Raw genomic sequence first — 71,743 nt, forward strand, 5'->3', positions numbered from 1 at the left:
CATTAGAGAGTCACATCTTATTTCAGCGCATTTTTCTAGAAGCTGTTTTTTTAGGGGTTAATTTAATTTGGGTAGATGTGAAGGCAATGCCTGTGATGTGCTGTTAGAACAATTCCGGGCACCAGCAATGGCACGCTTCATCGATAAACTGGACATTTTAAATTTACAGCCCCAGAGGGCTGCATATTGACCACTTAATGTGAAATGTAATTTAACTGATATTTTGTTCCTTACACGGTGCAATGCACGCTCCTGCGCACATCCCATCGCACAGTTCAAAAAGTATGTATGTGCCGCACATACTTTTTGTACTAGCTTCGGATCGCATCGCATGCGATGGTGTTCAAAACTCAGGCAATGATCGCATAGTTTATGGGCACCTTAACTTTGATCTAAAGAGATTGTATAATCTTTTTTGCAGCAGGAAAACCTGTGACCAAGTGCAAGGAAATCAAGGAAACTTAAACGAATGTTGAGACGTGACAACATAGAGTGAATTACCTCCTCCAACTCACGGCTTAAGCTGGCGCTACCCCCACTTGGATCCAGAGTCTGACATAACTCTAGTAGAAGTTTACTGAACTGTGGATTCCTCTCCAGGTCTTCCTCTTCTAACTGAAGCATTGGGAGGTGACCATTTACTACAGCCAAAACAAAAATAAAACAAAATGTAAATTATTCCATCAATAAGAAATGTATTTTAACATGCATCAAATGCATGCCAAATAACTGAGCATGCGGCACCCTAAATAGGGCTGAACAGTATAGTGTAACTGAGTAAATCCTATGGTCTGAGATGATCTCGTGGACAGCAGACACACTTTTTAGTGGTCCAGATTCAACATTTTTGTTCAAAGTCTAAAGAGCGCAAATTTGGGTGCCTTTATAGGGGGTTGCACCCTTTGCGCACAATAGAAAAGCCTCTTTAGAAAACATCCAAATATATTTTGTAAATTTTTTTTTACTTGTTTTCAATTATGCTACAAAGTTGCTGCCAATTATTTCATATACAGCGACAATATAAAGCAAACCTCAGCACAGTGTGGAAAAAACTCTTGGATTTAAGAATTGCTTTACCCTCTTTTGGCAGAAAGAACCTCAACCAAACGTTCCTGTAGATGCAGATCCCACATGCACCAATGACAGGAGTCATTCCTTCTTATAAAAGTTCACGTGCAATAACCCGAGGTACTAATATGCAAACCAGATCTGTGCTAGAAACACCACAGCAGACAGCGACACCCCAGGCAGGGAACAGAAACTGCATGGGTTTTCAAAGATGGCGGGTGCTAGAATGAACACTATTATCATGCAAGTGTACTCTGATTGGTAATGGTTTAGTTTGCAAAGCGCACCGGAGCCACGCGGTACACTAATTTGCAGTCCAGGTTATCAAATCTACAAACTGAAATGCCCATGTCGACCTTGTGCCTGTTGACCTATTCATTGTCAACCTAATATACAGCACAAGTTTATTGTATCAATTACCCAATGACTACTTAGATCAGTGGTCTCCAACCTTTTTTGGGTCGGGAGCTACTCGCGACAAAATAAACCGCCCGAAGAGCTACTAAAGTAAAAAAAAATAAAAAATCTGCATAATATCCCAAAAAATGCCCTTTACACATAATGCCACAAACTGTAATGCCCCAAAACATACCTCCCAACACTGGAGGCAGAGGAGAAGAGTCATCTGCGCGTGCCGAAGGCACGCGCCAAAAATTAGAAGGTTCAGCTACTACCGTGGAACTCCTGCGAGGCTACATCCCCCATTTTTTCCACACACACACACACACACGATGCCCATTATACATATGCCCAACAACGTGATACTCCGTTATACAAATGCCCCACACCGGGATGCACCATTATACATATCCCACAGTGATACTCCATTATACATATGCCACACACCATGATGCTCCATTATACATATGCCACACACCGTGATGCTCCATTATACATATGCCACACACCGTGATGCCCATTATACATATGCCGCACACCGTGATGCCCATTATACATATGCCGCACACCGTGATGCCCATTATACATATGCCGCACACCGTGATGCCCATTATACATATGCCGCACACCGTGATGCTCCATTATACATATGCCACACACCGTGATGCTCCATTATACATATGCCACACACCGTGATGCCCATTATACATATGCCGCACACCGTGATGCTCCATTATACATATGCCACACCGTGATGCACCATTATACATATGCCACACACCGTGATGCACCATTATACATATGACACACACCGTGATGCACCATTATACATATGCCACACACCGTGATGCCGATTATGCCTATGACCCATAACGTGAAGCACCTTTATACATATGCCCCACACCTTGATGCTCATTAAACATGTGCCACACAAATGATGCCCATTACACATATTGCACACAATGTCCCACAGTTAGGCTTCTAATAAAAAAATGTAAATTACCTGCTTGCTGTCAGGGGTTGAATTTTGTTGCCAGGGGTTAATGCTCATTGACAAGGGGGTCACTGCTTGCCCCCTCCACTATGCCCGTCTTCACATGGGCATAATAAATGAATAATTGCTGCTGGTGCTCAGCTCCGTCATCACCCTGCTGGCAATTAGCGTTCTTCCCCCCCACAGCCCCCACCATGCTAGAAGTCATATTTGACTTCTAGCCTGCTGCCTCCGTCATCACCCTGCTGGCATTTAGCGTTCTTCCCCCCCACAGCCCCCACCATGCTAGAAGTCATATTTGACTTCTAGCCTATGACAGGGAGGGAACACAGAGCTGCGCTGCTGCAGCGTTACCCGGAAGTGCCGGGAGCGCTTAGCGCGGTGCTCCCTGTCAGACGCTAGAGGTCAAATATGACTTCTAGCGCCTGTGTGCTGTCTCTGGTCCCCGCGGACTACAGCGGGGCAAGGCGGCGGCTATAGCGGCGGCTATAGCGCCGCAAGCCAGCGGCAACAACGGGCGGGCGGGCGGACTGGGCAGGGCAGGCAGCAGTGGTCGAGCCACCCGTTTCGCTCAGGCGAGCTACCGGTAGCTCGCGAGCGACGGGTTGGCGACCACTGACTTAGATGGTGAGGGTGGGGAGTTGCTGTTACTCACAGCAGAGAAACACCAGCATCGGTAGCGGAGATCACCCACCAAGCAACACAATTTCTCCCTGGGCACACAGATTTTTCAGTCTACTAGGAGAAGTCCACAAAGCCAGAACTACTGTGTAGCATACAGTATAGCCAACCTTAATTGTGGGTGCAACACAATTGCGCCTTATACACCTTTCATGTCGCACCTGGAATTCGGACACAGGTCCCTCCCGGGAGTTACCCGGCATTTGCGTGGTGAAACTCCCCTCGGTGACTTGGCAATAAGCCGGCTCACTGATGTCACAAGGGAGCAGGGCATCATCAGGGGGCGAGGCAGTGCTTGGAGACAACACTGTGTCCTCCCTATAGTGTAAACGGAACACTGATCACTCGACCCAGGTTACCCTTTTGGAGAAAGGACCGGTCATGCCCAACCAGATCACATGCGAGGCCAGGTGGAGGAGCAAGCCTGGTGACCTTACATAGGGCCAGATGCACTAATCTTCAAAAAGTGATAAACAACCAGCTCCTACCTGCCATGTCACAGACAGTGTTTGAAAAAAAAATGTCAGGCAGAATCTGATTGTTTATCACTCTCCATTTTATCACTTTTGAAGCTTAGTGCATCTGGCGGAATGGGATCATTCGTCAGACTGCATTTAGGTCTACAGTCATTAGGTCGACCCCACTAGGTCGACTGGCAGGAAGGTCGACCTGACTCAAGGTCGACATGGGCCAAGGTCGACATGACTTAAGGTCTAATTTGCATAAAGGTCGACATGAGGAAGGTCGACTGGTCATAAGGTCGACATGGACACAGTTGGCAATGAGAATCGGACCCTCGCATCGCTCGCGATGCTTCGGGCACGGTGCCTCGCTGCGCTCGGCACACTATTTTATTCTCCCACCACGCCCTAGTGGATGGTAGGGCATGAAATACCGCCTGTCGGCACATGTCGGCTCAAAAAACAGTGAAAAACCCATGTCGACCTTATGACCAGTCGACCTTCCTCATGTCGACCTTTATGCAAATTCGACCTTAAGTCATGTCGACCTTGGCCCATGTCGACCTTAAGTCAGGTCGACCTTCCTGCCAGTCGACCTACATACCCTCCAACATTTCATGGACAGAAATCGGTACACAATTGGAAAGGGGGCGTGGCTGTGGGCAAATGGGCGTGGTCAATGATAAAGGGGGCGTGGTTACGCTCCCTTTCCAAATGTGTATTTGCCATTTTTTTCATTATATCAGCCGGGCACTCCGTGGGTTCCTGAAGCAACTGCCGGGGGGCCCTCCAGGCACAATTGACTGTGATACGGTAATTAACAGAGGCACTCCAGCGGTCCCCTCACCACCCCGCTGAATATACGGCTGAGCGCTCCCCCTCACCTCCCAGCTGAATATGCCGCTGCTGCTGGGGGCTCCCGCTCAACTCCCACCTCAGAGACGCTGCTGCCCCGCCGCGTCCGCCAAGAATTTCAAAACCTGTGTGAGGCAGCGTTCGGGAGCAGGGCCGTGGGCTGCGTGATGTCATTGCGCTACGCACGCTGTCCCAGGCCGCAATGCACATGGCTAGATCTTAACCTGCGCAGTGCCTGGATCAAGTGCACCCGTCCAGCTTCACTGGAGTGAGAGGAGCGGCTGGGAAATGTAAAAAAAACGGTACATTCGGTACATTTGTATTTAGCCGGTACAGACCATAAAAAAAAAAATCGGTACAGTTGGAGGGTATGGACCTAGTGGGTTCGACCTAATGACTGTAGACCTAAATGCAGTCTGACGAATGACCGCATCCCCATCTGGCCCATTGTCAATATCTACACCACCACCTTTTGCCTGTACTCTCAAAGCATGGGTAGTGAAACAAGCCTGTGGGCTCCCATGTTCGGACCTAACTCCTTCCCCTGTTGTACTGGTCACGTAATTGTGATGTCAAAAGTTATCTTTCTCAAACTATGATCATTCTAGACCTAACTGTAAAAATAACCTGGATTAACAATTAAATAGTTGTTGGTAGAAGCAGGTGAGCAAACCATCCGATGACCACAACGCTGTAGCACCACACTGCTGCCAACTTATCAAACACTTAGGAAAAATACTTAAATAAAGTGACAGCATGGGCAGACTGAGCCCCTCACACACTGCAAGCATCTGCCGGCATAAAGATAGGGAATGCCACTTGCTCTCACCATATTGCAGGCTGCGGGATGCCATTGTACCGGCGGGCAGAGTGCGGCCTCCTATAAAACAATGGGGAGAGAATGTAAGTGGCATGTACAGTGGCGCCGCCGCTTCCTCCCAGCATGTCATGCAAACCTTCTATCTCTTCTCCTGTATCCAAAGCAATAATATCGCCCCCACACATCAACAGCTGTCATCAAGCGGGAGATTTTTAAAGTTACGTCTCTTCCCATGAAATCACTCACCTGTAGTAGGCGCTAGAGGGAGCGCCTATTCGAATCTTTTGTCCCTGCTACAAGCCCGCTGGAGCTGCTCTACGGGAAAATGGCCCCCGTTTCTGAAGACGAGATTTTGCGTGGTTTACGGTGTATACACTGGAGGCAGCCTATATCATCGTTTATTGTTGTTATTATAATTATTATAAGTTATTTATGTTGCGTCATAAGGGTTCTGCAACAACCAACGAAATACATGATAAAAACAAATGAGCAAATCAAGAAAACAAAGACAATGTACAAGTACATGGTATCATACTTAATAATACAAATAAATCAGGGGAAACAAGATAAAAATGAAAACATTAATATAAATGATAAAACATATCAAAGTAAGTATATTTTAATAAAATTAACCCTCTAGAAAACCATCAGCTCCCAGGTAACTGGAATTTAAACGCTAGAAACAATCGATTCAGAGAGCGCACTGAAGTGAAACATTTCTTAGTTTAAAGGAGCCCATACACGGTCCGTTGTGTATGGCTCCGTTCTGTACTATGCGATGCACGCTCCCGCGCATCACATAGTACGGTACAAAAAGTATGTGCTGCACATACTTTTTGTACTAGCTACACATCGGATCGCAGTGCATGCACACTGCATGCACTAGGGATGCGATCCGATCCGATGTATGCTGTTTAAGCACACAACGGATCCGATTAACGGACCGTGTATGGGGGGCTTAATGGTTATATATCTGTGAGGAGGTTGAGTACATCTTTTAGAATTGGACACTCCAGTATATATTTGTCATTAGTAATATTAATTTAATTCTATTGTTTACTGTTTTATGAAAAATATATTCTTTTTATGTTTATATGATTTATGATATTAATTTATTAAACTAGGTCATTTTTCACCTCAGTGCACTCTCTAAATCCATTGTTGGTATCATACTTGCCTTGATGACCCTCTCCATGCGGGAGAAAATGCTCTGTTCCTGGACTTCCCTGGTTGTGAGCTAGTTCATTGCTAAGAAATGTGTTTCACCACAGGTAATGGCACTAATATATTACCAGGGAAGTCCAGGAACAGAGCATTTTCTCCCGCATGGAGGGGGTCAGGGGTAGATTTATTAAGCTCAGTTAAGTGATAAAGTGTCTGGTTTATATCACCAGCCAATCAGCTCCTACCTGTAAGTTTTCAAACCAAGCCTGTAACTTCACAGTTAGGAGCTGATTGGCCAGCGATGAAAACCAGACACTTTATCACTTCACCGAGCTTAATAAATCTGCCTCTCGGGTAGACAAGTATGCATGGTATATACGCATTTATACCTTCCAACATTACCCTCTCCAGGAGGGACACAATGCTCTATTTCTCTCTTAATTTATGATATCACATAACCTGTTCAACACAGGTGATGGTTCAGAAAGATGTTTCACCACAGGTGATGGCAATGTCCCTCCTGGAGAAGGTTTGGAGGTATGCAAATTGCTGCACCAGGGGACATGACACTTAAGGCCCATACACACTGGGTGACGTTGAGCTGAAAGCAGCTCAGTTTACTCATCTGAGCTACTTTCACCTTGAATGCCACCCAGTGTGTACGGGGCAGCGGTGAGCGCTGATACATGAAGATGAGCAGCGGAGTGGACGGCTTTCCATAGCGTCCGGCTATGGAAAGTCTTTCACCCCTGGGTAAATCACCAAAACAGGCGTGTATGCACTGAGCGTTTTCCATCCCAGTGATTGTCTCCATCATCTCTCAACATACACGCTGGGCAACAACACTCTGTAATGGACAGGCCCATTGGCGAGGATTCAGTGCAGCCAAAAATTCAAACAGGGGAGTAAGTTAAAGCAATGCTAGGCTGCCCATTCACAAAGCACTACACTGACCTTACCCCCACAAGCTCCTTACCAAAGTGTTATATGCCTCAAGAGCAGTAGACCAAAAAATATTTTGGGTGAAAGAAACGAAATATGCAGGATTGTGGAGAGACATATTCAAAGGCTAATTCTCAATTATCTCTTCTTGTCCTCCTTTTCTTCTTAATCTCTTCCTTTCCCCATTAGTTCCATTCCATGAGTCTTTATACATTTGTTAAATCAAATGGCTTTAAGTCCAAATTTGTGTGCATGACTGTCTGATTTTCAGCATTTGGGGGCAAATGGTTGATTATCCTTTGATCCCATGCATTACCAGATCTTTTTTCCCACCAGACAGAATAGACAGATACAGCTTTAGGTGTGCACCCTTCTATAGTTACAAGTAGTTCCCAGTATGCAAAATAAGAGCTGAAAACTTTCACACCGATGACTGATTCTTACAAACAGGCTACTGTTGCAGATAATCGAGCTGTTTTTTTTTTTTTGCATGAAAACCAGGTCCAATTATGCAAGGATTTATTCTGTGTTCCATGAAATTGTAAAAATGACCAATTATATGGATATTTTACAAAAATGTAATCAGCCAGAAATAAGAGATGCTAGATTTTACCGCATTTGTGATCTTGTTTTAGCAAATTGTAAATGTAAAAAGCATCATCAGAGATTGCTGCTTAACATTTAAAATTAAACTGCCATAAAAACCTGTAATATATACCAATCCAGTGCCTGATTGAACATTAGGCTGATTAGGCTGCAGCCAAGAGTGCCAGAACTTGGGATAGGGGCGCCAAGTATTTGGCAGTCAGAGAGTAAAATAAATACCTTATTCAGTCCATGTTGGCAATAGGCATGCAGTATAATTAAAGACAATTGTTAGCCAACCAGCCATCCAGAGGTGGTGTTAAGGACAGTTTTTAAAGCATTTTACAGATGGCTGCGGTGATGTGACCGTGTAATTTTTGCCTTGCGTACATTGTTCTGCAGTGCCATCTGAGTAGCCTGGAGAGCTGAATACCATTATGCTTAAGCATGGTTGCCTACCTGACCCTCTCCATGAGGGAAAAAATGCTCTGTTCCTGGACTTCCCTGGTAATGTATGATTGCCAGCACCTGTGGTGAAACACCTTTCTTATCAATTAACCAGCTCACCACAGGTGATGGCAATTATACATTACCAGGGAAGTCCAGGAACAGAGCATTTTCTCCCTGAAGAAGAGGGTCAGGTAGGCAACCATGTGCTTAAGAGTCTTCTATGTTTATCCCATAAGCCAAAAGTAAATTTTACTCTTCACAAACATCATTAGAGGACCATATCAAATACGTTAGTTGTATAACCTTCCTTACCTGTACCATACCCTCCAACATGACCCATTCCATTAACAAAATGCTCTGATCCTCAATTTTTTTTTTTTTTGCCTTAGCTCATCCATACTAGGAAGCACCTCATTGCAATATGGAAAATTAAATCTCCCCTTATTGGCTATCACACAAGCACCAGTCCATTGTTTGTGGCATGGTATAGCACAATGTATAGGTCAACATTGTGAAGGAAATGATATATATATATAAATATATTCATTCTGACAGAGCCTTTTACCAGTGCACATCTCCAGAAAGTGGGAATTGCATCCTGACTCTGCACAGAATTTTCTATATTTTAACTAAGTATAGACATACATACTTTACTAGGTTGTTAATGGCGATTAAATATGACCAAAGAAACAATAAGTGAAAAGCGCAGGTTACGTATTATGTCCGTAACCAGCGTACCCTTTATGCTTAGCTACGTGCGAACAAAACGTAGCGCAGCGTAGCGTACCTTTATCGTGTATTATACACCAAAGAACCAATACCTTAATTAGAGATCCTTTCGCAGTACTTTGACTCTAATCTGCGACTATACCTTTTAAGGACAGAGTCCGTAATAAACCTTTATCGCTAAATGCGAATAACAGACACAACCACTGTATAGAAGTAAGGAGATAGGAACTCCACAAAAGATGTATTTAAGTCCCTAATGGACAAAAGGGGGTTACAGAAATAGAAAGTACAGGTATAACAAGTTATGCAATAGTCTAACAATAAATATACTAACAGGCTCTACTAAGGGAAGAAAAACAGATACAGGATACAATCATAATCAGCCACATTACATAAAAGGGGAATACGAATGTTTACCTTCAGGGGAAATAGCAAGCGCAGTCCGGTCGGAGCTCACTATGTTCAGGTTTGAACATAGTCCGGTCAATGGTCAGGGAAAGAAAGATGTGCCGAAGTGACCGGGGCAGCCCTGGGTCTCCTATCTTATGGGTTCAGAAAGGGGAGGTCAAAGGCCATTCCTATTGGTCAGAGATCGTATGTCAGGTCCGCTGTGATTGGGGGGGTAAGATGATACACCTGGTTTGACTAGGTGCAGGGGAGTGAACTTTAGGAGTCCTTTGTTCGTTAGTATCGTCGGCAGGGATTGTAAACAGCTGTAGAAACCGGTTACATCTAGATTCCTTTGTTATATACTTTCAACCGAAACTATCTTGAGAATATGGAATTATGTCCATAACTATCGGGCCGTGTTTATTGCGAAATATTCGCAATGACCGGAATTCTGCGCATAAGAAACGGAACGGAACGGTACTAATCATGATACAGACAGATGTATGCAGGGCTAATTAAGCTATGTGTGGCGTTCTAAACCTTTAACTATATTTTATTTAGTGTCAGTATGTTATTATGAATTTATGTGTGATAGTATGGCTACTCTTCTGGTCCACTTTGTCACACATACTCGGGTATGGAAACTTTATTTGCGCAACTCTGCGAACCAAAATGGCGGCCATACTATCCTAAAATGGCGTGTGTGCAACTAGACTTCCACAGTCCACCCTTTAACAGTAAATATAAAACTGTTACAATACAAAAACATTTTACACAGCAATACAGAAATTCATAATCCTAACAGAGAAATTGGGATACATGAATTAAACATATAAGGGGAGTAAACCATCTGCTCTCGGCCGATCCAGGATCACAGATAAACGATGGGCCGCATTTATCGAACAATCTACTCAGGGTCACGAAGGATAATGTACAGTTTTGGGATAAAAATAAAAACAGGGGTGGTTACAACATATACACGTTTTTCAGATATGGCATCCTTTGGTAGGTATTGTTTGTGACAACAGACCCTTGAACTCTTTGTTGTCTCTCTTTTTGGTATGCTTTTAAGTATGATGGTATTATCACTATCAAACATCCGGTCCTGGGTAATGTGTCAAGTTTATAGATTCTACCTTGACCTAAACTGGGACGGGTAACACACTCTCAGAACTCTGTATCGTCCGTCCAATGCCTGGCAGCAGTGCGGCGGCGGTAACGGATAGTGGGGGGGGGAGACAAGAATAGGACCCACAACAATAGAGAAAACTGAGAAAGGAAAAATTTTGTTAGTGATCCTTCCAACCTGTTACCAGTGGGGTGTGTCACAGTCCCTTTTGTAGCTTGTACAGGTTGCTTGACCTTAGCTGCTCTCCAGTCCTCCCGAAATGGTGCCTCTTAGCGATTTCTTTCTTTCGCCCTCGAGTGTAAGGACCTTTTGGTTTTCTGTTCCTTTGGCAGTAGGACGAACGTACCTGAATCTCTCTCTCTGCGACTTTGTTATTGAGGTAGTGCTGGTCAACAAGATCTGGGGTGGTCCTTACCAAAGGTCTATCAAGCAACCTGTATATGGCAAAGCAGGGGAAACAACAACAACATCTCCTGGTTCATGGTTATGACAGTTCACAACAGGTGTCAACAAAGTCCTTTTGCTGCAGTTTTCCAGGTGTGGATACATCACTTGCATTTGTGGTCTAGGATCTCCTTGTGGGATTACCATAACCTGTGGCTGCCCGCCAAGCAATGTTTCGATGGGGACCAATGAGGTGGAGTTCTGAGAGTGATTCTACTACTACAAAAAGAGATTATGGGGTGTACCATCAGTCCCTGAAGGTTCACACATGACTTAAACCTTTCATATATATATTTGCATACTCAAGGGTGCTTCTGGGCTGCCATATCTATACACACAAACGTCAACATATATATATATATATATATAAATAAATAAATAAATAACTAGAATGCTTCTAGAGTGGACTGTACAAAGCCAATTTTGTATTACCTGCAGAGGATCCTGCTGGAGGAGGGATGTGGAGATGGCTCTGTGGGAACAGCCGTTGCAGTTTCTTTCCCCCAGACAAGTAAGGCATGATCCTGTCGTCTTACCTGTCTGTGGGCACACTAGTAATTTCGGACTAATTTTTCCACATACCTTCCCTGTCAAGACAAGTCAGGCCATGGGCTATCTCTGTCCTGACAGTTTGGCATGTTCTCAGAGTCACTGGTTTTCCTTGTCCATCTTTCTATTCCTGTCCACATCCCTTCGGCTTCCAGACTGCTTCTCCTGCAGGGGACACAAATCTTGTATTTCTATGTGAATATACTGACATTTACAGGGGGAACACAAACATTATCCGCAGAGCGCATGGCTCACCCAGCTGCCTTGCCAGCATGTTCATTATCAAGTGACACTGAATCCTCATCGAAGATGTGGGCTTTACACTTGATAACAGCCACTCTGTCCGGCAGCTGTGTGACTGTCAGAAATCTTTTAAACTTACAACGCTTGCGCCACTGGAGTGCCAGTTACTGAAACAAAACATCTGAGGCGCCATAGGGCCTAAGATCTTCTGTATTACCCCAACAAACGTACTTGGAGTCGGCATGAATATTGGCTGTTTTTTCTCTCAGCCCGCAGTACTACTAATGAGACTGCTGTTGCTGAGTGAGACGTCCAATGGGTTCAGCCTCTACTATGCCTTTTCCATCTATTACGGTATAGCCAGTGTACAATTTTCCCCTCTCTGTGTTGTGGAAAGAAAAATGATTTTCCTCTTCCAATGGGTTGTTACCACCCTTTGGGGGCATGCTGCAAAGGTCTGATTCAAACATGTCATGCAATCATATTCGTCTCGGCTCCCCCTAAACTCCACCATTCCAGCAACCTCAGCACCACTCCACCCTTTGTGCCTTGGAGGGCACACCTGGTAGGAGTGTTGCTGGGATTACAATATTACCCGTTTTACTGGTAACATCAATGCAAGTTCCCATTTAGTGGACTTGGCTGATGAATATTTTTCACATGTTTAGGCAGAATTTTAGGAATGTCCAGACTATATGAGGAGCATAAACAGTTAAAACACACCCCAACACCACATTCTCAGTTTTGTTTACCGGTAGTGCTATGGCAACTACACTGTGTAGACACGTAGGAAGTGCTCAAATAATAGGGTTTAATTGTACACTGCAGTACGACATTGGTCAGGCTGGCATCACCAGGTTTCTTACGTCACTATATCTGTCGCCCCCTCAGCAGGTCTAATATTCTAAGTCACATGATCTCTTGTGTCAGTTTTACCCATGGCAAAAAGCTGTAATCAGGCCTGTTTCTTCTTCTTTACTATCCACATTTGTCTGTGAAGACATGGGTTTTGCGATTGTACCTATTTATATGTAAATGCGTTTTACAACCCTTTTCATTCTTTGTAGAAGGGGAATGCTTTGTGCATTACTTGGACTGCTTTTCACAAGATGGTGGCTGTGGTTGCCCTGGGTAACATTAGGAGCAATGCTTAAAGTTACTGGGACTTTGTTCAAGATTTACTGAAAAATATCTATATTGTGACTACTCGCTTTACGGGGTACCGCATATTCACAATTGTATTTCTCTGCTGGGAGTGCGACAGATTCTTCGAACTATTTTTCTATGATTTGTGGGTTTCTGGAACAGAAGAGTAGGGGAAGGAAAAAAATTGGAAAAAGAGAGAAAGAAAAACTCAAAAACTAGAAAATATTTATGACAGTAATGTGTACATTTATTTTCAACTGGAAATTTTTCTTTTACCTTTTTTTTTTTTATGACACCAGGATTTAGCACTATGGGGGAATTGGCTCTCAACTATTTGGTTCTTACCCTGTTCAACTCCTGTTCTGATTTGTAAGCCCTCCCTTTCTTTCTGTTTCCCAGTGTGGTTGTGACTATGGGCTGTGTCTAGGGGTATTTAGTTAAAAGTTCTCTTTTGGGAACCTTGTTATTTCACTGGGTATTTTTCCAGCTCAACCTCAGATTTCAAATGGTGAAGCTGTACTTTGGGGCGCTATACTTTCTGTTTTTAACAGGGTTTCTATTGAAGCTATGGTTGCCATTGATCCTGTGTCCTTCCCATCTTTAGTTCAAAGGGAACTCGGTATTTGTGCTGTAGTTTTTAGCTACCTTAGATGGATTTGACTCTATAACAGTGGAATACAACATTAGCCTCTGAGGACTGTCCAGCATATCTTGCACTTCTTGTGTAAGATTTCTAGGAGTGTCCAGAAATACCCCATCAGGGGTGCAGTAGATGACACATCCCATTTTACATAGTAAATCTCTACCCAGGAGGTTAGTCGGGGCCGCTGCAGCCAACAGAAAAGATTGTTTGGTATGCAGAGGCCCGCTTGTAACATCTGCTGGTTTCGTCAGTGGGTAATGCTGTATTTTTCCTGTTACCCCAATTGCTGCTACTAATTGCTTGGCACAACCTAGACCAGGAGGGAATGTTGTTAACGGGTTTGATGCAAAAAAAACTTTATATTTAAACTATTCCACTTACCCATATCTGAGGCTCCTCCCTCAGATATTGTCTTATGTTACCTGGATGTGGGGTGTATGTGTGTCCTACTCCCTGTTTGCATATATGTGTCATGCTTAGGGCGGCGTTGGCTACTAGGTGGGGCTATGGCTATGTGTTGAGACCTACCTGTCTTCTCCCATTGTGTCTCCCAGTTACTTACATATGTGTTATGTTTCCTATGGTTACTTACCCTGCAATGTCTGGCTATGTGTCCTTTGTTTCCACATTTGAAACATACCATTTGGTTTTGTCTTTCTGTTATAAATCGTTTGTCCAGATCAACAGCAGTTTTCTTTAAAGTGTGTATTGACATCTGTCTGCAGTTGGGGTGAATGGTTTCTGTGTTGGTTCTCAGATTTTCCCTAAGACCTTGTATCAGCACAGAGACAATCCCTCCCTTAAGATGTATGCTGTCCCTGGGGCTGGGGATACCAGAGTGTTTTGGCAACGCCTGTAAAGCACGGTTGAAATATCCGCTGGTGGACTCACCATCTTTCTGTGTGATGGTGAACCCTAGGGTATTTTCAACTGTCGCTGGGAAATATACACCCAATTGTATATTTATTAGGCGTATATTTTCCTGGTTGCCCTGTTCAGTTAAAATCTTATCGCCCTCCACACCACTGTCTCGAATGAACTTCTGGACATCTATGTGTGAAGGGAGGCAAGCTCTCAACATGTATCGCCAATCCTTATTGGTGGGCTCATCTGAATTTCCTCGCTCCCTTACAAATTTCTGACACTTTGCCAGATCTTTGCTGGGATCAGGGAAATTTTTGATGATTGAATGACGTTCCAATCGTGTCCATGTATTGTGCATGTCACTATCCTTTACAGGCATTACCTCATCCCCGTCTCCCCGTCCACAAGGAGGTTCCACTGTGTGCAGAGGGTGGATCTGTATCCCCCCTGCACCATTGGACAACATCCCAGGAGCAACTATCTCTGTGTTGTGTTGTGTGTACTTACCTGTGTCTCCAATCGTGTTCCTGGCATCAGCCATCTCCTCGACCAGAATGGCAGCAGCAGCTTGGGCTGTCTCAGCCTCTCTCTCCTTTCCGCTAGCTTCGCAAGGGATGGCTGATGTCAGGAATCCCCCTTGTGAATCTGTATCTTGCTTATAGGGGGTAAAAACAGTACACAAGTTATTCATTTTCGGGTTATTTTTGGTTTCACTTCGGACTTGAATTGTTCCCTTTTTTTTTTACATATTGGTGAATGGAAACATTCGTATTCCTGTGGCTGATTACACCTGCATCTGACAGATAATTATGTTCCCTTTTGATTGTACTTTCCTTCTGCCACAATTTAAGAATTTCTATGTGCTTCATTCTCCTTACGACTGGAGAGTAGACATATTTCATCTTTTACTGCTGATAAGATTTCTGGATCAAAGCTACCAACACTGGGAAATTCTAATTTGCTGCCTTGTGTCATTTTTCTCCATTTATTTTGGTAAACAACTGCGCGTTCACCGTGCTTACAGCACATAATAAAAGCCGCCGATCCTTTTGGTCGGCTTGCTTCCTCCCTAACTTGCACGTTATCACAGCGTGACCCGTTATTACCCATAATTACAGGAATAAACGTTCACAGCTTAATAGATAGCGGTGGGTTATTACTTGTCTGAGAGCTCCCCAACCACTCACTTCTCAGCGACCTAGAACAGTCCCACAATCAAGCGGGTGCGAAGGCTACGAGGCAATGATACTCAATCGCCAAGCTCTCAACTAGCAGCGAACTTCTAGTTGACCTACAAGGCGCGGCCAATCTCTCCAGGGCACAACAAACTTGTTTTCCTGTGCCCCCAGAAACCGGATTTTTTCTAAAGTAGCTAATCGGAAACAACTGCGTTCCGATGTATCTTCTTGTACCCTCCTAGCGGAATCAGTTCCACTGAAGGGGCAGTTCCTATGGGCACGTCGTCACGTGAACCCGGTCCTAACTGGACTGTCCTACTATGGACTACACTGCGCTTGAGTCGTGCCGTCACACACCCGTTCGCCTCAGTTATGTTTCACACTGGGCGCTAGTTACACCTTGGTCTTATGCTTATTTTTGAAATATTTCTGTACAGAAAATCTTCCCAGGCCGGTAGCTTTTCACTAGATACTTATGCAGGTATAAATCCCTTATAATACGCTATAGGAATCTATTAAAATAATGCTTGAGTTGCTTGCTTATGAGAAAATGAACAAAAAGAAAAAAAAACTTATTTTCTCTTTATTAAATCACCGCCTTATCCACAGTATATTACTATACTGTTTTAAATAAGGCTAGTGGTTTAATACTGTTCACCTTTGAGTTCCTATGTGTGCTGCATGTGCAGTACCAATGAACAGCCTCGTGTGTACGTGCGTTGTTCACAGGCCGCCGATGAATCGGCCACCCACGTGTTCTATAGTGTATTTGCAAGGTTGCGCTCGGGTTTTCGCTGTACGCAGTAATTGCGCCTAAATGTGGAATAAATCCCTTAACTCCGTCCGAAAGTTACGTATCAAGATGCGAAATAAATCCCGCACTTAATCCGTAAATCACGTACAAAGATGCGAAACTTTCCCGATATGGGCACGTGCGCGCGCACCTTGTGTAATACACAATAGACGCTTTACGTTACTGTAAAAGGCCCAGGACTTGTCGCCACGTGGCGGAGTCCCTGGTTTTGCAGTAACTAACAATGAAAGTTATAGTTTTGCACAGAGGGGATCCTCTATGTACTATAATAAACACAGACTCCACGTGTGCGAACCTTATCGCGCGTGGTACATATACTGTAATGAACAAGCAACTCAAGACACTATACCCCGTTAAACTACTTGTGGCAGGCAGAAGTACAGTTTACTAAACACTTAATATATACTTTAAACACGTGGTTTTCACTTATTGTGCTCCGGGTTCAACGCTAGCACTTCCCAAACCCCGCACCGCCGCGGACCCGGCCTATCCAGCAATGGATAATACTTCCACCCTTTTGCTGGTATAGGTCGGGTCGCACGCCTGGTACTGAGTTCTGGAATGTGACGCGGCCGGACGACAGCCCCCAATTGTTAATGGCGATTAAATATGACCAAAGAAACAATAAGTGAAAAGCGCAGGTTACGTATTATGTCCGTAACCAGCGTACCCTTTATGCCTAGCTACGTGCAAACAAAACGTAGCGCAGCGTAGCGTACCTTTATCGTGTATTATACACCAAAGAACCAATACCTTAATTAGAGATCCTTTCGCAGTACTTTGACTCTAATCTGCGACTATACCTTTTAAGGACAGAGTCCGTAATAAACCTTTATCGCTAAATGCGAATAACAGACACAACCACTGTATAGAAGTAAGGAGATAGGAACTCCACAAAAGATGTATTTAAGTCCCTAATGGACAAAAGGGGGTTACAGAAATAGAAAGTACAGGTATAACAAGTTATGCAATAGTCTAACAATAAATATACTAACAGGCTCTACTAAGGGAAGAAAAACAGATACAGGATACAATCATAATCAGCCACATTACATAAAAGGGGAATACGAATGTTTACCTTCAGGGGAAATAGCAAGCGCAGTCCGGTCGGAGCTCACTATGTTCAGGTTTGAACATAGTCCGGTCAATGGTCAGGGAAAGAAAGATGTGCCGAAGTGACCGGGGCAGCCCTGGGTCTCCTATCTTATAGGGTCAGAAAGGGGAGGTCAAAGGCCATTCCTATTGGTCAGAGATCGTATGTCAGGTCCGCTGTGATTGGGGGGGTAAGATGATACACCTGGTTTGACTAGGTGCAGGGGAGTGAACTTTAGGAGTCCTTTGTTCGTTAGTATCGTCGGCAGGGATTGTAAACAGCTGTAGAAACCGGTTACATCTAGATTCCTTTGTTATATACTTTCAACCGAAACTATCTTGAGAATATGGAATTATGTCCATAACTATCGGGCCGTGTCTATTGCGAAATATTCGCAATGACCGGAATTCTGCGCATAAGAAACAGAACGGAACGGTACTAATCATGATACAGTCAGATGTATGCAGGGCTAACTAAGCTATGTGTGGCGTTCTAAACCTTTAACTATATTTTATTTAGTGTCAGTATGTTATTATGAATTTATGTGTGATAGTATGGCTACTCTTCTGGTCCACTTTGTCACACATACTCGGGTATGGAAACTTTATTTGCGCAACTCTGCGAACCAAAATGGCGGCCATACTATCCTAAAATGGCGTGTGTGCAACTAGACTTCCACAAGGTATACCTTATGGGCTTTGAGAAACCATTCATCAGGCTCACCTAAATGCATGGAGCGGTCAGCAGACTTTTTAACTGTTTAAAGGTATGACCGTATATGAGAATTAAGTGGCCCTTACAAGGACTCTAGAATGAAAAGAGTCTGAAAGAGTGTACCTCAGAATTCTATACAAGGACCTATTAAATCACTCTATTGTGGATATACTCCGCGTGTGAAGGCCGGCGGAAGTAACTTTTGTGTTATCTGCGAACCCCTAATGAAGTCCCGCGTAAGGATGAAACCTGTTGGGAATACTTGATATTTTGAAGTATCTGAACCTTATAACAGTCTGGAACAGCCGTTGTGTGGAGAAAGAGACTTTTAATAAATGTTTGAATTTTATGGACTTTACTTTGCTTGTTTTATAAATGTTACAAGGCTTCACTGATCTAATAACAAAGGTCACTATAAAGGGCGCCATCTTACAATTGCTATCCATAGGCTTCCTTTCCCCATCCAACAGGGGATTCTGTAAGTCAGGCAGTCCAGACATAACAATTATTAATTCTGTGGCACGAAACAAGGGTCTGTTCTCTCTCATTATATATATATATATATATATATATTTAGTGCTATTTTAGAACCAGTTTGGTTAGGGTAATTGATGTGTTCAGGCGTTGGTGTCTGGCACCTGTATTGCTGCCGCTATGACATCCATTCACCCACAAAAGCAACACCCTTCCCCCAGTGGCCATGTTCGCAATCTTTGGGCTGTAAATTACCCTAGGTGTCCGCCAGGATTCTTCATTTCACCACGGCTAAATACCTTGTGAACGCCACCTATCTAATTCAGCCAGGAGATAAAGAGCAACTGCCTTCCCTCTCTTGGATACCATCTACATTGGGCTAGATAGGATAAGGACAGTGGAAGAGCTAGTCATCTGGCGGTATGGGGGACTATTGCTAAATGTTGGATTACACACAGCCTCATCATTATGCTCCATTTCAAGCCCTTATTATTATTTCTATTTTAGCTATAACCTTTTATAAAAAAAAATGTTTTGGTACTTGTTTCCTAGCACGGCCACACCGATTTACATCGGGGTGGTCGTGTCGGAAAAATCGGGTCGATCGCATCGCATGCGATTTGGTCGCATGCGATGCGATTGTCGCGACCGACCGATTTTGGACCCGATTTTTTTTTTTTAATTAAATGTAAATCGGGTCCCTGGGACCCGATTTTACATTGGATTCAATGTAAAATATTCCCAACCCCCCCAAGTGTCACGGCGTACACCCCACCCCACGATAGACGCCAACCCGAAGCGTGGCGAGCGCAGCGAGCCCGCGAGGGGCGGCGGTGCACGTCCTCCGACCTTTTCATTCCCCTACTATCCACGTCGGCGTGGAGTTGAGAATAGAATAGTGTGGCGAGCGCAGCGAGCCACCGAGCCCGAAGCGTGGCGAGCCCCGCGGGGGGACGCGGATACCTTCACAGGTAAACGCGTCCCTTCGCGGACTTCACAGGTGTCCGCGTCGCCACGGACACCTGTGAAGCCCGCGAGGGGACGCGTATAACTGTGAAGGTATCCGCATGCGCTCGCCACGCTTCGGGCTCGGTGGCTCGCTGCGCTCGCCACACTATTCTATTCTCAACTCCACGCCGACGTGGATAGTAGGGGAATGAAAAGGTCGGAGGACGCGCACCGCCGCCCCTCGCGGGCTCGCTGCGCTCGCCACGCTTCGGGTTGGCGTCTATCGTGGGGTGACGACGGGGACATCTAAAATGTGAAATGGGTCATATTGACCCTTTTCACATTTTTTTAGGATTTCAATGTTAAAAAATCTTTTAACATTGAAGCCTATGTAAAAATCGGGGACATCGCGTCGGGACCTATGTTAATGGTCCCGACCGACGCGATGCCCCCGATATTTTACCTTTCCCGACACGATTTCAATGTTAAAATATTTTTTAACATTGAAGCCTATGGGGAAATCGCGGGCATCGCGTCGGGACCATTGTTAACGGTCCCGACCGACGCGATGCCCCCGATATTTTATCCTAGCCGGCCAAATGGACCTGATTTCAAAGGAAATCGGGTCCATCTTATGGATCGTGTACCTTAACTAAAGGTACACGATCCATAAGATATGTGGCCGTGCTAGGAAACAAGTACCAATGTTTTATATCATTTGCACAGCTGAACCTTATTAGTGCAACCTACCCTCTGTGTTTACTTGCGACATTGAGAAGGTTGATGTGAGCTTTTCATGTTTTGTCAGTGTCGACACATAAGCACGTGTACCTACAATTAGTGTACCACTTCGCTCGCCATGCTTTAACATTCCAAATCCGAATCCATGTGGATGATAAAGGATGACCAAGTTCAAGAAATCCCCCAGAACACGTCAGTCTTCAACTGTGTTAACCTATACATTGTCAGCCCATTGTTTGACAGAAGCCAATTAACCCTCTAGTATATTTCTTGACCGTGGGAGCAAACCAAAGCACCCGGAGAACAAAGCAACTATTGACCTTTATTCAGATCTGATCGCAGTACAAATTTGTTTGGAAAATGGGCAAAACCATGTGCACTGCAGGTGGGGCAGATGCAACATGTTTCTGTGCAGGGTAAATACTGGCTGCATTATTTTTACACTGCAATTTAGATTTCAGTTTCAACACACCCCACCCAAATTTAACTCTCTCTGCACATGTTACATATGCCCCACCTGCAGCGCACATGGTTTTGCCCATTTTCCCCAAAAAATTGTATTGCGATAAGATATGAATAATGGCCATGGTGAGAACATAAACTTCTAAAAATAGAAATCTGGTTGGCTATTGAGCCCATTACCTCAGTTCATTGGTAACATATTGCCTGATTTAGTTTTGTTAGCAAAGCAAAAAAAGCATGAAAATGGGCAAAACCATTTTGCACAGCAGATGGGGCAGATGTAAAATGTGCAGAAAAATTTAGATTTGGGTGAACTTTAAATCGCAGTATTAAATAAAGCTATCTCACATATATGGGCTACATGCAAAAGCAACTAGTATTTACCCTGCAGTGAAACAATATAAATGTATTTGTTCCCCTCGCATAGCAACATGGTTTGTTCCAGACACAAAATGACTTGCTTTTCTGAATCTGGCCCATAATGCAGATATAAACTATAACATGTGTAGCCCTCATTAAGAACAAACTTGAACACAGTAACTTAAAAAACGAACAAAAAAACTTTATTGTGAGTATAACAGGTATGCTGGGCCTACACTGTGCACACAAACATCTACCAATAGTGTTGGACACAACCGTCTCACAGAAACATATCAGCTACATTACGTGTAGCCTTTCTTCACAGTGTCATTTGTCATGAAAATAAATGGTATGTTATTGTTGTCTAAAGTCCTGTCATTCATCTTTTTCCACTTTAATCTGTATAAACGCATTGAGATCTGGACAAAAAGATTTTCTACTTCTCCCTCCCCCTGTCAGCTCCTCTTCATCTACCTCTCTTTCCCAGTCTGGATTGTAAAGGTGCAGAGGTAGAAGCTGAATCTCTGTGGAAGGCAAACGGTCTGAAAGAGCACCATAGACACGATTTGTTTTATTGCCATGCTTGGAGTGTGAGTCAATGCTGTAACACAGCCTGGAGAGTTCTGGTGATCGGAAACGAGGTGGCCGTGCAACCCAAACACCAGGCTCAGACAAACTGTCCTCTTCATCGGACATTAACTCCTCTGTCACCCCTTCCCACAGGGCCTGTTCCTCTGGCGGAAACTGCTGCACACCCCATGATCGGTTTGCAAAAAGCTGTAAAAAATACATATTAGAAATTAATAATAATAATAATATAAGGAGAAGAGACTTTTAGCAGTATACTATTGCCGGTGCCAATTTAAAGTTTGTCAAAAACAGGCACTATAGGCTGTTTTGACTGTGCAGTAAATTACATGTTTTCAGGTGATAACACACGGAATCCCTTGTTTTACTGCAGAGAAACGGGACAGATAAAGCTGGGTTATCAGGGATTCTGCTTCACATGCCTGAGGCACCTGAAACAAAATCCTTGATAACTTCTGGAAGTCAGGGCTAACGTGTGTATTTTTATTTTTTTTTTATTCCAATAAATCAGGTGGAATACCTTATTACAAATGTATGATGCCCCTACATACAATGGCATATTGTGTAAAATTCATTTTGGTAGAGATCTGGCGCTCTTTGCACTCCAATGTCGATATGCGAGAGAAATAAAGGCTGCGGCACTCCATGAAGTAATTATGGGCCTTATTCTAGTTCACTCTGACAAAATCCTTCTTAGATGGACAAAACCATGTGCACTGCAGGTTGGGCAGATGTTACTTGTGCAGAGAGAATTAGATTTGGGTGGGGTTTTACTTCAAAGTGAGATCTATATTGCAGTGTAAAAAGTATTTTCCCTGCACAGAAACAAAATAACTCACCCAAATCTTATTCTCTCTGCACATTTTACATCTGCCCCCCTGCAGTGCACATGGTTTTGTTTTCAAAAAGAGTGAACTAGAATAAGGCCCTATATGATGTCCAACATTTGTTTCCAGCCGCAGCTCGTCCTCTGGGATAACAAGCTGAGGGTTGAAAAAAATTGTTGGACTGGTTCTGCATTAAATCACTTTAGATATCTATTACATACATACACACACACACACACAAGTACTTATGTTAGTGAAAATACAGGCATAAACCGATCATTCCTGACCCTGTATCGACGACTTCTCAGCTTTTTCTCTTCCTTCTCTCTCAGACTCTTGAAAGGATTCATGGAGTTTCGATATTCTCTCCTTTTTGTCAGAAAGTAGGCAACACAGGCACCTATTGCATAATAAAAACACTGGATTACTTTCTATACACTTAAACCCAGTACCACACACACACACACACACAACCAAAAAGATGATGTTAAACCTCCAATTTTATACACAGTAGGGAGATGGAAACCTCCCAGAATATGTCCAGTGGGGGGACTGGTTAGATTGATAATCATATTTGAGCTTAAATAAGCCAAATTTCAACAGTATGCTTAAGCCATTACTGGCACGCCGAGTGGTAATAGGCCACTTAATGTTTAAAGATTCTGGAATTAATATGGAAAATAATGAGAAGTAATCTATTAAACACAAAGTTGCATTTTTAAGTCCTATGATATTATAACATGATTATGATGCAAGATTCCACCATTTACGGCTTCTCACCACCACCATAACTTAGTAGCAGGACCTGAAGATAGGACTGGATTGGATATACAACTAGACTATTATTGTTGAATAGCCCTCTTGCTCCACGTTACTCCCAACCCAAAATACCCATGTGTTTGCTTGGAACATTCCACAATGGTGTTCACATGTTTGTACAGACACAAACCCAACACAGTGTACACTGCTGTGGGACACACCAACACCTTACATGTTTCAGCCTATAATATAGAAGATCTGATAGTGGATATCAGATCCTCCCATGGGTAACCACACACTGACAACTGGACCTTTCCACAGAGTCCGTGCAGCTAAACTGGATATTGCAACAAACTCTTATGTCCAATTTGGAACAATTAGGTCAATAATATGAGGACTTCACAAACAGGCAGATCACGGTAATTTTATAACCAGATTTTCTGCCAGTACCAGTCAAAGGTTAATTGGATTTGGTGGCTAAGAACTGCAGTGTATACAAGCTATTCTGGAAAACGCAACTGCAGTTTAGGTGAAGGCAAGGGATGCCGAGGGGATAGCGTCAAGGCATGGGGGGGGGGCAGGGTCCGTACACTGGAGGTGTATCCGGAGCATATTTGGGGCAGTTCGCAGTGGCATCTATAAGTACCATACACAGATTAACTTCTGCAGAGCTTTGGTACAAATAAGAGAGCATTTCCAAGGCCTCAATAGATCTCTAAGTGGCCCTGCCTACGGCGAGAGTGACAGGATGGATTACATTTTAATGCACTTTTTTTTAGAATAGAAAAAATAAATGGTTTTAGTTTGGGTAACTATACAGGAAGTGGTAAATGTACAAGCAGAGATTTTAGCATGTAGGTTGGGCCCACTTACAGTTTTAGCAACCAAAGAACTGCTTTTTACTACTGTAAAACTTATTACCTTGATTACTACTTTTTGTCTATGTAAAAGGTGCCCATACACTGATGCAATTTGGCCCATTTTTATCCGATTCAGACACATATGGCTGAGAAATCAAATAGAAAGTGGCCAAATCGCAGGGGTTTGATATCTGATCAGATCCGATACCAAGTCCTGTGCGCATCAGATCAAAGGTTGGACGTGCTGCACATAAGATAAATTGGATCTGCAGCCGCCAGTGCATATCGTGGGTGCTTTTAGCATCCGATTTTGCTTGAACTCCCCCGGCAGTCCTTTTACATGTGATAAATCGCATGCGAAAATAGCACATCAAGTGCCAAATCAGAAGTAAGAACTTCCAGGGAGCTGCTGGGAAAGCTCAAGGGAAATCAGGTCCGACTTGTGCCTTAGGCAAGTCGGACCAGTGCATGGGCACTTTAACACATAGCTGCTACTTCATATAAATGAACACCTAATAACATAACTCCTAGTTCTCACTAGTGTGGTAATTCAGGGCAGTTGGGTTGTGCTAGCCCATAGGGTCCTGTGCTTTTGACTTGAATCTTAGGAATGTTAGAGACCCACCTGACCTCGGTAGGTGGGCCTATATTATTGGCCACACATTACGCTAAGAACCTCAATTTTACTCCATGTTAGATTGCAGCATTTATGTTTCGGATTACCAAATGTTCTTAATGTTGAGAGTGCGCACTTGCATTTTCTCTTTTTGCCTATGAAAGAATAGCTTAATGTTTATGCACCGGATTTGTGTGAATCACCTTTCAGCTCTTTGTCTGTGTAATGATGGATGCTGCACACCAGCTCTTGTTTCAGTTTTTCCACCAAGAACTTTAAAACAGAAATATTCCAGGATGACTTTATGCTGTAATAGACATGGGATTAGGAAATTAAAAAAATTAAATAAAAAACAAAACAATAAGTTTCCAATGATGTAAATGTGATTTACCCTCACCTCTCCGAGCCATTAAAGCGCTTGTTATTAGATATGTGATTGTGAATATTATGCACCAGTTTCTGAAAATAAAACATATACAATATGAAGACTATAAATGCACTCTATAATTGTTTTTCATTTTATTTACGTACTGTACAAAACACAGTTTATGCACCTGACTCCTGCAACAATTTTCTCCTGGATGGATAATGCAAGTACCACAAATGGGCCAAAGGCTAAAGATAGCAAGCAAACAGGTTACATCAGTGACTTCTCTACTGTGGCTGGAGATCTAGGGGGTGATTCTGGCTGATACGGTAATGGTGTGTACACACGTTAGATGTGCCTTAAGATCCTATCCACGATCCGATCAGATAGGATCGTGGATAGGATCTTAAGGCACATCCGATTTGCATCCTATCTTGACTATATAGTGCAGATCTGCACTATATAGACAAAGCAGCCAAGACTTTCTGGCTTCTGATACGTGAACGCGCATCGGGATCGCAAGGGTTAAAACCCTTGCGATCTGCATCCGATTCCGATCCGATGTTGACTATATCGTCAACATCGGAAAGGAAATCGGACGGTGTGTACACAGCATTAGCTGCGAAGCTCGCAGTTTACCGAGGCCTTGTAACGCCGCCCGCCGAATGAACGCCACCCCCACCCTCCGTTTCCACTCACAACCATGCGGGGGTGTATGGCACGAAGACACATCCCCTGTGCCCGTAGCAGGAGAAATCCTTTGATGGTTGGCGACCATGGAATGATTTACCCTGTCTTCCCAACTGTAAGTCAGTGGAGACTGACATATTTGCTGGCAACGGGAGTAAGACAGGGTGGGCATGTGACGTCAGCCACCTGCATTCGCATGCCCATGAAATGCTGGTCTTTCCCATGAGTGACACCTGAGCCTGCCGCCACACACCCCCATCCCGCACCATGTGATCGGGCCGGCAACATTGCAAATCGCCAGTCGCAGTTGTGGTTTGTGCCTGCGCAGAAATGCAGGGCAGTGGACGATTTAGGTTCACTGAGTGAACCAGAATCAGCCTCTATATGTGTTTAAGGTTGCCTAACCAGCTGTAGATTTAAATCTGCTGTATGTACGTACGTACGTACACACACACACACAAACACACATATATATAGTTGAATAGCCGGCACTCCTCTGCTTACAATGTGTGATGAGCGCCCGATGACTTCCCAAGCTCTAGCCCGGCAGGGTTGGCAAATATAAACTGGCAGACTGTCGGCACTCAGACGACTTGAAATAACAAGAGACCACACTGGTTCAAGATCTTTCGAGATTTAATCTCGTCATCCTGATGACGAGATTAAATCTCGAAAGATCTTGAACCAGTGTGGTCTCTTGTTATTTCAAGTCGTCTGATTGCCGCCAGTCTTCCAGTATATATACACATACATACATACATACATACATACATACAACTATCAGTATTTAATTAAGCTTCTAATATGTGGACAATAATAATGTCCAGTAACATTCTGCAGGTTTACATACTTACTGATAAAACAAGATCTCGTTTTCTTCTAGAGTTCTTCTGGCCATTGCTACGCCGACTGTGAGAACTAGTAAAGAAAGATGCAAATGATGGTGGTGAAGTTGGCGACCTGATGTCTGCTGGATCTGGAGAGGATTCAGCCATGATCAAACCACCTGGACTAAGGGAGCCATCCTTCTGTATCAGAAGATGGGAATGTGTCGCTTTCATGATTGAAGGAACTGGCTCATTGAGCGTTTCCACTGGATCCCTATGACATCGTGGCTCAACCAACTGCTTCACAAAGTTCTGGGCTAAAATCCTTGGGGCAGGAGGCTCCGAATTTAAAAAGTCATCAATGCCCTGCACAAACAAAATCATTCACATTACACAGCTTTCCACAACATACAGTTTGAATTTAGCTCTGTACAATATACAAAGCACAAAAATATTGCAGGATGGCAGGTGGAGCGATAACATACAGATAGATGGCTGGCGGTGAGGAAACACTGGCTTTAAACATGCATACAACAGATGGTAAGAAGAGGACACACCTGCCAGAATTACTGCAAACAGAAGCTGTCCCTATTAAAAGTGACAGACTTGTCTCCCACTGGAATGTAATGGAATTTAGGCTAAGCGTACACAGGCTGTTAGCCGATATATTATGTACATCTACACACAGCCGAATGCTGGGAAGCAGAGTTATTGGTAAACCAGTGCACTGTGATAGAAGATGAACCACATGCTTTAGTTGACTTTAGATTTAGGTTAAATGTTGATTGTGCAGTAATACAGCCAAGCAGGATTATTCGCTAACTAAGCTTGTCAAATAAAAGGTTAGTACAATGCTTGATTAGTAACGGCTCAGTTTTCTCATCAACTGTATGTACTAATTGTACTAAGGGCCTCATTCATGTCTTCACGCAGTTGTCGGCATTCACACAATGAAGCAATTATTTGTAGACTGCACATTTGTACACGGAGCATGAACTAAGGGTGCCTTTGCGATTGTGCTCTCAGTGTCAATTTATCTGCAGAGCGATTGGCAGGAAGGGACTCTTTGGAAGCGATAACAGGAAGTGGAGGCAGAAATGCAGGTGTTTAATTAGCAGGTGGCTAATTTTAAGGTGGTTTATCTACCTTTAGCTGTGACTATGCATGTAGAAAAATATGGAATCAGTATGGCTACTGCTGCGACCAGTCTGCCGGGCCATAGGTCTACTCTTAAAGTTGATGTTCCTCATTCCTGTAGGCCATGGGTCTTCAACCTGTGGCCCTCCAGATGTTGTGAAACTACATGTTCCAACATGCATTGCCACATTTTTTCCTGTAAGAGCATGCCAAAACTGTCAGGGCATGCTGGGACATGTAGTTCTACAACATCTGGAGGGCCACAGGTTGAAGACCTGTGCTGTAGGCTGTGAATGTGTATGCAGTTGCAAATGAGGTTTGTAATTGCAGCAGTGGGAATCATTTTAATATCAGGGAGGCAGCTTTACTTGCAAAAGCATGTGCATACAAACATGAATTAGGCCCTGATCAGATGAAAAAAAAGTGCCTGGAAACACAACACCCATTCAATATTGAAATTTAGCATAGTACAAAAACTATTGGAAATAAAAAAATAAAATAAAAAAAATACATAAAATCACTTTAATAACATTTCTTAAAATTTTTGTCTCATCAAACCCCCCCCCCCCAAAAAAAACCACATTGGTACTTATATGTTAGTTGGGCGCCCACTAAGCTATTTGCTTAGTGGGCTACTCTGCATAGGGAAATCGCATTGCATCGCATGGGCCATTTTGTGTCATGCGAAGCGATGTGATTTTTAATGTAATTTATTCGCTGCTCTGTGTGCCCCCAAGGTATTGCATCGCACCTGCCGCAAAAGCGCATGCGATTTTATAGGGTGTGCAATGCCATTATATTAGGTATACAATAATATGATTGTATGTCCTAAAAATAGCTTTTATGCACCCCCCCCCCCCCCCCACTATCCACGCCACCCCGAACCGTGACGAGCGCAGCGAGCCCCGTAAAGGGGGGAGGAACGTGTCCTCCGACCTTTTCATACCCCCATTATCCACGTCCGTGTGGAGTTGATTTCATATAGTGTGGCGAGCGCACGCAGAATACATGTAAAGTAATCCGCGTCTGCTCACCACGCTTCAGGCTTGGTGGCTCGCCCTCCCCCAGGGCTAAAAGAGCAGTGAATAAATTACATAGGAAAATCACACCGCATCGCATGCCCCTTAAAATGGCCCATGCGATTTTTCTAAGTTAGCGTACGTATGCTAATTAGGCACCCAACTAACATATAAGTACCAACACCTTGTGCATATATAACCAAACATAAATATATTATTGTTAAGGAAGTTCTTCCTAAGGTTGCGGCCACAGAGCAGCAGAAAATTAAATCTAAATTGCAGCGTAAAAATAATGCAGCCAGTATTTACCCTGCACAGAAACAAAATAACTCACACAAATCTAACTCTCTCTATACAGGTTACATCTGCCCCACCTGCAGTGCACATGGTTTTGCCCATTTTGAGAACAAATTTGTACTGCGATCAGATCTGAATAAGGGCCATGTGTAACAGTGTGGCACCACTGCACTGTGTGAACACATACATTGAATTGCGGTTGTCCCACCCTCCAGTCCTACCACAGCATGCTGAGGTAATAGTCGATTGCTGCGGCCACACCGCTAATGTGTAGCCATCTGCATAGAAGCCTGTGTGCAAGCTCCTTGCAGCGCAGCGGGTCCCCTTGAAACCACTATGTGTGACCGCAGCCCAATAACATGTTAGATGTTGCCATTGTTGCAATTTAGGATCCGTTGCTTTCCCCTTTCAGTTTAGTTCATTCCAAACCAGCTCAAATGCATACTGCACTGACCAATCTAGGATTTCAAGATTATGGTCTTGTTCTTTTCGTCAAAGGCTGTTGTAACATAGCCCAGAAGTAGTGTATATTTGGGATCATGATCATGCCATAGGATAAATCCTTGACCAGCTGGGTATAGAATTGTATGCTGCTGCAGAATGTTGGTTCAGGTTGTGGGTTACTCTGTGCAAGCCACAAACTCGAGATCCAGTCAATGAGCCCCAGACCATAACACTTCCTCCTCCATGTTAGACAGCTGTAATTACAGGGTTTTGTTTACTTAAAAGGAAAGGCAACACTTTTAAACAAAGGGGGGAGGGGGGGGGGTTGTTTTACTATTCATGTTCTGGAAGCAGAAGTTTGGTAAATAAGCTACACAATAAGAAAATCACTTTGCCTACTTGATGGTATACAAAAACTGTGTGATGAACCAGGTGTGGATTAAAAGATTGACAGTACATAGACAGCCAACAGGTTGACACTGACAGTGATCAACAAAAGATTTATAATTCTGATTATTGGTCTATAAAGGGGTGTACACCGGGTGCAGCGAAAAAGACTGTGCAGGCAAGTCTATTTTGACTAGATTGTAGACTACCATAGTGAACAGGCAAAATCGCTTACGGGGCCTACACAAGTAGCGACCCCTGGGCATTTTCTAAGCGATCTCACTAGATCGCTTAGAAAATGCCTCTACATCACTGTGCGTGAAGGGGCATAGCAATAGTGTCGCTAGCCCCGTGCGTCGCTATCACCCCGGTGATTAATATCCGGCAGACTGGATAAATCTATAGTCTCCTGTGTCAGGGACAGTGCTCTCATGGAGAACATTGGCCCTGACAGAGCATTTAGCAGTCCATCGCTGTGTGCTGAGCAATCTAGCATTGCTCATCTCCCAGTGAGTAGGCCCCTTTAGTTAAAACAGCTTGGTCAAAATTGACCACTAGCAAACATTGCACAGTGTGTACACACCTTTAGACTTTATTCAAGTCTTCAGTAGTTCACTGGCGTTGCTTCTTGGTCTCTCTTTCTGCTGCAGAACAGCTGCTAATACTTAACATTATTTGTTACCTGAAAAAGGGCTTTCTTTAGAACGCTGAAATTGGCACTTATTCCACTAATGGTGTGTACATATGTTCAGATTCAGGCTTTCCCTGAGTACTATAGCGACGAGCGTGACCGCACATCTTCATCGCTGCAAGGCATACACATGGAGCGATCATTTTGTAATTTCTAAAGGATCTAGTTAGATTGCTTAGAAAGGAGGCTGAAATCGCCCGTGTGTATGCCCCTTTACAATATCTTGCTATTTGGCCCTACTGTAGGTATTCTATTCTACTTTTTTCACTTTTGCATACTTTACCATCCACATAAACTCTGACTGGTACCGGTAAAGTGTGCAGACATAGTGGAGCGTGGCACCTGGACTGAAGCATGTCGAGCGTTGCGAGAGGATGTATTATTCTAACTGGGGGCCCAAGCATTCTGATGTTGACAAGGACACACAAAAATAAAAATAGGGCAAAAACTAATTTACATGTGCAAACACCTTGGGCTATCTAGAGGCCCTGCACCCCACCTTAGTTTATTCAGTTCTGTCCAGCAGTCTCAGGTTGCAATTTCTGGGTGTGTGTATTCCTCTGTGATGTCAGAGACCAAATACGAATTCCTCAATCCCTGTTTAAATAAATTTACATCCAACTGATCCTTGAAGAGGAGGATTGAGATTTTACAAGCAAAGCAAATTTGTTTTGCATAAGCCATATCCCTGGTTCAATACATTACAGATCACTTGAGAGTTTATGGAGCCTTTCAACCCTCCATTTAAACTATTGTGGATTATTTTGGACAAGTTGGTGGTATATCCCTCTTATTGGCTCTTATTCTGATCGGTGCGGCCGGATCCGAATATGCGGCCAGGACCGTGCGTGCGAAACCCCGCCTTCCATACGGATCGCAAACTCCGTCTGTACGCGGTAAGAAGCTGGCCGAACGGACCGCACGTGTATTTTTCACAGAATACGCCTCCTCCATCTCAGGGAACCTCCCCCATCATTCCATGGTCACAGACCATCGAATGCAGGACCGAGTGGTCCACCAGCTCCCGCAACCTCAGACCACACGGACATTTTTCCGTGCTAAAGCAGGGATCTGGGCGGGCAGCTGACATCCGGCGATGTCATATGTCCGCCCCCTACACGTGCGTCACGGCCGCATTACCATGCGTACGCCCAGCGTTTGCATGGGAACGCCCATGAAACGCGGGGCATATGCATGTGGTAATGAGCCCAAATAGCCTTTCACGCCCCTCTCCACCCCCTGTTTGGAGTGTTCACATTTCATGCGGGATTTGGCCGTACGCACCGCTCGCACATGCGCAGAGACGCCTCTGCACATGCGCAGACACAAAACATTGGCGGCACGAACGCACGCGGATATTACCGCACCAACCAGAATAAGGGCCATTGTGAGGAGATGAACATGGAGCTAAAGACTGTAACCACTGCCTGATTTTTTACATCTCTTTCAAGAAAAGTCTGATGGGTACCATAAGGCAGGATTTTTCAATGCTTAGATCATCAATCTTCAAATGAGTAAAGTAACCCTGGTGAAGTAGAGTAACCCTGGTGTTGCAGTATTACACACCAGGAGCAGTTGGAGGTCGCTTCCTACATCAAAATCTCATGTTCACAACACCATCTGGAAGGATATCCAGCACTTCCCAACTATTGTATCCCATGAGGGGCACTTCAACATTCTACTACTACTCTTTGTCCTATCAGTAGTTCCACATGTCAAGATATTATAGTGTAGACCCAATCCATGATCTAAACAGGTCCAAATGGTATACAGTGCCATTGTCCTCCAGCACACGTTATAGGGCTAATGGCTCCAAATTAGAAGGGGTGGCACGTTCCGCCTTCTGATCTCAATGCTTGCACTCACAGAATAGGTCCCAGAGCACTTTTTGAGGCAGCTCACAAGAAAACATCACCCAGGGCGGTGATCTCTCTGAGATGGTGGACAGACTTCTGTCACATGGTGTTAGTAGCAAAAAATGCCAGCATGCACAGATTACTTGTGGTAACATTTTATCACATGCTTCCTACCAGTAAGTGTCTTTAGAATTTAAGACCTTGATGTTCCTCAAGGGCCAGATGACCAGGATGCAGACAGACTGAATCTTTTTAGTTAATCCAGCGTTTGACGTTCAGACTCATTTGGTTTTCTTAAATGGTGTACAACACATCTCAGATGAATCTTGTTGGAATTGGACACATTGGATGGTCCAAAAGAGAAAGGAATATTATACACTCCAACAAATTTGGTGCATTTGACCTCTCTTGGGTAGCGTGGCATAAAGTTTTGTTGGAATTGGTTTGTGGTGCAGCCCAAATCATAGAAAATGGGATAGATAGATATATTGGGGCAGTACGGGTGGTGTAATGGTTAGCATTACTGCCTCACAGCGCTGAGGTCATGGGTTCAATTCCCACCATGGCTCTAACTGTGCAGATTTTGTATATTCTCCCCGTGCTTGTGTGGGTTTCCTCCGGGTACTCCGGTTTCCTCCCACAATCCAAAAATATACTGGTAGGCTAACTGGCTCCCAACAAATTAACCCTAGAACGTCTGTGTATGCGTGGGGCAGGGACTGATGTGAATTTTCAAATATTCTCTGTAAAGCGCTGCATAATATGTGTGCGCTATATAAGAAACTTAATAAAATACACAAACAGAATTTTACTTCAGAATCAGAAAAGGATGTCTTTTGGAGGGAAAATTCCTGGGAAGCATCTAGTAGTTGTTTCGGTACTTATATAATATCTGGGCTCCCGTTTTTCTTATGAGACCGCGTGCACTCGCCACGCTTCGGGCATGGTGGCTCGCTGCGCTCGCCACACTATATAGGGCAGTATTCAATGTGAAAGTTCTCCGTGCATGGAGAGCGTTTTATTTCGCTCTCCATGCACTCTCCGTGTTTTAGCGGACATTCTCCATGTTCCGGAGCCTCCTGCTCCCACTATTCAATGTGGCTGATGCTCGCCGCCACTCGCGGCGAGTCTTAACCCCTGCAGCGGACGAGCGTCCACGGCAGGGAGCTTTCAGGGAGCCGGGGGACGGAAGCAGCCAGAGAGATTAAAGTCTCCCTGGCTGCTCCAGAAGAATGTGGAGGGGAGGTGGGCTCTCCGGCACCCAGGCAGCACAGGCTGCCCCCCCCTATAGCCAGCGGGGGACCCAGTATTCCCTGCACCCGATCGTGCATATTAACGATCGGGTGCAGTGAATATATGAATATCTAATGAGCGGCTCGAGCGCTCCGGCGCCCTGCTGGCTGCACTGTGTTAAAAAAAAAAAAATTAAAAAAAAGATTTTTTTTTAAATTAAATATATATTCATGTGCTATAAGCACATGAATAAAAATAACATGCCCCTTCACAGAAAAAAAAAACTGATTTTTTTACACCAAAATTAAAAAAAAAAAAACCTTTTAGTTTAAAAGTTCACATTCCAGATCTCCATCAAAAGATGGAGAATTGCTACACGGAGAGAGACGGAGAAAATCACTTAGAAAGACGGAGAATATTTCACATTGAATAGGGTTTCTCGCTTTTGGAGAGCAAAATGCTCCGTCCAAGGCGAACAAAGCACAAATTCTCCATAAAACACGGAAAACTTTTCTCATTGAATACTGCCCAGAGAATCAACTCCATGCGGAATTGGATAGTAGGGGTATGAAAAAATGGGGTGCATTTAACATGGGAGCCCAGATAATACATAAGTACCGTTGTTTCTTATTCATCCACACCAACTGAATGGCTTCAAGACAAACCATTGGAGAAAAATATGTACTTCCTTTTAAATACTTTTCATCAGTGATGAAGGGCAGTGGTTATATTTTCCACCCGAGCATACCCTGGTAGTCTATTGGCATTCTTTGTACTCTACATTGTTCTATATATCTGCAAAATATTTGTAATGGATATAATCTATTAGACAAAATGTGCAAGTGCCTTTACACATAAAAGCAATGATTGCTCTTCTTTAAACAATATAAAAAAATAAATAAAAAAAAAAAGAATATAATAAATTCTACATATAGTTCACACATATGGCAATTTATTAAGAACTTATCAGGGTCTTACCGTGATGCATGAGACTAGAGATCCGTAGGACACTGGTTTCTCTAGGGGGGAATTGACCAAATCTTCTTAAGAGTGGGGAAGTGGTTGAGCTGCCTATAGCAACCAATCTGCTTTATAGCATATACTTGAAAGCTAGCTGATTGGAGGCTATGGATTACTTGTCCCCTGTTTAGAGGGCTTGATAGATTTCAACCAATGGGGGCTATTCAGTAAGTATCTCAAAAGCAAAATCTCTCTAATGGGCAAAGCATCTGCACTGAAGTTGGGGCAAATGTAAAGTGCAGATTATATATCAAACATACTGAGCTTGTTCTTTCAAACACACTTTGCTTACCACAGAAAGTTAGAGCCTTATTAACAGATGTACGTGAAACCAATGGCTTTCTTACATTGGTAGATTGTAGACAGATCTGCATAATCGTTAAGTGCCCACTAAGCCACAGCAGCATTTGGTGGCTGAGATAGGGGGCGGCAACCATTTTATAATATGCAATGGGCATCTTTTGCCTTCAATTCTCTTCTTCTGCATTAGCATATTTTTGCACAGATGCAGTTGCGGTGCTTCAAGCGTATCAGGCCCTAACATCAAGGATGTAATGTAGCTGACCGGCCAGGCAGCCCCTCAACTATTGCTAATATGGAACCAAATGAAGGTTACAGGTGTAAAACTGCTATAAAAATTATAAAGTGTAAATGGAAAAACTGTTAAAGCATTCACTACAGACAAAGTCATAATACAAGAAATACATGTGGTTATACATTACTAGTTGGCAATATTAGTAAAAGTTTGCAATACTTGTAAAAAAAAAAAGTAATATATATATTAAAAAAATAAAATAAAAAATAGTGCACTTCACTTACTGGCATATGCATAGGACTGAGAAGGGATGGAGCCTCATTTGGTGGACATGCAGGTAAGCAGCTTTCCCTTGTTCGGTCTAGAACTGGTGGATGGAGACCAGGAACTAATGATGCAGATGCTGCCCCCAACTGTCTCAGTTCTTCTATGACAACCTGCACTCCTCCAATTTCGTCAACCTCCTCATCTTCTGATAATTTACACCTTGTGCCAATATCTATTGGAGACTTTGGTCTTTCTTGCTCCTCGTTTATTTTCCTCAGACTACTTATTTCATCCTGAAGTTGACTGAGGAGATTACTATTTGCCTTGGCTACACTTAGTGCAGCTTCAGCAAGTCCAACTGCCTTCTCAACACGTTGATAGATAAGGTGTAGAAGCTGTTCAGAACCTTGGACTGCAGCACCTTGCCCGCCCACTGTAATTGGCGTAGCTCCTTCGATAGACAATGAACCTCCTGGTGTACTTTCTGTTTTGCAGGCACAATTGCCATTATTTTGCCCAGGTGGTGGGGTAAAAAGAATTGTGGCACTAAATGACATATTGAAACAAACTAAATTTTTATTATAAAAGTTCTAAAAACTTGATTAATACTAATTCAGAACTCAAGTTAGTTGTGGTTACTTTAGCTGCCAAAAAATAAGCAACAGCCAAAAACACTATCTAGAATTCTTTCATTATTAGGTTTCTTGTGAATATCTATGAAAAAGAATATTAAACCTAAATAATGCAAGTCAAGTGATGTTCCTGTATGGTGTATCATCTATCTTGGTGATGTATTATTTAATATATCCCTAATGTTTTTTTCATGATTGTCACACTTTCCTTTGGGGACACTTCTTAATCTGAACGTCAAAATACAAAAAACATCCTACAAGATTTGTTCCCCCCCAACCAGAATATACTATCTAAATTCCAGCCTTTCAAAGTGTAAGTATTCAAGGCAATAGACATATTACGCCATTGGTTTCATATTTGCTTCTTGAGTCCTTGTGGAAGAATCAGTGGCAAGATGAAGAATTGAATTGCTCAGATGATTGTAGTTTTTGGGATAAATCTGTGATGGCAGTTTAGGAACATAACAATAAAACTGTTAGTACATGCTGGGCATATTTTAAGTGTTTTCTCTCCTAAGGGTTGGGGTGGGGGGTAAAATTAAATACAGGTTCGCAAAGCTTTTGAGAATGTTCATATAGAGCAAAAAATTCCTGAAGTAGTACAGAAATATTTTCCTTAAAGAAGGTGAAAGCGTCCATGTTTTAAAGCTATTCCATACTTTAACACAGATTGTTAAATCAAAATGACTGATATACGCATTTAAATCCTTAAGCCCCGTACACACGGGGGAGATATATTGCTCAGCCATATATTGCTGAGCAATATATTGCTCAGTTTATCCTTTTCATCAGCGTCCAGAGATGGTCGCTGATGAAAAAGAAACTGCCGGGGGGAGCCCGGCAGTGGAAATCAGCTGGTCGCAGGAGCATGTTCCTGCGACCAGCGATCACGACAGGGGTAAAAACGGGAGCGCGCACCCGGCGATATATCGCCGATGCACACTCCCATTGCGGGCAATATGGTCACTTAGTGACCATATTTCCCGCGATATTACACAAAATCGCCCCGTGTGTACGCACCTTTAAACCATGGACTGCTAATTGTTAATTTGTCTTAAGACAGTTTGACAAGTACTGCACTAGTGATTAGAAACTACATTTTTCAATTGGCAGAGAACTATTGTTTTTATGTTGGATAGTTAAGGGTTTAGATTTTAAGAATATTACACAGACATAAGCAGGAAAAAAAAAAGTTACAAAAAATAAAAATTGGTGGGCTTAATCCAAACTTACAGAAAAAAAAAATCAGATATTTCTCCTAAGTGCAGGGATTCCAAATAGCTGTGGTTTGTGTATTGTAAAGAGTAATGAAGCCACCTCAATGTTTTTTTCTTCTGATACCCCTTTCAGACAGAAACGTCTGAAAATCCCAGCAAATACACAGCATTTCAAATGCCGTGTCATTTTGCCGGAAGCAGCCTGACCCCCTTTACACAGAAGAACAAATTACCTGGTTGAAAATTTCTACCCGGTAATTTGCTGAATAACACGGGTATTTATTCTGTGTGAAAGGGTCAACACGGGTCATAAATCCCGTGTCCTCGATCCTGGTCAATTCCAGGGTGTATTTAGTGAAATTCCCGGGTGGAACTGCTTCACCTGGGTATTTCATTTTCTGTGTGAAAGTGGTATGAAAGAGGCTTTGCTTTTTTGGTTACTTATTCCATTTATTTTGTTTTACATAGAGTCCTAGAACCTGCCACAGGGCAGCTATGATAAGAGCATTATACCTGGGCACATCATTATACTTTGTGTGTTCCTACTGTGTTTTTAGGCAATGGTTGCAAAATTATTACATCAGGCTATACTGGGGTATGGGTCATAGGCAGGTCTATTTTTCTGCAGGCTCCAGCAGGAACTGTGGCCCTTATTCTAGTTCACTCTGACAAAATATTTCTTAGATGGACAAAACCATGTGCACTGCAGGTGGGGCAGGTGTAAAACCCCACCCAAATCTAATTATCTCTGCACAAGTAACACCTGCCTCACCTGCAGTGCACATGGTTTTGTCCATCTAAGAAATATTTTGTCAGAAAGAGTGAACTAGAATAAGGGCCACAGTTCCTGCTGGAGCCTGCAGAAAAATAGCCCTGGTCATAGGTGACTAGGTCAACAAAAAAATGTAGACATGTACAAGGTCGACGTTTCTTGGGGAGTCAATGTCAACACCCATAGCATGTGGACCAACAATGAGTGTCCACCTATCAACCTATCATCCAGATACCATCTATCTTGTATCATGGACAATTCTCATCAGGCACATAGTTAACTTCATACAAACCAAGTGATGGCTTTATGAAGTGTAATTGTCCTTTTCATGTAAATCACGGCTCAGTCAGCAGCAGCAGCATATGTACAGACAAAGCAACAACCTAAATTAGATGTACAAGCAGCAGGAAGATATTTAAAGTGACTTTCGGCCTAATTCAGACATGATTGCAGGGTACATTTTGTTAGCAAATGGGTATAACCATGTTGCACTGCACTGAATTAGGCCCTTTGTCACAAGTGTATGAACACTATTGATTAAATAGGCCTAGTGAGTGTTTGTGCCGTTACTGATAGGCTACTATCATTAAATATTTACAGGCAATTATACTGCTGACATTGAGGAATGCATCAGCGACTTTATTCAATATTCTGTGGGATTCAATCATTGCTCTGTTTGGTTTAATCTTAACAAAATACAGTACAGTGATAACGTGAGACACTCAAGAAGGTAGTTACTCTATAATGATTATTCCATTTTAAGTTCATACTTCTTCTTACACAGGGTTCTAAGTATCCTATATAACAAAAGGATTACGCTGCTTCTCACCTCTATGGGGGAATTCAAGTGTTTTGGGCACCAGCCACCACAGATGGTGCCTGACAGAGCAATTCAAGTGTTACTATGTATTAAGCATGGACAGCCCCTGGCAAGGACATTACAGTTATGTTGTTCTGTCATATTGATGGGCTAGTAACGTAATGATTACATTGTTCTCAGTGGTACTTTTCATGCTATTACATTACAACCACTGCATGCTACTACTAAACTCCAGAGCCAATTGGACACTTTTTTGTTTAACATTGACTACATTGGTGGCTCCAGGGGAAGAGGACAGGGGCACAATTGTAAATATTGTTTTGCCTTACAATTACAAAGCAGTGTAGGGACAGATTTACACAGAGGAAGCATACAGAAGTGAGGTCATCATTCAAAAGCCCATCTCTCTCCCTCTCACTGATAATAGCGCTGCCTAACTGGAGCCCTCAGACATGAGAACTATTATAGCGGGGTGAATGTGTGGGATCACTGTGCCCCAGCCTCACGTCTCCTTCTCGGACCAAGATATATCACACATTCCCCTGAAACAGCCCCAGGTGCCAGTATGATGGTGTGTGCACTGACTATGCGTATGCGGACACGGACCGAGGTCGTTATTAGTATTTGCAAATTGCAGTTGCTGCCGCAGCGAAACGCCCTTAAAATCGCCGCGCGTTCCAGTCGTCACAGAGTGGGCGTGGCCAGTACACGCTGTGCTTCACGTGACCATCGAAATGTACGCGCGACATACAGGGGTCCGTGTACATAGCGCGCGCGCAGCTCCACAGCCACCACTGCCTCAGACAGGTCTGCGACGTGGTTGCCGATTGGCTATGGGCCGCTGTCAGTCAGCGAGGACTGGAGGAGCGGTTGTTTCAGGCCCGCCCCCAGTTTCCTTGCACAGTGGCGTCCAATACAAGAGTATTCTCTCTCCTGGACCCCTCATCCATTAACCCCATGCTTGCCAGCCGCATACAGCGCACAGAACGGGGATACTGGCGGCGGCCGGGAGCAGGTTGATGTACCACGCGGGCGCCCGAGCCTGGCACATGCAGTGCTGGGTGGTGAGAGGGAAGGAGGAGGGTGACATCCTGCTGCGCACACTGATACCACCAGGGACACACGCACACACACAGGGCAGCATACACACGGACCGCTGCGCGGACTACGGCCGACCCAGGCTACATCACCCTTCTACCACCGCTCCCCCAGCATCCTGTCCTGCACACATGTAACACACACACTGCGGGCTATAGATGGAAGTGCACCGGCGGCGGGGGGAGGGAGGAGAGCACGTACAGCGAATATACACCACACAAACCACGGGGATGGGAGATACCTGCACCTAGAGGAGACCGTGCCGCCGGTGTACACAGCAGCAGAAGCGCCTGAGCTCCGTGCCCCGCACAGGGGCCTACACCGAGTACACAGTAAAGGATACGGGAAGGTCAGCGTGTCCCCTTTGTATTCCTGGAGCTGTGTGTGCACAGCCGGGCGCACGGCGGGTACACGCCTCTCCTGGCCACTGATTGGTGGCGGGGGAGGGGGTAGATGGCTGCGTGTGCAGGGGCCCTGCAGGGGAACTCTGTACATTATAATGAATTGAAAAAATGCATTAGATGCATCAGTATATTCTTTCCTGGTCAATGAGCCTTTAGGGCATTATGTTCAAAGCTAGTTGAGAGATACAATTGTGAGAGTAAAAGTAATCACTAATCAGCTTCTAATTTACTTGTGTTTGAAAAATGACAGTAAGGATTATAGTATACCGAAGCGGTGAATGGGATCGCATGCGATACATAATGTGCAAAATGACCACATACAAGGTATAGCATGCAATATTTCTGCTGTGAGTTGCCATGGTAACGCTTGTGATAACTCGTATGGGCACTTAAAGCCTCACTCAATTTAGTTCTGTAACTTTCTGCAGTTAAAATGGTGAATATTTTTTAATATTACATTATAAAGGCTTTAGGCTGAAAGCCGCTCAGTTTACTCACTTGAGCGGCTTTCAGCCTTAAAGCGGGCAACTGTGTACAGGGTGGTGATGCGCACTCTCGCATCATCACTGGCTTTGTGCTATGAAAATCTGTCCACCCCAAGGAAAATCGCTCTGTGTGTTTGCACTGAGCATTTTCAGCCCAGCGATTTTCTCCATAAATGTTATCCATTAAGGCCCATACACACTAGAGCATATGAAAGATATTGGTGAACAATTTCCCTTGAGCTGATCATGAAAGATATGGTGCATACACACTGAAAGATTTTATGAAAGACAAAATATGTTGGCTAAAATTGAGAGTGTGAGGTCGACGGGGCGAAAGCAGGTGTGGTGAGGGGGGGTGAGATGACGGTGGCGAGAGAAGATGAGGTGATGGTGAGCGAGAGGGGGTGAAGTGACTGGATGAGAGGGAGGTAATTGATGACGGATAAGAGTGGAGAGGTTAGAGAGTGTAAGGTGATGGTGCAAAATGGGATGAGGTGATGGGGGAAGAGGAGAAGCTAGGGAGAGGAGGCAGGTCTCTTTTTACCAGCATCGGTGGCCTCCCGTTTACACAGTTCTCCTGCAGCTGGCTCTGTTGCTTCCCGGTGACCCTACAAGTCTACATCTCCAAGTGCTGGGTACAACCCACTCATTATATCCTGCATTGATTATTGCAATAGTGTCGTAACTGGTCTTCCCAAGAACAGACTCTCACCACTACAATCCATTTTAAATGCTGCTGCTAGGCTGATCTTCCTTGCAAGACGCTCATCGTCTGCTGATCTGCTCTGCCAGTCCCTCCATTGGTTGCCTGTATGTTACCGTATTCAATATAAAACACTTCTACTAGCTGCTAGCATATAAAGCTATTAACCATTCTGCACCAGCATATATCTCTACTAATCACAAAATATCTCCCATCTCGACCACTCTGCTCTGCACAAGATCTGCGTCTCTCTTCTGCACGGATCACTAGCTCCCATTCACTATTACAGGACTTTCATAGGGCTGCTCCCATCCTATGGAATTCCCTTTCACACACAATAAGACTCTCCACTAGCCTCCAAACTTTTAAGTGTTCCCTGAAAACTCACCTCTTCAGGCAAGCCTATCATATTTAAATTCTACATGCATAACCCTCTGAGGCACTTATGTATTATATAGCTTCCCTTCTGGACGTGTAACTTGGTAGGACTGCTATGCTATTACTGATGCCTGTCCTTGTGTTTCCCTCCTATATCCCTATAGATCAGTGTTTTTCAACCACTGTGCCATGGCACACTAGTGTGCCTTGAGCTGTTCTCAAGTGTGCCCCCAGATCAAGAGATGCCCAAACCAGTTTACAGCCACCCCCCAGTTTAACGGTTATTTACTGGTCTCTTCTTTTCATGTAAAGGGCCAATGTATCTTATTTTTGTTACCTGTGGGGACCAGTGTGATTGTTTTTTATATGGGGGCCAATAGGTTTGTTTTTTTCCTGTGAGGGCCAATGTGTTTTGCCCTGTGGGAATATCATGGTGTGCCTTGGCAATTTTAAAATCTTATTTAGTGTGCCGCAAGGTAAAAAGGTTGAAAATCACTGCTATAGATTGTAAGCTTTCAGTAGGGCCCTCTAACCTCCAAGTCTGTCTGTTGTTACCCAGTTTGTTTTATCACTGTCTACTATTGTAAAGTGCAAAGGAATCTGCTGCGCTACATAAGAGACTGTAAATAAATAAATACAACCGTAGGTGTCCCGCTTTCTGGCGCCCGTCACTGAAGTTCTATCCCCGGCGCTGCTACAGGTGTCCCCGGCCACCGCTGTAGTTCTGCCTTTGCCTGGCACTGCTGCAGTTTTAGGGCTATTTACACGTAATGCCCACACCAGTTACTGACAGTAGTAGCACTAATCCTCTGTTAAGCGATGTGGAATATGTGTGCGCTATATAAATATCTTAATAAATAATATATAGCTTTTAAAATGAAACCATTGCTGAAGAGAGAAATAATAGACCTAGTGATGAATGATAGCTCAGGTAAAACATGCATTTTTTTTTTTAAGTAAATAAAAGTAATAAAAATATAGCGAAAATCCAGCATTGGCACTCGGGGGCTTGAGTAAAACTTTGATAAAGCTGTCACACACCTCCGCGACAACGTGATCTTCTTTACATTCGCTGTATGTATGTGGTCATTGTCCTACCGGAGAATGTTAAAAGAAAAAAAGGTACTTGTGAGTTATCCGGGCTGCTGATTTCTAAATCGGGTCGGATCGGGCACATCGCATCGCATCGCATGCGACCATCCGATGCGATGGCCCGATTTTTCCATAGGAATCAATGTTAAAATGGACTGAGTCCATTTTAACATGGAATTCAATGGGAAAATCGGGTCCTTTTCATACCCCTACTATCCAAGTGGGCATGGAGTTGGATATAAACCTGTGGCGAGCGTAGCGAGCCACCGAGCCCGAAGCGTGGCGAGCGTAGCGAGCCACCGAGCCCGAAGCGTGGCGAGCGTAGCGAGCCCCGCGAGGGGACACAGAATACCGTCCCCTCGCGGGGCACGCTTCGCTCGCCACGCTTCGGGCTCGGTGGCTAGCTACGCTCGCCACAGGTTTATATCCAACTCCATGCCCACTTGGATAGTAGGGGTATGAAAAGGACCCCTTTTTCCCATTGAATTCCATGTTAAAATGGACTCAGTCAATTTTAACATTGATTCCTATGGAAAAATCGGGTCATCGCATACGATGGTCGCATGCGATGCGATATCGCATCGCATCTGATTGTATGCCTTAACTTAAGGCATACAATCAAAAAATCGGCAGCCCGGATAACTCACAAGTACCGAAAAAAAGGATAGATTCTGATTGTTGCTATGGGCAACATCACATCTTTAATAGAACTCCCATCTTAGTCAATATACCAAAGAGTCATACACACAGGGCGATATTTGGCACTTTTGTAAGTGATCTGTCGAGATTGCTTAAAAATTAAGGACACTTCATCACTTGTGTACACCGCATAGCAATGTGCGTTCCCGCCCGTCGCCATCGGACACTCAGTTTTTTAGCATATGCAGTCAAGATCTAGATAGCTCGCCTGCATGTGCATAACGGGCACTGAGTTAAGCACTGGTTAGATCGCTCATCACACATCGCTATGTGTGTGTATATAGGACGATGTGTGCTAAGCCATCTGTGCTAATTAGATTGCTCGGCACAAAAGTTAAAACATGCATTGCTTTGCATGTGCGCAGGGCTTAAGTCTCTTAAAAATGGTAAATATGAGCCGGCTGAGCTCAAATGTAAAAGTAAGTCACTTTCATTGTGTAACCCAGATACCTGTGTCCACTCCAGTCCTTCCTTAATGCTGCTGCTGCTAGATTCATCTATCCCTAAAACCACTTTGCTTCTGCCCCACCTGCCAGGCACTACACTGACTTTCCTTCCCCTAATTATGTAAAAGCCGCAAGTGATGCCTTAAGTCGCCCACTGCAGACCTCTCTGATCTGCTGCTGCATCCAAAGGAGTTTGTGAACATCGGAAATCTGACTCACCCAAAATCAAGTTGGAATGCTCCCTATGCCGTTACTTAACGGCAAAATCATGTCAATCATGCTGCAGCTTTTGGGGCACTGAGAGCAATATCTCAGGACCAGATTTGCTAATGTACATGTAATGGGCATGTACAGATCATAATAAATATTGGCGATGTATGTAAATCTCTGAATCAGACCTTCTGGCTCCTGTTTGAAACTAATTGCATCAGCAGAATTTAGGTAGGGATGGCCATCATTGTCTTTGCCATCGATGGTTGTCATCAAAGGCAAGAGTGCAACTGGCTATCGATAGTGTATAACTATGCAATGTTGGCATGTGGGCAGGGATTTATGGGTGTTGGGGACGGGGATTCCCAGGCTCGATGATAAAAGAAAAATGAAACTATTAATTTAAGCTTGACATCAATGGTGGGAAACGATCTGGTTCTCCCCTATCGATATCAAAATAATTTGGTCATCAACTATCGATGATTTCTAATGGTCGATGGCCATCCCTAAATTTAGGCGGAGTAGGCCACATTTATTAATGGCCCCCATGCATTAGGCCAACTTGTCCTAAGGACAAGTCAGCCCTGACTTCCCCTGAGCCCTCTGGGAGAGCTTGATAAGCTTTGGCACTTTATGTGCTATTATTTACATGTGATAAATCGGGTGTGATTTATCACATGTAACCAGGGGAAGCTGCAGGCTGGGTAGCGGTAGGAGAGCAGGGTTCGGGGTAGCGGCAGGTGGGAACCAGAGAGCAGGGTCCGGGGTAGTGGCAATCGGTGGGAGAATACAAAAAATCCTATTCAAAAGACTGGGTTGCCGCTGATTGGCTGAGCTCAGTCTTTTGAATAAGATTTTTTCTATTCACTCACCGGTCCCCGCCTGCTGCTACCCACGGACCCTGCTCACCGGTCCCCGCCTGCTGCTACCCCGGACCCGGCTCTCCGGTCCTTTCACCGATGCCCCAGACCTCACTCCCTGCTGCATTGATGGCAGACCGTCTGACCTCCGGATCTGATGCGATGCGCACAGGACCAGGCATCAGATCGGATGTCATACACTATGCAATATGAGCCTACAGTATTTTATCCGATTTCTCATCCTGATCCTCCCGAATCGGGCCCAAATCACGTAGTGTCTGGAGACCTTTAGACTACTGCAGATTCTGTTTAATGTAATGTAAAGCATAAACCCACTTATTCATATTTGGCTACATTTGTAATGTTATGTAACAACACCATTCACATGAAAAACTGGCGCAGTGTAGAATCAGATTACTGATGCAGCAGTTATCATTTAATTCAAAGGGGTGATTCTGGTTGGTTTGCAGAAGCAAACTCCTTCTTTATTGGACAAAACCATGTGCACTGCAGGTGGGGCTGATAGAGTTACATTTGAGTGGAGTGTCTTCTAACTGAAATCTAAATCTCATTGTAAAAAAAAGCAGCCAGTATTTTCCCTGCACAGAAACAAAATAACTCACCCAATGTAACTCTCTCTGCACATGTTACATCTGCCCCACCTGCAGTGCTCATGGTTTTGTCCACTAAAAAAATAATTTGCTTTTTGATATTGGAAACTATTAGAATGGCCACTTTTTCTTGGAAGAAATGGCAGCTCCTTACAAATGCCACAGGTAATACTTTCTGAAGAAGCCAAACATTCATTACAGGAACATTTGCTGCAGTTCATTTTCTGTCATCATAGTACATCAACACTTTTGTTTGTATTTGTTAGTGGGATACCTATGTTTCTATTGCAGCCACAACCTTGTGCCGAAAGGTCTTGTCACAGCTAATCCAGTACTGTACTGTAGGTAATTGCTGCAGGATCGCTGTGGACCTGCATAGCCCATCATGTTAGCTGCGGTCCCAATAGCAGTCTACTGCTCTCTGCAGGGTGCAGACGGCGTGCAAAATGATGACAGATGATTCTTGTGATGGGGAAATAATTCTTAATTTTTCCTCCTCACAGGTTTGAGAGCATCAGAGCGTGTTCTGCAAGCAAGTCCCACACTGCTATAGAAACAGCCCTTCCTATCACACTCACAGCCTTGTAACGTGCCTAGCACACAAACTCTGCCTCACATACATATCTGCAATGCAGACTATTAACCCTTCCACCTCAGCAAGCCTCATGCTGCTCCCTCTCACAGACTGTACACAGTTTGCCAGTGCTGGGAGCAGATAGCTTTACAACGCTTTCACACTGACCAAAGGTAGACGGGTAAATGCGCCTTTATCTTTAGTATGTTGCATCAAGAAATATTTAGAATACATAATTAACAAACTTCCAATTAACATTCATTTTACATAAACGTGCAACAGAGAACTAGTTCCCATATGTTCATTATTCTTTATTACCCTTCAGATGATAGAAAAACAGTAGTGTGCCAGGATAATAATATATACTTACTATCTTGTCTTTAGTATTTTGTATTTTATTTGGAATGATGATGTTATGGTAGTATTCCTCGACTGAGAAATGTATTCATAGATCACAGTGCTAATTTACTGTATGCTGTAATTACAAACTGGATATGAAAGGGCTCCTTGTTTCAAGCCACGCTTATAATTATTGTTCCACCAAACCTTTTTTTTTTCTTTTATTAAAATGTTATTTCAAAAAGGTTTTGTAAATGTAACTATAAATTTGATGAAACAATTATATATATTTGAATCTAAAACCCTCACAGGCAATAAGGCCCATATTGAGCCCCAGCCGAAATTGTAACCAGGTGAAAATACGGCAAAGTTTCGCCTTTACAGTATTTAATCAGGTGCATTTTCGCCCATGTTATTTCACTTTTTTGGGGGGCAAATCGAAATGGGCGTAAACGGCTGCAAAAACGGGTGAAAATGGCTGCAAATTTGCCAAAAAAAACCCATGTGAATTTGCTGAAATTTCGCCATTACATGCAATTAACACCGATGCCGGATTTTTTTGTTTGGGGGAAGGGGGGGGGGGGGGAATCAGCACTGGGATAGAATAGGCAAATCGAATTCGCCCCAGTTTTTGTCACGACAACTGAAGTGTTTTTGCCTGGGGAAAATTTCTGCCAGGATTGAATATGGGAGTATGGGCTGTATCCAATTACAAGCAGACCCATTTTCAGGGTCTTTGGCATTGTACCAGAGACTACAATACTTGCACAAGTCTCCAGGAACATGGCATCTGTGCCTTGTTCCCTGGGACATCTCAAGTGCGCATGTGCAAATCACTCGGAAACGGCAGCAGCGTCCATTTTCAGAGTGATTTGTGTCTGCAGTGCAGAGACGTCACTTCAGGACTCCAGAGGGATAAGTATAATATGTGTGTGTGTGTGGTATGGGCCCCCTGGACCTTTGTGCACCACACAAACTCGCCCATTATAGAAACGTCTATGTAAATACTAATAGGAACATAATTTTTTTTTTCTTTTTTGAGAACAAAAAACAAACAAACGGTACTTGTGTAGTTTCACGGCGCCACTTTCCTGCAGATCGCATCGTATGCAAATCGCACGCAAATCTTTGCAAATATTGCATGAGATTTGCATACAATTTGCATGCGATTTGCATATGATGCGATCCGCGATGCGATTTAGCACACCCCCACTATCCACGTCAGGCCGAAGCGTGGCCTGCTACACTAGCGCCTTTTACATTTTAGGGAATGAAGGGATCAGTCAGTAGTCACACCTACTCTTCCACTTGGTGCCATTTGGGAGAAAGCAGGCCAAGGATTAGAGCAGAACACGACACCAAGCTAGAATTATTTGCAGCAGTTTACCTTTGCGAGTATGTACTGCAAACAAAGCATCTAAAGATTGGACAGGGAAATAAACAGAATTATGACTAGAAAAAAACAGTCGCTACAGGGTATTCTGAAATTTTAAAGTGTAAACACTGTGCAAGATGTGCGGAAAAGTCCATAATGGTTTTGTGTTTCGATATAATAGGGACTTACCTTGTACTGTTAAACCATGTAGTCTAGTGGGGTTTTTATATAATACTCTTTATTGTAGAAGCAAATACATTGGGAAACAAACATGAACACACAGAAAATGTTCTGGTTTTCCCCCTCAGAGCACAAACTTCAGAATATTAGAAGGTACAGACGTACTATCAGGAAATACAGGAGAAAGCTGCAGAATATTGCAACATAGAACACAGTATAAACAAAATAAATACACATTCCGAGGAGAGAAGGAAATTCATAAAATACAAGAGCCATCTGGGCTGGAGGGGGAGAAGCAAGGAAGAAATAAACACATTTATATTAAATGTGAAAAGGAAGAAGTATTTACGTAAATCCCAGTGGCAGGTGAGTTTAACAGAGGAGGGGGCCTCTGCGGGAATGAATGCATCCACACCAATTGGGCATTTGCACAGTTTTGTACCTATATCTATAGGTGTATCTATATACTATCTGTACCACATGCACAGGCACCAATCCCTCTTCATTTTTTCAATTACATTTCTTGACACTAACCTCAATGTGAAAGATGGCTATCTGCCTCTCATGAGAATATACATAATAGAAGAGTTTACGAAACCAAAACTAGAGGCCCATCTGGAAGATCCAGTGCTGCTAGATGAGTTTCCTGGAGGGCAGAAGATTTTACAATTGATGTTATGCTATCAGTATTGTAGAGGCCAGAGTGAAACTCTAGCAATTGGAGAATTTCTCAGTGTCCATACATAAACAAATAAATAAATATGGCACATTATTGTCAAGTAAATGAAGATATAAAAGGGAAATTTGAAACTAACAGGTGCAGACAAAAATCAGTATCTTTCCCAATACACATGTAGTCTGAGGAGGATTATGCTTATTCAAAAGGGAGACATTATAGTGCCAAGCTTTCAGAAACATAAAAACACTAGGTAAGTCAGCTCTAAGCAAAAGCTTTGAAAGCTAGTCTGCTACCTTGTGTTTTTATCTGTGTTTCTGTATGTGTGATTGTATCTGTGTTTCTGTATGTGTGAAAGAGAAGGAGATGTAATTTTATTGGCTGCCAGCAGATGGCAGTGTTTCAGTAACACATGAACACTAGACACACACACACACATATATATATACAGTATTGGGATAATGGAGTGCGCTTGGTTTTTGTACCTCCCAAGATAAGTATGCAATAACAATTAAGTATATCAATTTTTCGGCCTGGAAAATTCTTGGGATTGCCACTGTTTAGCAGCTCCCTCTCCTCTGCCACTCCTCCTCCTCACCCCGCCTGTTGTATTACAGCCTGCAGTGCCGGCTTATGACCTGCTGGGTTGCCGCATGCAGGGACAGGGTGCAGGGACGGGCAGCAGCTGACATAGTGTTCAGCGGCGCTGCCCCGACCCTAGACACAGCGGGGGAAATTTACTAAAGGAAATTTGTAAAAAATAGGTGTATTTGTATCCAGAAATACACTTATTTTTGACATTTACTATCCCGAAAATACAGCAATTAGAATTCGTATTGATGTGCTATCAATACGAATTTACGTATTTTCGGCATAGTAAATGTCAAAAATAAGTGTATTTCTGGATACAAATACACCTATTTTTTTTACAAATTTCCTTTAGTAAATTTCCCCCAGCGTGTTGGTTTTCTTTTTATGTAGCGCTCCCCCTAAAAAACTCGCCCAGTGGGGAGCGCTACCTTAAAAAAAAAAACATCATTGATGGGGTTAATTGGAGGGAAGCAAGGGTTACATCATAGTGGGATTTAAAGGGAATTGTACAGTATGGGTTACAACCAAGCTGCTTGTTGATAGTAAACTAATCTCTAGGTGTGTCAGATTACCACAGAGACACAGATTGAGCGTGACCATTTGGGACTGCACCCATGTGGCTGGGCATAGAGGTAAAACAGAGCAAATAGGTCAAAAGCTAATATATCTGGAACCCTAAACCCTCACTGTTTTTGTGGAGACTGTCTTTTCCTATGCAGCCAGGGTTTTTTAGCATTTTAAATAAATTTGGAAACTTGCATATGCCAAAGTGCATCAGCCCTCAATCTTTCCATCTGATTATTCTCCTCCTAAATATGGTGTCCTCTGTACAGATTTTAGGCAAAGACTGTAAAGTCAATGATAAATTATATTACATGCTAAAAAAAGAACCCCTTCAGTGTTTTTTTGTTTTTTAGGGAGCGCTCCCCACTGGGCGAGTTTTTTCTGAGAGGTGCTCCCTAAAAAAACAACCCACCACTGTAACCCGCAGGTCTGGGCAGCGCCACTGAACACTCCATCAGCCGCTGCCCAGCCCTACCCCCGGCAACCTGGCTGTGTTCGGCGATACGTTACAAGGTTACAATACCCACAGCTGGTGGAAGGAGGCTGGTGGAAGGAGGCTGGAGGAAGGATCTCAGTGCTCAGCTCAGCGGCGCTGTCCGGCAGCAGGGAGAGCAGGCAGTGGCAATCCCGAGAATTTTACGGGTTTGCCAGTCTGCGCACTGGAGCATAACCCAGAAGATTCTCGGGAGTGCCACTAAAGGGGTTAAACTATATAATCTCGCTCAGTCACCTAGCATTGCCTCTTAAAGTATCTTCCTTTCAAGTATATGGTAAATTATTCACCAGGTGATTCTCATGCGATACAATGAGATTAAATGGTTTCATGGTGTAAATTAAAGAGCCAGTCACACCAGTCATCAATTAAGTAATGCATAAAGGGTAACTAATTGCGATAAATCATGTTACAAAATAAGTGATTAAATGGCTAAATGAACATAAACAAATGCTTGTGGTGGCTTCATGCCCAGAAACTTGCCCAGTCTGTCCATACAGCATTTAATATAGAGGGTGGGATAGAGCTGCTTTTTAACCAAGTCTGTTGTGTGCACTTGACCAGAATATGTGCTTAGGATGCACTCACACCTATTTGTTATTTGGAATACGTTCAGCATCCCAGCAATCAGGATATCAGCAATCACAATACAGACACCAGAATCCTGACTACCTCCATGAGACCGGTGACAGGATGCCCTACAGAAGTATGCCTGGCGGATTAGGGGAGGGAGTGTTAGGTTCAGGCACTAGTTGGGGACTTCGCGTCAGGTGGAAGATTAGAATACATACCTGACCCCTGTATGGATTTCCTCCATCCGGACGCTGGCGTCAGTGTACTGAACGCTGTAATCCGCCGGTCATCCATATGTACTCTTGTTATTCTATGTATGTATCTTGGCATGGTAAACCTTTTAATGTCCACTTATTTTATAGTTCATTCGTAAGGCCCCCATAAACTAGTGAGATTTGGTCCGACTGACCCGATTCCGATGGATCGGGCCGATAAAACAGACCTAATCTCATGTTTTGACATGCCGTCAGACGATGCACGGTCCCATGCACATCAGATCAGAGTCGTGAGGTTGGACGGGCTGCACATAAGATAAATCTAGGTTGTAGGTTGATAAGTGATTGTAATGGCATTTCACTGATGATGCTATATAAAGCTGGGGTAGTCTCTGTTTGTACATGTGCCGCCACAAAGGTTTTGGTGATCCACATACATCACCATGGCTACATTCACTCGACCTGAGCCAGGGCTTTTTGCCTATGTTCCTCTTTAAATGCAGATAAGCATATATTTTTTGACATTGTATACATATTGTATTCTTCTATGTGGTATTATACTATGTACCTTTGTTTTTAAAAGAGTTTTGATCCCGTTCATTTGCACCCAGACAAATTATTGCTTCCTCCTTCCACATCTGCATCACTTTTGGTATTGAATAGATTAGTCTCCTGTATTTTTTGTTATACGCCACCATTTGCCGCCATTCCAAAGCGAGCTACCGCTAAAGTCATTTCTAACATCAACATTTCCTGTTGTTACTCACAAAGGGGTTTACAGTGCATCCGAAAAGTATTCACTTCGCTTCACTTTATTCCATTTTTGAATAAGGCTGTAATAACAAAATGTGGAATAAAGGTATATAATTGTATTATGTGCCTATTGGTGTGTATTATCAGCAGTTTAGTCAATTCCATAGGCAATAATAAAAGTTAAAAAAATCAGCGCTAAAATTTAATATAAAAAAAAATGTAAAAAAATAAAATAAAATAGAACTGCAATACCACCAAATGTTTACAACTCTTCAGTTTTTGCGGAGATGGAGTTTAGTTTTTCTGTAGTGCAGTGGAAAGATGGGAGTTTGCGTGCTCCATCTCCACATCAAACTCTGAAAAGAGTTGTAAACATTTGGTATTGCAGTTTTATTTTATTTCGGGTTTTTTTTATATAAATTTTCAGTGTTAGCACTATGTTTTTATTACTGACAATGTGAAAAAAAATATTTTTGGGGGGGGAAGATCTTTGCAAATGTTTTTAAAATAAAAACAAAGAAATCACATGTATATACTGTAAGTAGTCACAGCCTTTGCTCAATACTTTGTTGATGCACCATTGGCAGCAATTACAGCCTCAAGTATTTTTGAATATGATACCACAAGCTTGGCACACCTATCTTTGGGCAGTTTCACCCATTCCTCTTTGCAGCACTGCTCAATCTCCATTAGGTTGGATGGCAAGCGTCGGTGCACAGCCATTTTCACATCTCTCCAGAGATGTTTAATCGGATTCAAGTCTGGGCTCTCGCTAGGCCACCCAAGGAAATTCAGAGTTGTCCTTAAGCCACTCCTTTGATATCTTGGCTGCGTGTTTAGGGTAGTTGTCCTGCTGAAAGATGAACTGTCACCCCAGTCTGAGGTCAAGAAAGCTCTGGAGCAGGTTTTCATCCAAGATGTCTCTGTACATTGCTGCATTCATATTTCCTTCTATCCTGACTAGTCTCCCAGTTCCTGCCAATGAAAAACTTCCACCCTTCTTGGCTGATCACTCATTTCAGATGGTTGGCCAGCTCTAAGAAAAGTCCTGGTGGTTCCGAATTTCTTCCATTAATGGATGATGGAGGACACTGTGCTCATTGGGACCGTCAAAGCAGAAGATATTTTTGTGTACTCTTCCCCAGATTTGTGCTTTCAGACAATCCTGTCTCGGAGGTCTACAGACAATTCATTTGACTTCATGCTTGGTTTGTGCTCTGACATACACTGTCAAGTGTGGGACCTTATATAGACAGGTGTGTGTCTTTCCAAATCATGTTTAATCCACTGAATTTACCACAGGTGGACTCCAATTAGGCTGTAGGAACATCCCAAGGATGATCAGTGGAAACAGGATGCACCTGAGCTCAATTTTGAGCTTCATGGCAAAGGCCATACTGAATATTTATGTATGTGATTTCTTAGTTTTTTTAAATTTTAATAAATTAGCAAAAATCTCCCCAAAACTATGTTTTCATTGTTATAATGGGGTATTGTGTGAAAAGTTTATAAGGCTGTCACATAACAAAATTTGGAAAAGGTGAAGCACTGTGAATACTTTCCGGATGCACTGGATTTACTAAAGGCCCATACACACTAGAAGATTATCTTTCGAATTTGAGGAAACCGTCAGATATCCGTGAGACCGGGTGGAATTATTGCCCTTTACCTGTCACCCGTTTATCGTTGCCATCAACTGATCCACCACTCTTCTTGCTCGGTGCTGGGACCCCTCAAGCAGAAGTGCGACTTGCGGCGACCCCTGACTGCCCTTTCCAATGAGCAGGACCACCGAGAGGAACGGCCTGTTATCCGGGAATCTCAGTAAGTGACTTGTGGCTGGAGTGCAGTCACTCCCGGTGCCGGTGCTTTCTAACAAGACACCGCGCCGGTTGAAGAGACGCCATCCCATCTGTATATTCCAACCGCACTGCTGTCGGTCATCGATGTGCTCCCGGCAGTGGGGTACTTAATGCTCCACACCGGTTTGAGCACTAATCCACAGCTTCACGTGGGAGTTCCAATTAACTACATCAGGCTTTACACATCATTCATCATCCGGTTATCATTTATTAATATCTTTGTCAGCAATAAGGACTCCGTTTCATATAAGGACTTACCATTTATTTAAGGATAACTTCATTATCCCTTCACACATTACCATAAACTGGCTCCCCGCTTATAATTGGACATTTCATCTACCAGCAATTAAGTCATGTAAGAGCATCTGGACTTAATTTACAGGTATATTTATACTAAATCCAATCTAAGACTGCGACAGGCAAAGGTGGTTTAAATCGGTGCAATAATATAATTATATGTATTAAATTTAAGCGTTTTTAGACTATTTTAAATTGTGATTTTTAATAAATACCATTGTGTGTTTAATTCAGTGCGCTCTCTAATTATTTAGAATAATTATGTGTATTGTTTTTTGATTGGGATTTGATCTCCTTGGGAGCTGCCATATAGAACAAATACTGATTTAGAATTAGCACCTGATTTTTAGAAATAGTTTTTCTTTCGAATCTGGCTGGTTAGAATAAAAATCTGGAAATTGTTTGGAACAAATTACAATTGTCCATTTGCTCCTAAACATGTAAAACAGACACAAATTGGTTCTACAGTCAAATTGGTTATATCAATTTATGCAGATGACTGCTTTTGTCCATTTTCCAGCTTTTGGGAGCAAACAGTTGATTGACATTTTATCCCAGAAATACCCAGGGTACTTGTGTAGTTTCACGGCGCCACCGTGCGCACAGTCTGTGTCTGAAACTTGGCAGCCTGCCAGACGCTTTGTGTTTACTGTGCGCGTGCCGCTCTAGCTGTTCTCAGCGCAGCGCGTGGCTGCTTTCCTTATGTAAGCTACGTTATCAGCATAGCGCTGGGCAGCAGCAGTGCACCCAGCGCTGACAGGTCACTGTGGTACTTGTAATTCCACAGTGAAATAGGCAGTCCTGCGCACCGCTGACAACCCGGCAATTTAGACACTAAAGCGTCTAAATCCAGAGTCCCTGAACTGGACACCCCGGCAATTTAAAAGTCTACATTTAGACGTCTAAATCCAGACTCCCTGCAAACCGCTAAGATGGGGGCATCTAAATTTAGTAGGGTCTAGGGGTACACTATTACACCTGTTCACAATGACACTAGTCGACGTAACAGCTGTCGACCTTGTTAATTCCACTATCCACGCCAACCCGAAGCGTGGCGAGCACAGCGAGCCCACGAGGGGCGGCGGTACGCGTCCTACGACCTTTTCATACCCCCACTATCCACGTCAGCGTGGAGTTGATTTTATAAAGTGTGGCGAGCGCAGCGAGCCACCGAGCCCGAAGCGTGGCGAGCCCGCGAGGGGAAGCGGATACCTTCACAGGTATCCGCGTCCCCTCGCTGCGCTCGCCACACTTTATAAAATCAACTCCACGTCGACGTGGATAGTGGGGGTATGAAAAGGTCGTAGGACGCATACCGCCGCCGCTCGCCACGCTTCGGGTTGGTGTGGATAGTGGAATTAACAAGGTCGACAGCTGTTACGTCGACTAGTGTCATTGTGAACAGGTTTAATAATGTACCCCTAGACCCTACTAAATTTAGACGCTTTAGCGTCTAAATTTAGATGCCCCGATCTTAGTGGTTTGCAGGGAGTCTGGATTTAGATGTCTAAATCTAGACTTCTAAATTGCCGGGGTGTCCAGTTCATGGAGTCTCTGGATTTAGACGCTTTAGCGTCTAAATTGGCGGGTTGTCAGCGGTGCGCAGGACTGCCTATTTCACTGTGGAACTACAAGTACCACAGTGACCTGCCAGCGCTGGGTGCACTGCTGCTGCCCAGCGCTATGCTGATAACGTAGCTTACATAAGGAAAGCAGCCACGCGCTGCGCTGGGAACAGCTAGAGCGGCATGCGCACAGTAAACACAGAGTCTGGCAGACTGCCAAGTTTCAACGTTTCACTGCGCGCGCGGTGGCACCGTGAAACTACACAAGTACCATACCCAGATTTTCATTCCAACCAGCCAGATTGGAAAGATAATCTTCTAGTGTGTATGGGTGTTAAGATGGGAGTTCTATTGAAGATGGGATGTTGCTATGGGCAACCAATACGATTCTATTATCTTCTAGAAGGTGCTAAATAAATAAGTAGATTCTGATTGGTTGCTATCGGCAACATTCCATCTTCAATCGATTTTAGTAAATAAACCTCACAAATTCCAGACCTTGGGTGACCTTTAGATGGGTCTGTAATGCTCCCATTTCCTATTCCCCAAGAACATTCTCTTCCCACAATCGTAATCCTTTCATTTCTACCAAATTCAACAGTGGGTGAAAAGCTTCATTTTATCACTCTGGAATGCCTACACAATTGCTGCATAGATTGTATTTAACACCACATATATTACATATGTTTTGGCTTTCCAGTTCCAAATATTGCTGGTGAAATTGTGGTGACTAGTTATGGGATAAAGAATAACTACTATTCACTATTGACTAGAGATTGTGATACAGTATTTTATCTATACAAACAAATTTTTTTTTTGGTATTGTGTAACCTATATTGTATAAAAGGTGTTATCCTTAAATCCAGTGCGAAACCAAAAACATCCCTTTTCTTTGACATTGTTGTGAGGTAGGCCATGTTTTCCACATCTTTTGTCCATGTCCTGCTCTTTACATATTTTGGAGACATTGTTATTTTACTAACTAATAAAAGTTTTAATCTCGATCTCTCTCCCACTCCTGGTCCAGAATTATTACATGTACACCAGCTAGGGTCCCTCTACAACTTATATACTAGGGCATATCTGTATTGCAGCTCGTGCCACTCTGGCTTAAACTCTGGAAACAACCCTTATTATATTATGGAGATTGAATATATACCATACTCTTCAGCCTCTCTCCTCTTATAAAGTGGTTTACTTTGCATCAATATGCGCTACATTTTTACCTCATTCCACTATGTCCTGTCCAAGACAATTTAAATGATATTTCTTGTTAATAAGCCCCTACTTTAGTATGGATTTTAACATAACATGACAACGGGATGCAGTCAATTTGCCGGTGGTCGGGATCCCGGCAGTCGGAATCCCGACACTGGAATCCCGACCGCCGAAATCCCGAAACTTTCTCCCTCCTTGGGTGTCCACGACACCCATAGAGGGAGAATAAAATAGCGTACCGAGCGTAGCAAGGCACCGGGCCCGCTGCGTGGCGAGCGCAGCGAGCCCGCAAGGGGGGGCGCTCCACGTCCCCCCCATGTTGGGATTTCGGCGGTCGGGATTCCAGTGTCGGGATTCCGACCACCGGCATTACATCTCGGATCCCATGACAACACATGAACGGTATAAACTTACTGAGCGTAAGGGAGGGATCGCTGTGTCGCCAGGATGGACTCCGAGAAAGGGATTCGAACGGTAAGTTCTTACAAAAATCCTCTTTTCACTTTCGTCCATTCTGGTGACACAGCTCAACCATGGGACGTTCAAGAGCCGGACCTTTGGGAAGGTATGCTCAGGCTTACAGTTCTCATCATTGCTTACCCAAATGAAGCGTCCTCTGATGGGAACTCATGGAACCTGTAGAATTTGGTAAAGGTATGAACAGAGGACCAGGTGCCAGCCCTGCACAACTGCTCCACTGTAGCCCCATGACGCACAGCCCAAGAGAAAGCAACTGACCTGGTGGTATGGGCATTAATCCTTGAAGGAATAGCATAGGCAAAGGCAATTACTGACCTTAACCATCTAGCAATGGTCTGCTTAGAAGCAGGCCACTCTCTCTTATGTACGTCATATAGTACCAAAAGCAAATCCGTTTAGCGAATATCCTTTACTCTTTCAACGTATATGCGCAAAGCGCGAACAACGTCCAGTTTCTTCAACTTGTCCCTATTTCTGGCATCCTCAGGAGGGGAAAACACCGGGAGCACAATCTCCTGGTTTAAATGAAAATTAGACACTACCCTAGGTAGAAACTTAGGCACTGTACGAAGCACAGCCCTGTCATTATGGAAAATCAGATATGGAGACTTGCAAGACAAGGCCCCCAATTCCGAAACTCGCCTAGCCGAAGCTATAGCCAACAAAAAGGTAAGTTTCCAAGACAGAAATTTAAGATCCGCTTACCTTAAAGGCTCAAATGGAGGTATTTGTAAGACTGACAGAACTAAAGACAGGTCCCAAGGCGCCACCAGCTGCCTATATGGGGGTTTAAGCCTCAAGACTCCCTGTAAAAAGTCTGAACTTCAGGTAACAGGGCTACCCTTTTCTGAAAGAAAATGGATAAGGCCGACAACTGTACCTTTAAAGACTGCAGGCTAAGCCCTGCTAAAAACCTGTCTTGGAGAAATTCTAACAGTCTAGAGACCTTGAACCTAGATGTGTGTACCCTCTGACATTCACACCACCTGATATAGATCTTCCAGACACAATGGTAATTTGCAGCTGATACAGGCTTGCGAGCCCTGAGCATAGTCTGGATAAACGCTTCCGAAAAACCCTTCTGCCTTAGTAAGGAGGTTTCAAAAGCCAGGCCGCCAAATTTAGACGAGCTAGGTCCAGGTGCAGAAATGGTCCTTGTTTGAGCAAGACCGGTCGAAGAAGAAGAAACTAAGAGTCCATCGACAGCCTCAGTATGTCTGAATACCATGACCTCCTGGACCAGTCTGGTGCAATCAGACTCTCTTAAGGACCCACAGAATCATAGGGAATGGAGGGAACACGTAGGCAAGGTTGAAACGCGATGGAACTGTCATAGCATCAGAGTCAGGATGGAGCTGATTACCTAAGGCTTCAGCCCATTTAATCATAGCCTTGGATACCCACGCAGAGGCAATAATAGGGCATAAGGTAAAGCCCACCCCTTCAAAAACAGCCTTAAGGCATCCTTCAATTTTCTTGTCCATGGGGTCTTTAAATGCAGCTCCCCCTTGAACAGGTAAAGCCGTGGATTTAGACAACCTGGCCACAGGCGCATCCACTAATGGGGTCTTTTCCTATAACTTTACATGTTCCTCTGGCATTAGGTACATGTTAGCAAACCTCTTAGGCATGATAAGCCTCTTGTCAGGAGTTTTCCATGCTTCCCCCAGTAAAGAAATCGGTACTCTTTACCTAGCACGGCGCCCGCGATTACAATCGCGGGCGTCGGGGGTAAAAAATCGCGGGCATCGCGGGTAAATCAAAAACGGGTGCGACGCGATGCCCGCGATGCCCGCGATTTTCCCATAGGGATCAATGTTAAAAGTCAGATTGGTCGCGATTTTAGCGTTAATTGGCTCAATGCCCGCGATTTTTACATAGGAAACAATGTTAAATGGGCCACAGAGCCCTAATAGTCCCCCTGAAGTGTGAAATGGCCCCCACAATTTTTAACGCCACCCCACGATCAACGTGAACCCGAAGCGTGGCGAGCGCAGCGAGCCCGCGAGGGGCGGCGGTACGCGTCCTCCGACCTTTTCATACCCCCACTATCCACGTCGGCGTGGAGTTGAGAATAGAATAGTGTGGCGAGCGCAGCGAGCCACCGAGCCCGAAGCGTGGCGAGCGCAGCGAGCCCCGCGAGGGGACGCGGATACCTTCACAGTTATACGCGTCCCCTCATGGGCTTCACAGGTGTCCGTGGCGACGCGGACACCTGTGAAGCCCGCGAGGGGACGCGTTTACCTGTGAAGGTATCCGCGTCCCCTCGCGGGGCTCGCTGCGCTCGCCACGCTTCGGGCTCGGTGGCTCGCTGCGCTCGCCACACTATTCTATTCTCAACTCCACGCCGACGTGGATAGTGGGGGTATGAAAAGGTCGGAGGACGCGTACCGCCGCCCCTCCCAGGCTCGCTGCGCTCGCCACGCTTCGGGTTCACGTTGATCGTGGGGTGGCGTTAAAAATTGTGGGGGCCATTTCACACTTCAGGGGGACTATTAGGGCTCTGTGGCCCATTTAACATTGATTCCTATGTAAAAATCGCGACCAATCTGACTTTTAACACTAAAATCGCGACCAATCTGATTTTTAACATTGGTCCCTATGGGAAATCGCGGCCATCGCGGGCATCGCATCGCACCCGTTTTTTAGTGCATGCGATGGTCGCGATGGGCGCCGTGCTAGGTAAAGAGTACCAAGAAATCATGCCCTCATCCGAGGGAAATGTCAAAAAAATCTCTGCGTATTTTCTTGAAAACACAAAGAGCAGGTACCTTATCCTCTTCTGAAAGATTTAAAGTCTGCTTAACTGCCAGAATCAAATCCTCAATGCCCGGGACAGAGGATTCAACTTTCTCCTTCTGGTCCCAAAAGACATCTTACACGCACCCACCCTCCTCATCAGAATCTCAATTCAACAGGGGAGGTGTAGATAAAAGGTGTCTGGGAGAAGTAACCTCAGAGGTTTTGGCAAGTTGTTCCATAAATACATGTATTTTATGAACACTCTGTGCAGTGTCCTGCAACAAAGCTGGGTCCCCCCGAGATAAGAGAGCCCAGAGAGGGTTGAGAGGGGGAAAGGGGGTCAGGAGATTTCACAAGATCATCTCTCTGCCTATTTAAAGCCTTAACCTAAGCATTCCTAGACCTCCCCAATGCAGCCGCCCACGCAGGTTCAGCCTGCTCAGACCTCTGGGCTTGAGCCCCACTGGGCACAGACTCACATCAGTGGCACAAATCCCCCTGATCCATCTGTTCACTGGTTAATTTAACACCACAAAACCTACAGTTAATTAACATGGCAGGCGATCCCTCCCCCAGAGCAGCAGCACTACACCTTTCTGTCATGATAACACACACTGCACAATGTCAGGCAATTGCACAGAATAATGTATCAGTGTACTTATCAGTCTGCTTGCTGCAATGGATCCTCAGCAATCACCAAGGAAAGCGCTGCCCAAGAGAAATTTCCACTCTGAACTGCAATGAAATCCTCCTTCAGCTCCACAGTATGGCAAGAAAGGATGCCAGAACAGAGAGCAGGTAGAGACCAAGTCTCTGCTTCAGCGGGGAAGGAAGCCTATTGGCGTCTTTTCCCCCTTCAGCCGCTCCCACCAGTGTTTCTCCTCACCTCCAGTGTCTCACCTCCTTCTGGGACCACTTGAAAGCATCCACCTGCGCTGGACTACTGTAATAGGCTTCAACTCCTTTTAAGGATTTCAGCCTATAAACCTCTTGAAAATGGGTTCGCCAGGATGGACTAGGAGAAAAGCAGTCGACTTTACATTCAACCTATTCAATTTATCTGACCTTCAGACATTTTCCAAAGGTTGGGTAGTCCGCAGATCAGCAAAATCAGTGAGTCTGCTAAAACATACACAAATTGGACAATTTGGCTCCCATTTTTGCCAAAGCAGATTCAGCTTTTAGAAAAAGTTGAATCTGAATTGGCAAAAACATCTGCTAAATTGTCCAATCCGCGGCCACATTGAATAGGTGTGTGCCGATATTTACACAGTATAAGAACAGAAAGCCAAAAGATATGCAGAGACTAAATGTGTATGATAAATAATAGGTAAAAAACATGATCCGATGGACTTTAAACATGGGATGATTGCCTGCACTCGCAGCACCAGTGCAAGCATTAGCAAAATTGCACCTAGAGTAAACCAATAGTATTGGGTCTGAGGGCAAGGCCTGTGGTCATAATGGCTATGGGATGCTTGGGCGGAACAGATAGTGGGCCTTTTCAGTTCCACAGATGGTCAACAGTGCACCAAATTATGGATTATCTGAATCAGTGAACTATTTAGATGGCCTCTGTACACCGTACATGACATTGCTGCAGAAGGCCTATGCGTAGCCCAATGCGATCTGCTGAAAACAGGGTGATACGCTTCCAGTTTGCTCATGAATTGGCTCTTAGATTCTGTTAACTGGGATTTGTGACTCTTGAAAAAAAATAATGTCTTCTACTTCTCTGTTCAGAGTTATGTCTATTTATCAAGTCTAGATAGCAAAGATTAGAGTCCCATACATAATGAAACCTTTTTCAACTCTGTTATGTAATCTGGCAATGAAACATTAAGCGAGAGCCAAAAAGTTTCTATTAGACGCGTGTTTATTGGGAATAGTGCAAGACACAAATTTAAAACCAGTCTTTGCTGATGACCTATTGCTGTAACTAACCGTTCCTCTTGTCATTCTTCCCTCACATATCAGCCTGTTTGACTGATCAGGCCATTTGAAAAAGAAAGCTCTGGTGGTTTAGTGATCCAAATTACAATTTCTCAACCTCTGGCATCTATCCACACAAGGGAGCAGATACAAGGATTTTTTAGACTGTTAAACATAATTCTAAACAACCGTTTACTGCCTGTATAAATAAAAAATATATACACAAATTAGAGGGCTTTTCTAATCATCGTGGGATCTTTTCAAAGCATTCAAAGACATAAGGGAGTATATTATATAGAAAAGTTTGAGAAAGTCTGCTCTGAATACTTCAGTCCCATCTCAAGAGTCAGCCCTGCATAAACCAAGTTCATCTCACAATATAAGTTCATCAAATACTGGGAGATGTTTATCCCTCAAGATCTAGCTAAGCTCTGGAGCTTAACTTTTCATCAGTTTCTGCTACAAGCATTTGCAGATTTGTTTGTATATTCCATCCCAAACTTCCCATGCTTTAAGACACTCATTTTTCTAAAAATGAGTTTGCTCCCAAGGCATATGCATCAAGCTGTTCTTATCTTACTTCTCTCTGCTTTGTTTTCTATTCCAAGACGACAGTGGACTTTATTTGAATGAAAACTAGCCCTAGAGATCGTCTATACTTTTCAAATATGAAACTCAAGGAGAACACAAGCTTCCAGATTTTGTTTTGAGTTCTTAAGTTTAAATGGATTTTTGGACTGGTTCCCTCAGAACCCCAGATCGAACACATGTAATTTGGTGTTAAACCAATTAAGCTCTGTAACCATCAGCTGCAGATGTCTTTGTTTAGGTGGGTGTTCAGTCATTAGAAGAAAAAAAAAGATTGCAGTTTTCCACTTTATTAATTACCTGGAATTCAGCATAAACCAAACTATGGGCCTTATTCTAGTTCACTCTTAGATGCAAATTCCTTCTCAGATGGACAAAACCATGTGCACTGCAGGGGGGCAGATGTAACAGGGGCAGATAGAATTAGATTTGGGTGAGTTACTTTGTTTCTGTGCAGGGAAAATACTGACGGCTTTATTTTTACACTGCAATATAGATCTTACTTTGAACAAAAACCCCACCCGAATCTAAAGGTGTGTACACACCTAGATTGTAAGCTCCTCCGAGTAGGGCCCTCTTCCCTCCTGTTGTCAAAGCCCACTTCTCTTCACAATTCACTCACAGCTCTCCTATACTCCAACACTCAGTGACCATCTTTGTCCGCATACTCATCTCCATCATTGGCATCAAGCCTCTAGTTGTATGTTGATTGAGTCCTCACTACTTACATTTAAGCTGTAATGTGTATTGATCTGTGCCGCTCTTTATTTGTACTGTATTTTTGTTATTTATTCAATGTTATGCCAAGCTTTGTCTCCCTGTATTGTTCCTTTGTACGGCGCTGCGAAACACTTGTGGCGCCTTATAAATAAAATTATAATAATAATAATAATAATAATAATAATAATACACACGTACAGATTTTCTATCTGGAGGGAACAAAAACCTGGAAATGTATGGGAGCAGATGACAATCAAAAAATTGTTCCCAAACACTTGAAAACAGACATTGATCTGATAGAACAAATTTATCAAAGCATATATATTTTTTCTGTTTTCCTGCATTTGGGTAGAAATTTGATTGTCATATGCTCCCATACATTTCCAGGTTTTTGTTCCCACCAGATAGATCAGACAGAAAATATGTATGTGTATACACACCTTCACTCTCTCTGCACATGTTACATCTGCCCCACCTGCAGTGCACATGGTTTTGTCCATTTGAGAAGGACTTTGCCTCTAAAGGCCCCCATACATTAGCCCGACTTGTCCTAGGGACAAGTCGGACCTGATTTCCCCGGCAGCCTCCCGGGAGTGGAACACACGATTAGGCACTTGATGTGCCAAGTTTTGCATATGATAAATCGCCATGCGATTTATCATATGCAACTCCCGGGGAGCTGCAGGGGGGAGAGCCGGGCAGAATCAGCAGGCGAGGGACACTGGGGGGCATGGCAGCGAGCGGGGGACGCCGGAAAGCCAGGCAGATGCTGGGGACCTGCAGGGGGTGGAGCCGGGCATGGTAACCTCTCAAATAGGCAGCGGGCCGCGGGTCGCTGGAGAGCCGGGCAGGGGACACAGAGGCAGCACGCGTGGGGACGCCGGTGAACCGGGCAGAAGGATCGGGGACTCACTCTGCAAGGGAGGAAAAAAAACCATTACAAATGAATGGGCAGCCAATGATTGGCTGAGAGAGCTCTCAGCCAATCACTGGCTGCCCATTCATTTGTATTGGTTTTTATTTCCTTGCAGCTGCACAGTGATTCCCCGATCCTCCTGCCCAGCTCCCTCTCAGTTCACCGGCGTTCCCCCGCCCGCTGCCTCTGTGTCCCCTGCCCGGCTCTCCAGTGTCCCCCCGCCCGCTGCCTATTATTTGAGAGGTTACCATGCCCGGCTCCACCCCCTGCAGGTCCCCAGCATCTGCTGACTCTGCCTGGCTCTCCGGCGTCCCCCACTCGCTGCTACTGCCCGCCTCTGCCCTCGCAGTGTCCCCCGCCCGCTGACCCTGCTGCAGCCGGTCCGACCCCGATCCGATGCGCACGGGACCGCATATCGGATTGGAGGGGATGTTTAAACATGCGATTTGGGCCGATTTCATGGCCCGATTCGTCTGAATCGGGTGAAATCGTGCACAAATCGCATAGTGTATGGGGGGCCTTAAGAGTGAACTAGAATAAGGCCCTATAGGTTCAAAACGGATCAATCTTTAATACTTGTCTTAACGGTCAATGGGGCAGATGTATTAAGCCTTAACAAGAGATAAATGCAAGGGTGATAAGGAGAGATAACCGTCCAGCCAATCAGCTCCTTACTGACGTCTTTCAAACAAAAGCTGTAACATGGCAGTTAGCAGGTGATTGGCTGGGCATTTATCTCTCCTTATCACCCTTGGATTTATCTCTTGTTAAAGCTTAATACATCTGCCCCATTGTTTCAGTGTTTCCCTTCAGTACAATGCATTCTTTATGGAATGCAGAAGCCAGAATGGTACCTTTCTACAGATTGTATTGTTTATAAAGGGCAAGTGATAAGTATTTTAGAAAAGGAAATTTTATAGGTTATCTATATTTTGTGGGAAAAAACTAATTGGCATATGACATATTATAGCCATTCATATTATTTACACGCTTATATGCTTTTAGTCTATTATGGCTTTCTCACCAGTGTCAAATTTCCCAATAGGCAAGTGCCTGGGTAGGAGTGGGTTAGGAAAGTTGGCAGCTTGCTTTGGCACAGTTGGCCTGAAATTTACCAGAAATAGTTACTGCTGTGCCATCTGTAAATTTGTCCCTGCTTCAGTACGCTCAGGCCACTGCTCAAGTGGACCAATTTCTCTATAAAGATATACATGAAACAGTAATTGGTGTATGTACATTTTATGCAGGCAGTGACCACTACATCACTTCTTGTATCTATAAAGGACAATTTGTTCTATTTAATGTCCCTCTCAGCTGTGTTCAGGTGTGATATCAAAGATGCTCAGGGAAGTCAAGTGTAGCCAACAAGGCATGGTAGGCATGCATTCCTAACTGGAGTGCTGCTCCGCTACCCCATCTCTTGCCCTACTTACCCCATACTACTGTGCAGTTATAGGTAATGGAGATAGAAGAAACTATCTTCTCCCAATCAGCGAACGCATCTCCAAGCATAGTAAAGATCACATCTAACTGCAGAAATGTTCTCACACATCTAGCCTCAATGGAAATGGGACAAGGGGTCTACAGAAAAAAGGTAGACAACCATTAGGTAGACTGTCTAGGTCGACAGTCAAAAGGTCGACATGGGGTTTTTCACTGGTTTTTTTTACCCAAATTCCGAAACAGTCGACATGGACACAGTTTCAAGTGCACCGCATGCGCTCGCAATGCTTCGGGCACACTATTTTATTCTCTCCCCACTCCCTATTGCAGGCATTCCCAACCACGGTCCTCAAGGCACACCAACAGTGCAGGTTTTGTAGATGTCCAGGCTTGAGCACAGGTGACTTAATTAGTACCTGAGTGATTCTGATTAAACCATCAGTGCTGAAGTCTGGATATCACTAAAACCTGCACTGTTGGTGTGCCTTGAGGACCGTGGTTGGGAATGTCTGCCCTAGTGGATTGTAGGGCATGAAATACCACCTGTCGGCTCAAAAAACCCCATGTCGACTTAGCCACTGTCGAGCTTTTGCATGTCAACCTAATGGTTATCTTCCTTTTTGCTGTAGACCCATTGTCTGGATCCCGCCTCAATATGCCATGCAGCATAACATGATGCAGGTGAGTCACCAGCTCCTAAGCAACTCTGCCAGCACCAAGTGTCTTTTTGCCAAAACAACAGGTCCTAATGGGATAACCCACACTTCCTGGGAGAATGTGGTCGAAAAGGTCAGCAAGAGTTTTTCATGTTTTTTTTTTTTTTTACATTACAATCCCAGTAGGCATAGAGAGAATATAATAGTGCCATGGGAGGGGACACAGTACACTAATATAGTGTCTGTGTCGACATTTGTCAACAACATTTTTCAAAATCTCATGTCTACCTTTTACCATGCTGACCTCTTCCATGTCATCCTTTTGAACAAGTTGACCTAAACCATGTCCACCTTTTTGTGTGTCAACCTTTGCACGAATTACTGTCAACAAAACAATCCACACTCTTCCTGGCGCAGTGATGGCAGTGGTGTGTCCTAGGATGGTGGTAGCAGAAGATAGAGTTTAGGGACAGTGGTAATGACCTGGGAAGGCGACAGCTGTGTATGACAAGCTTACAATCTATAGGGAAATAGGCAAGGATACATATAGGGCCACACAGTTTGCAGAGATTACATTAATGGGCTGTATGATCCAGTCACACAGTAATGTTGGCCTGCTAGCAGAAGGTTGAATGAGTGTAGAAAGAGCATTCCATTTAACAGTTAAGCCATGCCAATAAACCCTTTCCCTTTTAATCATTCTATATAAACCACCCCATTTACCCTTCCAATATCATTGCTTTTTCCCATTCTTCACTCCACTGCGCTGTAGACACTTGAAAAGTGAATAGAGGCGATACTGGGATATCTACACCTTCAGTATTGCAGTCGCTCCACTACCAGTCAGATTTATAAATCTACTAGTGATAAAGTAGGTCCCCTCACTAGAACCACGTACTACCAGACTATTACTCAGACTGGAAAACAGATATGAAGAAAGACTACAGATCACTCCAGCCCTGTGATGGCCAAATATAGTCGACCTCTCCTAAACACATGGCAAAGTAAGTATTGTAATAAAGCTAGGAACATGATTGCCTGTGAGTTATCCTTTAGGATACTTCCGGTGTATCTCACCGAGAACACTGGTAATGTAGACAAATCATGAAGGGACTCCAAAAATATGGTTCTGTCCTTTGAAACATTTTTGTTTTTAGTACATAAACCATTGTTGCTCGTCTACCCAAATATTGTGATTCACTCAAATTCAATATTTTGATATTCTTGCATCTTAAGCTGTGCGCACACAGTGCAATTTGGGCTGTGCAAATTTGACTATATAGTCAAAATTTCACAGCGATGCGCGTCCCACAGTATCAGTATTGCTTGGCTAAATACTGTGCAGGCAACTATGTCTTGACTATGTCACCTGTAGAATGTGTTTGGCCTAGGACCAAATAGAAATATATTGTAAATCTAAAAGTACATCTTAAGTGGAGTTAGTCACAATTGTCCATTAGGCTGCATTGTAGTGTGTACACACCATAAATGTATTCTAAAACCGTGTACATACAGGGCGATTTTAAGCACATATGACTGGCAATATGGTCAATGAGCGACCATATTGCCAGTGTTTTCCATGTGCTGTGGGAGATAAATTGCCGGGAGCGTGCTCCCGCGGCCAGCCCTTAATGGTCGCTGGAGCATGCTCCTCCGAATATGGCAAAAAATAAAAAATAAATAAAAATCGCTGGTCGCTGGTGCACAATGCACGGTGCACCAGCGACTTCTAGTCAAAATGAGGTAGAGACAGAATAGCTTGCAATTTTCAGCCAAAATCGCTGGTTGCGGATGAAAGCAGTACACTGAGCAATATATTGCTGAGCGATTTTAAGCCAAAATCGCTCAGCAACCAAATTGCACCATGTGTATGCAGCTGAAATAAAGTGTTTGGACACTTAATGACCTATAAATATAAAACATATGAGAACACAGTGGTGCGACTAATCTCCCATTATATTAAATACTCTTCTGGGCTGTCCCCTTTGAGGCAAGATCAGATCACTATAATGCGCATAGCTGCAAACTATTCAGGAATGGACTGTGCCAATCCTGTGGGAAGCACTAACCTGCCCACTTATGGTGTGTACACACTGAGATTCACTTAAGGTGCCCACACACTAGAAAGATCTGCAATCGTAAGATGTGCGCATAAATTAGCCTTGAAATCTTTTTTCCGTCCTTGGCAAAAGATTTCAGGCAAGCGCACATCTTTACCAAAGATTTTTCTTAAGATCCCGTGTGCGTTCCTATGGATCTTTTGTTAAATCTTCTGATCTTTTGTGCAGTACGTAAGATCAGAAGATTCAGCTAAAGATCCACGGGAGCGCGCATCGGACCAAAATCGGCCGATTTTCGACCGATTATCGGAAAACATCGGACGATATATCGGCCGATTTATCGGAAATCGGCCAATCGCTCCAAAAATCGTTCTAGTGTGTGGGCACCTTTACTCTTCGACTTAGAATTGATTGCCATGCAATCTTTGCAAATTCTGTACTATTTACATACAATTCCATGCAATCTACATTCAATTTGCACTATATAGTCATTGCTGCCCTGTGTACTGTATCTGGGTTTCAATTTGTGCTGTCCCAGTAGCATGCATCGGGATCTCAAGGTAAAAAACCTGTGCAATCTGCATGCGATTATGACTTTATAGTATAGGGTACACACCAGAACGATAAGGGCTCAATCCCATCAATCTGGATCCAATTCCGACCGATTGGATGTTTTTGGATGTTTAGGTCCGATTCCGATCCGATGTGCTGTCATTTGGTCGTTTTACAGATGCTACCTGCTGCAGGTAGGATCTGTAAAAGATCCATTCAACTGGATACAGACTCAGATCGGATTGGGATCGGATGCAGATAGTGTGACCATCACACAATCTGCTAACAATCAGGATTGTTCTGGTGTGTACCAGTATACAGCATTAGAGTAATGGAGGCAAAAAGGAATTCCCAGAGTTAGTTGAAAGATTTAAGGTATCTAACAGCACTACAATAAATTGTCCATCAGATCTGCCTACTCTTCTGGGGTATGCGGGTGGCTACCCAAAAGAAAATCAGGAGCTTCCAGGAGAGTAGGCAAGTTTGGACAATCATGGTCCAAAAAGGAAATAGAATTTTGCCCTCCAACAACCTCCTGCAACATGTTTTATTTCTAACAAGAGCCCCCACACTTTTATTAAGCAGTGCCGCTGCTAGCTGCACTCAGCGGTCTTGCATCTAGAGCCACGTCACACTGACAAGTTATTGAGAGCATAGAAATGATTCATACACATGAAAGAGAAGGACTTACTGACAAATGCAGGTTCCAGATGCTTCTTTTCTTCATGATAGTGTCAGTACATTTTATAATCCAAAATATTAAGCACTTTCTTATCATACCTTTTTCAACATAAGCAATACTTAGGATCCTATTTCAACTCATTGCACATGATAAATGGTGCTACAGCAATTCAGTCATTTTTTTCAAAGCATGATATTTAGAAGCTGAATGGTTGGAGCACCATTAATCATGCTCAATGAGTTTTAAATAGCTAAAAATCCTTGATAAACTGGATCTTTAATTGTCAGGTATTATATATATATATATATATATATATATATATATATATATATATATATATATATATATATATATATATATATATAGCAGCGTATCCTCAAATAAATGAAAGAACAAATTCTCCAAGTAAAGGAAGACAGGAGGCGGCACTCTCAAATCAAAACGTGGTCACGTGTATTCAAACCATGAAACAGTGCAACAAGGTCAGCATAACAGTGTCGACAAGTTTCGGAGCATTAAGCCCCTTCCTCAGGACGGCTGACAGAACATCAAGTCAAAACGTGTATAGCAGAACATAACAAAATAAGAGTGATAACAAGCAGGTATAAATAGAGTAGCCCACTTACGTGACACGCTGTGTTAGCTGGGCGGCGGGTCGGACCTCCGGCAGCTGGGGCACGTGACTGGTGACGTGAACACTGTAGTCCAGGCAACCGGCTGGCGTCTGACCCGGCGCTCAGACGGAGTCTGTGTGTGGACAAAATTAATGAAAATGCGTGAATACTTATTTAAAAATGCGCTTTTGACTACTGTACGTGTTCAAGTAAAGTGCTGTGTGTTTAAAGTGCACAGTGCAATGATAAGTGCTACGGGGAAAGTTAAAAGCAATTAAAAGACATGTTTAACACTGGTGATATTTTAAAGGTATGTTATGATGATCACGTAAGTGGGCCTCTGTGACAATGATAATTGGCAGCACAGAGGCACACATAGACACAATTGCAGGTTCTGTTTTTGTAAACAAAATACATCATTTTAACAGAACAGTGCTTCACTGAATAATACAGTAATACAATAATACACTGATAAGGCCCCAAAGCTCAACCCAGAGGGACTCATTATACCTACATGATACACATTACTACAAAAAATATATCATTACAATTGGCCAATGAGGCCAATGAAAAATGGACTAGATATTGACACAATGGGACTAAGGGACCTTGCAGTTTAGAAAAATATGTTTAAAGAAATACATTTAAAGAAGACTTTTCATTCAAGCCACGAGGTGCCACCGTGTCCAATGCATGGATCCAGTAGGTCTCCCTTTGTAGCAATTTTTTTAATCTATCGCCTCCTCGAATGGGCATGGGCACATGCTCAATGATTTGGTGTTTAAGGCTGGCCAACGTGTGTTGGTGCGCCTTAAAGTGGCGAGCAACAGGCTGGTCTATATCTTTGCCAGCCAAACAGTTTTTAATAGCTGAGCGATGTGCCGTAGCTCGCTCGC

At 43.7% G+C, this 71,743-nt stretch overlaps 2 protein-coding genes across 5 annotated transcripts in view; both read right to left on the reverse strand.

Moving 5' to 3' along the window:
* The window catches only part of HAUS4 (HAUS augmin like complex subunit 4), an 11,885-nt gene extending 6,370 nt beyond the window's left edge, over nucleotides 1-5,515 (reverse strand). For both annotated transcript variants that reach the window (XM_083189016.1, XM_083189007.1), the window contains exons 1-3: nucleotides 5,415-5,515; nucleotides 5,288-5,338; nucleotides 502-641 (exon numbers count right to left, since the gene is read on the reverse strand). In XM_083189016.1, coding sequence (XP_083045142.1) covers nucleotides 502-641; nucleotides 5,288-5,338; nucleotides 5,415-5,463 — 240 coding nt within the window. In that variant the 5' untranslated portion in view covers nucleotides 5,464-5,515. The remainder of the gene's footprint in view (nucleotides 1-501; nucleotides 642-5,287; nucleotides 5,339-5,414) is intronic.
* Nucleotides 5,516-21,521: 16,006 nt separating this feature from the next.
* On the reverse strand, nucleotides 21,522-40,798 carry C1H14orf93 (chromosome 1 C14orf93 homolog). 3 transcript variants are annotated; one of them, XM_083189030.1, is made up of 7 exons: nucleotides 40,643-40,798; nucleotides 35,778-36,832; nucleotides 26,902-27,240; nucleotides 25,388-25,449; nucleotides 25,194-25,297; nucleotides 23,043-23,155; nucleotides 21,522-22,117 (listed from the first exon to the last, which is right to left on the reverse strand). In XM_083189030.1, exons 2-7 carry the CDS (start codon nucleotides 36,315-36,317, stop codon nucleotides 21,716-21,718), a joined length of 1,560 nt encoding a protein of 519 aa, XP_083045156.1. In that variant the 5' UTR covers nucleotides 36,318-36,832; nucleotides 40,643-40,798; the 3' UTR covers nucleotides 21,522-21,715. The 3 variants fall into 3 exon arrangements, with proteins under 3 accessions (XP_083045156.1, XP_083045172.1, XP_083045164.1); XM_083189046.1 differs by lacking the exon at nucleotides 40,643-40,798 and adding an exon at nucleotides 40,541-40,612; XM_083189038.1 differs by lacking the exon at nucleotides 40,643-40,798 and adding an exon at nucleotides 39,211-39,998.
* Nucleotides 40,799-71,743: the final 30,945 nt, after the last annotated feature.

This window comes from Crinia signifera, chromosome 1 (genome assembly GCF_055691185.1).
Source record: "Crinia signifera chromosome 1, ASM5569118v1, whole genome shotgun sequence".
In the NCBI taxonomy this organism is placed as follows: domain Eukaryota; kingdom Metazoa; phylum Chordata; class Amphibia; order Anura; family Myobatrachidae; genus Crinia; species Crinia signifera.

Excerpts from the sequence above, each read along its gene's own strand:
- C1H14orf93 (XM_083189030.1), bottom strand. The coding sequence starts at position 36,317 with ATGTCATTTAGTGCCACAATTCTTTTTACCCCACCACCTGGGCAAAAT. Across the intron at positions 25,450-26,901 it reads AACGAGATCTTGTTTTATCA|AAACTGGTGCATAATATTCA; the intron begins GTAAGTATGTAA and ends TTTTATTTTCAG. Across the intron at positions 22,118-23,042 it reads TGAGAAGTCGTCGATACAGG|CTTTTTGCAAACCGATCATG; the intron begins GTCAGGAATGAT and ends TATTTTTTACAG.